This window comes from Syngnathoides biaculeatus, chromosome 23 (assembly GCF_019802595.1).
Source record: "Syngnathoides biaculeatus isolate LvHL_M chromosome 23, ASM1980259v1, whole genome shotgun sequence".
NCBI lineage: Eukaryota > Metazoa > Chordata > Actinopteri > Syngnathiformes > Syngnathidae > Syngnathoides > Syngnathoides biaculeatus.
Window position 1 is genome coordinate 15,188,707 of NC_084662.1, and position 60,178 is coordinate 15,248,884.

Here is a 60,178-nt window from a genome sequence, read left to right on the forward strand (position 1 = left end):
CATTTAGTGTCCAAGTAATGTTGGATGTTTTTGGGAAGTGGGAGGAAACCAGAGTGCCCGGCCGGAGAAAACCCACGCAGGCACGCGAGAACATGCAAGCTCCATAGAGGCGGGTCCGGGATCAAACCCAGGTCCTCAGAACTGTGAGGCCAACGCTTTACCAGATGAGGCACCGTGACGTCCAGCTTGTTTCCATTTCTATAATTGAATAATTGTTAAATTGCTTTATCAACAAATTTTTTTCTAACCTCATCTAGAACTGGTGTGGCACATTTATCTATTTTAAAATCAATGACCCTTGAACACAAACTCACCACCAACAACAAAATAAAACGACTCATTGATTGTTCTCAGCACTTTTTAATTGTTTTTTTTTTTTTCAATTCACAAGTTATACTGCATCTAATAGGATTCTTTTTTTTATATTAAAATTGCTTAAAAATGCATAAATACAGCAAACTTTATATTTACTTTTTGTACATATTACTTTTAAAGGTTATTCAACTGTAAAAATAAGTGTACAACCAAACTTAAAATAGAATCAGCAACATTCAATGCAGCATTCCCCCCTCCTCCCACACACACACACACACGCACAAACAAAATATTTTGAAAACAAGCCAAGGGGCTCATTCGAATCAAAGGAACCACAAACATCATTTTGTTCCGTGTAAATTACAGACTACCTGATCATGTTTACCAAACAACCCAGAGCAAGTCCCTATACTGAAAATGCCTAATATTCATGACATATTGTCAATTAAATAAAGGATACACAGTATTGTAAAAAGGCAACAATGGCAAAAGCGTACTGCATAAGTGCATTTCGACAAAAATAAAGTCATTTGTAATCTTGAAAATGATACAAAGGTGTGAAAATGTGGAGTGCCGGCCTGACTGAGGAATACAAAAAAAAAAAAAAAAAAATCCTTAATCGGCCAGGAAAGGAGTGCAAGAGTTCCACAGGAAGACTTAAAAGGTTCCTCGTGTGCTTATTCAGCTCTTGTTGATCATTCTGGTCTGCCCCTTCAAATCCATTTAACCGCAAAAGTTTAGTTTGGTCTCAGTGCCAGTCCTCGTCGTTATCGTCCTCCTCCTCGCCCTCTGATGAGTCCTCCTGGCTGCTCGGCTCCTCCTGGTTCTGTACTCCGTTGCCGCCCTGGTGAGATGCCGCCGACGCCACCGCCAACAAGGCCTCCTTGCGGGCTTGGGCGGCGGCGACCGCCGCCTGCTCTTCCGCCGCCCTCTGGCGCAGGGCGGCGGCTTTCTTCTCTTGCTCTGCGTGGCTTTTCATGTGGGCGCTGCGACTTTTCACTTTGTTGAACACCCTTGACACACACACACAGTAACATCAGTCAGGGCATGGATATAAATTAATACATTTAGAAATACTTTGGGGACTTAGTGAAACACCTTTAACCTCAAAAAATAATTGTACAGTTGTTTTTTGGACTGCATAATAATTTTTGCTTTACATACAGGCAGTGTTGGGGAAGTTACTTTCAAAATGGTGCCAGTAATGTAAACCAATTACAATAATAATAAGATTTCAATTACAATAGGATTACATTAATCATTTTGTTTATGACGGATTACGTTCCAGACCATGCCAGCAATAGACAAAACCTATAAAGTAGCAACCCAATATTTATCATATTATTTATACATACCGTAATTTCCGGAATACAAGCGGTGACTTTTTTTCCACACGTTTTCAACCCTGCGGTTTATGTGGTAAGTAAGTTTCTTTCGGCTTGTCCCTTTTGGGGTCGCCACAGCGTGTCATCTCAGATGAACACACATATATGTTTGGCACAATTTTTACGCCGGATGTGGTGATGCGCCTAATTTGTGAGTTTTTTCTAATGGCCGCAAGGGGGCACTTGAGTGGAAAAGGTAAGAGTGAGACCGGTGGAATATATGTGCCGAGGAAGTGGCTTTTAGCGGTCCTGTTAGCGCTGTGCTACCGTGTTGCTGCTGTGTTATTGGCGTGTCTCAGTGATATTTACCGGTAAGTTTAATTTTAACCAGCCTTGTTAGCGTTAGCACGGCGCTAGCTTTAGCACTAGCGTTAGCGTCGTGCTAGCGTTAGCACTAGCGTTAGTATTCAACTCTTTCTGTGTACCGTCTTTCTTTGTAACTAGCTTGTGTTCCAATGTGGGGACTTGCGGCTTTTACACAGCTGTGGCGTATGTATGTACCAAATGTTATTTCCTTTACAAATGTACTCGGTGAGGCTTGTAAGCAGGTGCGCTCTGTAGGCCGGGAATTACGGTACATACATGAATTAACTGTATTTTTTGTGTTTGGATGTTTTGAAATGCAGGAGGAAGTCAGAGAACCCAGGTTGCATATCCAAAACTGTAAAGCAAATCTGCTAACCACTTGTTCACCATACTGCCCATTTTAATTTATTTTTTATATAACCACATGACTCAGTATGTGTTATGAGTGAAAATGGGGGGGGGGGGGGGGGAGAAGAGATAAAGGTTTTGAAGGCAACCTTTGCAGTTAGCGGTAAGCTTTAACACTTGCCCCACTTGTTGCACTGCTAACTCCAGAAAAGGTGTCCCCACCTGCTACCAGGAATGATGATGTTATTAAATAAAATACAAGAAGACTTCCTGTAATGGCGTTTCTGGTCGTACCTGCCACACTTCTTGCACGGAAATACTGCATCGGGATCTTGCACGGGCTTGACCGGCGCTTTGGTCTTCTTGGCCACAGCATTGCTCTGAGGCCTGTGCGGAGCCGATGTGTAGGCGGCATCCTTGAGAACGTTCTCCGGCTCTTTGACCACCAGAACAGTACCCGCCTAGAGAACAAAGTGGTTTGTTGTTAAGGAATGGATACATACGTCACTGGTTTATAGTTTTGAAGTCCAGCAGGTCCAACACTTACATAGTCATGAGCCTGTAATGAGTGAGCCACCATGGCCTGCTGATTGCTCTCCTGCTCATAAGACTGCTCCTTCTTGTGCTCCACGTGAAGGTGGGTCGGTTTGGACTGCTGAGAACTCTAAGGAATCCCAAAGTAGTCTCATCTTCGGGTGTAACCCAAAAAACCCCACTAGAGGTTATTTTTGCATTCATAGCTAGGGTTGGAATGTGGATGAACATTCCTGGGACATTTCCATGGGGGAGTTAGACTGGGAAATTTCTGAAATGCTTTCCAAATTGGAAACTTTCCATGGGATTATGCAACTTTATAAGAATTTTTAACAAGCTATCACATAACATTGGCTCCGGAGAGTCTGCCCAAAAGGTAGGCCGTTAACTGCTGTAAAACATCTACGACATACATAATCTGGATCAAAATAATTTACTCCATATGCCTCCAAAAAGATTTGGGTGATGAATGGTGGAAATTGACTATTTGTAAATATGTTTGATACTATGGTGTTTTGTGCTTTATATTACGTACCATCCTTGAAACTTGTGTTTGTTTAGATTTGCTTTGTGAGGGTTGGAATTTTGTCTTTTGTTTTCCCAAATGAATATCGTAATTTCCGTCCAACAAGCTGCGACTTTTATCCCCACACGCTTTCAACCCTGCGGTTTATGCGGTGATCCGGCTGATTTGTGCATTTTTTCCTCACGGTCGCAAGGGGGCATTCGAGCGGAAAAGGTAAGAATGAGACCGGTGGAATATATGTGCCGAGGAAGTGACTTTTACCGGCCCTGTTAGCGCTGTGCTAGCGTGTCTTCGTGATATTTACCATTAAGTTTTATTTTAACCGGCCCTGTTAGCGTGGCGCTAGGATTAGCTTGAAACTTTTTTTGTGTACTGTCTTTGTAAATATCTTGTGTTTCAAGGTGGCTTTTACACACCTGCGGTGCATGTATGTACCATATGGTATTTCCGTTACAAATGTACTCGGTGAGCCTTGTAACTAGGTGCGCTCTGTAGGCCGGGAATTATGGTAGTTACCCCCCAAAAAGGCTAATTTTGACCCTTGGGCAATTCGTGGCAGTGCCCCACTACATGGCCCTGTTTTTCTTTCCTCACAATTTTGCCATTTTCACTTCCCCCAAGCTAAAAATTAGCAAACTAGCCCCACATCCATTTTTACTTTTGGGCGGCGCTGACTTGGTCACCAGCCAATCAGAAGGCATCCGATTTTTATTGATTTATACTTTTGTCAGATTTTCACATTTTTTTTTATTGTATGCAAAATGAATGACTTACTCTACTACTTACTCATTAGAGGGCCCAATTTTCATTAGGGGCAAAGCGAATAATAATAATCAATAATATTAATCATAACTTTGGTGTTTTAGTTTAAAAATGTTTGAAGGTGGGGCGTTATGATCAGATCTAAAAGATTAATAGCGGTGATGAATTTAGTTGTTTTTTAAATAATGTCAGAAAATCCACCCTAGCATTTTCTGGACCCTAGATCTGAAAATTTAAACCCGCGCATGATTTCGGAAAGTGGGAGGAAGCTGGTATACCCAGAGAAAATCCATGCGAATTCCACCAATAATCAAAACACACAGGATCTCTGGTTATTATTGCCTTTGTGGAATCAGAATTAAGAATCAATTGCAAGGCAAATTATTGAAGCAGTTTTTGTGTTGGTGCCAAGGCCGCAATTTTAAAAGAGCCGTTTGAAATCCGAAGCAAAGCGATCTCTACCTTAATGTCCACTACAGCCTCTGCGTTTCTATCCACGGGTGAGTTTGAAGGGCCGTAGGTCAAAATCCCATTGCGGGCGATCTTCACCTGCTTTTTGTACGTGTAGTAGAACTCAACACACTGAGCCACTGTCTTGGTCTGCACCTGGAAATGGAAAATAACCTGCCTGTGAAGACTTTCTGTACCCATCCATTCACGACTGGAAGGGAAAATGCGTTCTCGTCATCTTTTGTAAACTGAAGTGAAAAGGCGTACCAGTTTCTGCACCAAGATGAAGTCCTTCCTGTAGGCAGACATCCCTTTGTTGAAGTAATGCTTCTCTTCTGCACTCCACCTGTCGGAGCCTGTGAGGAAATGCAGACATTTTTATGTTAAGAGATGAAACTCAAAATGAGGACCTCTTTTGCTACTTTCAAAGTTGGACTCCACCTTCATGTTGGTAGTAACGGCGGCCAACTTAATTCACTCGTTAAACAAATGAAAAGTAGTTTTCAAAGACGACTCAGTCCCAACATTACGTTATTGCGGTCGCAGAATTTCAATCTAACAGATCAATGTCAGCTGGTTCACTTCCCGTAATATATATATTGAACAAAGTCAATTAAACTTTCACTTTTTCAAAACAGTGGTAACTCTACTTAAGAAAGTCTCTACTAACGAAACATTCCGGTTACGAAACGCCTCCCCGGAAAACATTTGTCTGTAGTCACAAAAGAAATTCTGGATTAGCCTTGGAACAGATTAGGCTATTTCCATGTAGAACGTGTTTCTACTTGAGAAAATTTCATATTACGAAACGACTTCTGGAATGGATTAATTTGGTAAGTCAAGGCACCATTGTAGATCATTTGGAGTCAAATACAACCAGAAGTCTGGAACACATAGACATCATCAGACACTGGATTTCATCCCTGGTGATGCTGTCAGGCATCTACTATAACCGTGTTTAGTTTTTGTTTGTTCCTGGGGCGTTGCCCATCACTGTTTTGTTTTCAGCAAGCGAAATGTATGCTCATTTGGATTCAGCTTGGGTGATTGACTCAGCCATTGCATAACATTCCCCTTCCTTGACGTAAAAACCTTTGGTTGGTTTCAGTAGTATATTCAGCTCACCGGCTAATGGGTTCTGAAGCATTTGGCTGAATATGAGCAATTAATATTGCCCAAAACACTTCAGAATTCACCCAGCCGCTTTTGTAAGCTGTCACAGATCTTCAATAAACACAAGGCAACTAGTTCCATTGGGAACCATGCATGCTAATGCCAAAGCGCTACCACCACCACGAGGTGGTGGTCAGGTCCATATATATTGGGACATGGACACAATTCTCATCTTTTTCCATTCAAACACCACCATTTGAAATGAAACAAGCAAATTGTGTTTTAACGGCATACATTCAGCTGTCATTTGACACCACTTAATCTACATCCAAATTAGGTGAACGGTTTACGAGTGACAACACTTTCTACATGTGCCGATGACTCAGAGTGAGACCAACAAACATTCTCACCTATGGACAACTTATAGTCCTGTATATTCTTAGTATGTATGTTTTGGAAACCAACTGCAAAAAAACCCACACAAGCACAGGCAGAACACGCAAACGCCACAAAGGAGAACCTCAGCCGAGATTCCAACCAAGAGCCGTGCTAAACACAGTTATACTATGCGCTACACATTTATAACCCCAACAATTTAATATCCCACCTTTGCCAAAAGCAACAGCACTTCACGAATATTCACCAATCATAAGTACATAATGTTATGGAACGCACAATCTTTTATTGACACAATTTACCTGAGTAATGATAATGTGCCAGGTGATGTCCTTTTGGGAAGATATGCTCCTGATGCAGTAAACGGCTGAGGGTTTCCTAAAAAAAAACAAAAAAAACCACATTGCTTTTCATAATGCATCCATCTTACTAATTCATCCTCCCGTTGTTTCTGGCATCATGCAGGTCGATATGAAATAAAAGCAATGCAGTAATTAACTGGTCGTATGCGTTTGTAAAAGTACCCGATTTGTCAACCCAGACATGTATCATGTAATGTGTCATGCCTAAACTTTCACAGGTGAAATATGTACATTTGTGCTGTCTTACTATCAGCCTCTGAAAAGTATGTAGTACATTCCAATAATAAATTGCTCCAATCATAACGTACTCACAAATAAATCTCCTCCACTTTCATGTAAACAATGCAGAGCGAGCTCCTGGTTGGTTCCTCCTCCGCTGAGCACACTGGAACAAGCCATGTTCATCAGATTCTCCACTAGAAAGGACAACATGAGGAGGAGGACGAGGGGGAGGATTAGTGAGTGGGCAGAAAGTGATGAAAGTGCAAGTAAAAACCATGTTTTATGAAATCCACGAACCCCTATCGTGTGCTGCGTTTTTAAGATGGCCGTCGTGCAAAGGGAGCCAAACCAACTCGGCCTTGTGCGCGTCCAACTGAGCCAAATTCTGCTGCCGCAACTCGGGAATTTCCGCTTGGTACTGCTGCCCGATGTTGATGCGCCTGCACACCAAAAGGAAGCAAGTGGGTGAGATGCTGGCGGGGCGTCAGTCGCCTCAAAGTTTTACTCGCGGAGCTCCGGCTTACGGCTCGAGGCTGACGGGCGTGGCGTCGGTGATCAAGGGCAGGACCGGCGGTGTGATGTCTGAACTTGCTGGAAAAAATAAAAATAAAACTATTTCAGAAAAATGGGCTGTGACTGGATGACGTCAAGCTGGTAGAAAATTCCCACACTATGGAAAGCCGTTTAAGGATTTATTTGATATCCCTCTGTGCCACCGCCAAATGGGTTCTGAAGCTAGTAAGACACTAGTAAAATGACTAGGACACACTTGTACAAGGACAGTGTATCACCCATACTTTTTCCACTATTTGTGCTATTAAATCTGAGTGATAACCTACTGTACTGCTCAAGTAACACAACTTGGTCCAACTGTAGCACCACAATGCTAATAAGTGACGAGTAAGTACGGCTCAAACTCGCACTCTACTTCCCTGTTTTTTTATTCATGTTGACAGTAACGAATGACTTCCGAGTCAAAATGAAATTACTCTGTGTACTATTCTGAAATAAATACGTTCTAGTCCAACAAATTTATTTAAAAACTATTGAACCGGAACAAGAGAATGCTGTCTTAGTAAACAAAAAAGGCTTACTTTGACCAGGATCCCTTCCTGTACTGATCGTTTTAAGCCCATTGGTGCCATAAATCCTCGCTGGCAGGGAACTACTGACACCTTTCTAGATAGTCACCTTCTCCCTATCTCCCTACTCAACGCTTGACTTCATTGTCGCGCTGCCAGCTTCTCGGATTAGGTTCATGAACGCATCCTTCCACCGTGACGTCAGTGGAGCGCTATAGAGCTCGTGCACCTACGTCATAAAATCACATGACTTTTGTTTACGTCGCCATATTGCCGGTCAAACAAAGCATGGTTCAATGCAAAGTCGGTTGGAGACGACACGAAAATACGTCTTATAGCACGACGCCCAGACATTTAAAAGGTGAAAATAAACAAAGGTATGTGGAAAAATTTTATAAACTCGGCATAGAGGACCCGTATTTAATACCAAAGATGAGATGAGAAATTTGACTTAATTTGCTTCCGCTTGTCTTGGACAACTGGACCTACACGCGGATCTGGTTAATAAGTCGTTGAGATTTACACCAAAAAAGGTTTGACAGCGTATAAAAGTCTGGGATCATATGAATACTTCGTTGCTGGATCTGTTCTCATCAGGAATAAATCCCACATAGTGACGGTTTTGACAGCTCGTGAACGCAGAAGTGTGTTCGGCCACACGTTAACCTTTATCGGAATCCATCGATCTTTTCAAATAGTATTCAATACAAATACCAGTATTTAAATAAATGACCCCTGGTTTTACACAAACTCGCATTCACTAATTATGATTGAAAAAAAGAAAAAAAAAAAGAAAGGGACAGTCATCTCTACGGAACACGGAAGCAATTGCGCCCACACTTAACCTCCATAAACCTCTGCAACAGACATTTTTTTATTTTAATACGCATTGTTCTCAACTGAGCCAATTTGGCATTATAAATACTTCTTGGGAATTTGAGATGAGAAGAATAGTTCCTATCTGAAATGAAACGATCGCTACACGGGTGTGTGTGTGTATTTTAGCTGGGGACCATCCATCACGTTTAGTTGCCGAAATCCACCGATATTTTCTGTTCTTTTCAGCTGGTATTCCATAGAATGATCTCTTTGAATATCTGTCTCGTCTGTTTTGACAACCAACAGCACAACAGGTCTCAGATATTGTAAATATTCTCCTCCGGTTCAATGTCTCCCACAGTGTGGAGCAGCTCGGTTTGACTGGCAGGCGCAGGAAAGATGCACAGGAGATCCAAATAGCATCGGCCATAAACAAAGACTGGAAATTGTTTTAAATGCAACGTAGCAGTAATTTCAGTGCTAGTCAGAATAAAGTACCAATAGTCCTTTATTCTTTATCAAAGTTGTCTGGACAGTGAGAACTAACCACGTACTAGTACATGGACCTGATACTGGATTGCAAGGATATCAAAATAAATCTCAAAACAACTTTCCGTGCCCACATGAGAATAAAATGAGGACTCACTGGAGCGCAGGAGGCTTCTGGTGGCTGACTTGGGTGTAGGCAGGGGCGGGAGAATTTGGTTGGTGACGGCATAGTTGGTGAGGAAAGTGGAGAAGTAGAGTCCTGAGCCTTCTCGCACGGGAGATAGGATGGGGGGCGGCGTGTAGGGGGGCAAGGTGAGCGGGTTTTCCGGCAGGCGGACGGGGGAGCGCAGGTTGCTCTGGTAGGCGGAGATGCTGGAGTAAACGGACGCCGGGATCAACGTGGAAGGTCTGGGAGGAGGTATGATGAGAGGCTCCGGCCGGGGTCTGCGCTTTTGTTTGGTTTTCCCCTCCTCGTCCAGTCCAGGATCATTCTCTCCCTCCTAGATCGAGGAAGGATCGAAGGGAACTTTAGAATCTGGTCTCAAAATCAATCACTTTGATACAGCAGGTATTATATTGCCCCAAATGGTGGAATAAAAGATGGTACGCCTAGAATAGATGCCTTCTATTATTTTTATGTTAATTGTTATGCGTATGGTCAAATTGTGTGACCTTTTGGACAAACTATAACCTATCCCAGCTAAAGTTGGACACACCCTGGACTGGTCACCAGTCAATCTTAGGCCACATATAGATAAACAACCATTCGCACTGAGACAGTCTCGACCATCCGGTGTGGATGGAAAAACCCAGTCGGCCGTAGTAAAAGACACAAATCCCCTTTCGCCGTCATAGACAATAAAAATGGCCAAAATCCCAAGGCACATTGTGTCACCGTTTTCTCAGCGGAGAAAGAAAACCCCACACAAGAATGCTGGAAGCAAGAAACAAACCCCAAACCTCAGAACTCTGAGGCAGACGCTTTAAGCACTAGCGTACCATCAAAAGTCATTTGAAATCTTCATCACATAGAAATCTCTGTGTGATTAGAAATATAAATTCCAAAAAAATATATATATCCATTTATATTTGGAATCCTCTAACTGTACCTACCATCTACTAAATAGGGAAATACAGCACATGTAAATACAAGTTAAAAGTTTCTTGATTTTAAATACATTTATAAAGTCATCACCCTTCTGCCGCGCTAACGTTAAAAATGTTGCCAGCCATTTAATTACGTCTGAGAAAGGTGAGATCGTGTTTGAAATCTGCAAAAGCAAAGCCGGCGTTAAATCCTTCAAGAAGCAACCTGCTCCAAGCTGTCTGTCACCGAATTTCGGAGGGATCTGCGCCGAGCCACGATGACGGACGGTTTGCATTCGGATGTCGCTCGTCCCTGCGCCGACGCGCCGTGGCCGGCTATTTGCATCCTGTGCACTGGCACCGACACCGGCATGATTAACGGGACCATGGTGGCTTGCTTGCCCTGAGGGCCGCCTCCCTGTTGGGGAACAAAGGCAGAGCAGGTGTATTATTCACCCACACACAACAGTCACTTATTTTTATTTACAGTAAATAATAAACCTCTTTGTTACCAAATGTACTTTTTTTTTTCATCAGATTTAAAGACAAAGCTATGACATAACTAACAAATATGTGTTCAAATTACATTCTTTTTGGCCAGGGAAATATTAGCAACAGGCACCCCCCAAAAATACTAAATTATTCAAATAGGATTTACTTACAATGATGAATATATTTTCATAAAATGTGAAGTTGAAGCATGCAAAATCAAAGTATAGTCTAGTGAATTAAAAGTAAAGAAGAATAATATTCTTTATATATTCTGTGTATGTAGTAATACTGTAAATACTTATAAGATGAAATTTAAATAATATTTTAATTCTGGCAGTAAAACTGTTCTTACTTATAGTCTAGTACTCTTCAGTCATTGTTGACCTAAACTATAAATATGTCAGAAAACAGGACTAAAACCGAAACTGAATTAATTTGAGGAATATTTTTTTACATATATTAGCGTTTGCATCTTTTGAAGCATCAGTTAAAAAAAAAGACAAAACCAATGCATTTTCCATAAAAACAAAATGATAACTGTAACTGCCTATAAAAATCATCATTTATAGATCGGATGTTGGATTTTTTTTTTTTTCATCAAAAGATAAAAGGAAATTAAAAAATTATTTTAGGGGAAAAAAAAAAAAAATCACTCATTGCATTTTGACAATTAAATGAAGAAAAATGTGCTAGAAATGCCAGGACCAAAGCGAGGTTGTTGCAAAAAGTAAAGATATGAATTGTAAATTTTCTTGCAGATCTGTCATGTGAATTAAAAAAAAATAATAATAATAATTTTCCCTAAGAGGTAAAATTTCCGTTTTTTTTTTTGTTTGTTTTTAACAATTTTAGTGTGATCGCTGTGTTCTCCGGGTGCTGCGGTTTCGCCCCACATTGCAAAAGCACTCACGAATCTAAATTGTCAGTAGGAGGCGAATGATTGTTTGTCTATTCGTGCCTTGCGATTGTCTGGCGACCAGTTCAGGGTGCACCCCGCCACTTGTCCAAAGTCATCTAGGATAGGCTCCGGTACACCCACAACTCATGTGGATAAGCGGTACAGAACGCTTGCATCAGATCCAAAGTGTGCTTCTGCCCCTACATGTTTATACTTTTATTTCTTACTGAACTGCACAGAATATGGTGCAAAGAAGTTAATTGCTCTAGCTAATGTAGCTACATTATAATATTGTTATAATATATTTGTATTAAATAGAAAGAGTAAACGAGTGAGAAATAAAGGCGTGTGTGACTATTTGAGAGGCTGTTGTTAAAGACAACTCCATTCACTGACTGCGCTCATGCATTTCGGTGAAAGGTACATATGAAATTAGGAATTTATCCCCCATTCACCCACACTAGAAATTTAGAATCACGTCAAAATCGACTGACGGTCAGCAACGAAGAGAGCAGAACCCAGCAAGAGCACAGTTGCGTTCTGCGTTGGCGAGATTAGCTCATCAGCTGTTTGTCGTGGCCGGCATTGAGAAAGCGCTTTGGCGCGTTCAAGGCAATGAAGGCAGCGCAACTGTTGGGCTCGCCGGCCCGGCCCCTCCCTCGGAGTCCTCGACGACTGAGCGAGCGAGAGCCTGAGGAATGTGGAGGTGTGCAGACATGCAGCTGCCGCTGCACATTTGTGCGCAACGGCGGCTAGATGACTTGCACTCTCACCAGTCGGAGACCTGCGCTCACTAGATGTGGGTGCAGTTAGTTATTATTATGATTATGCACTAACAAAAGTAGCCACTCAATGAACTCATCAGGAAGTACAAAATATGCAAATGATTGGTAGTTTGATGGTTAACAACAACCGGAAAAGCTGCATGTATTAGGGTACGTGGTGTGTTTAATGTGAATCGGTTTAGCTGTGCTGTACGCAATTATTGATTTAACTAAAGAAATGAATTGTCATTAGTTAAATCAGCAAAATGTCTAGGACATGTACTGTACATCGCTAAACAGTTTCCTTAGTCCGTAATATATATATATATATATATAAATAAAATAAATAATGTATATATATTTTGTAAATAGTGTTGACATACTGTTGAATGTTACACCATCTAAAATGTATTAAAAATATATTTTTTTCAATATATTACCATCGAAATAATTGAAATAGGATCTTCAAATGAGTTGCAAAATAAAGCTATTAAATGATTTCAACTCGGCGGCACGGTGGGCTCAGCTGGTAAAGCGTCGACCTCGCAGTTCTGAGGACCCGGGTTCGATCCTGCGCGGAGTTTGCATGTTCTCCCCGTGCCTGCGTGGGTTTTCTCTGGGTATTCCGGTTTCTTCCCACATCCCCAAAACATGCAACATTAATTGGACACTTAATTGGCCATAAGTGTGATTGCGAGTGCGGCTTTTTGTCTCTATGTGCCCTGCGATTGGCAGGCAACCAGTTCAGGGTGTACCCCTGGGACAGGCTCCAGCAATCCCTGCGACCCTCGCGAGGAGAAGCGGCAAAGAAAATGGATGGATGGATGTTGAGATACTGTTGCAAGCAGGTTATACCATCTAAAATGTATTGAAAATATTTCTTTAAGTAAACTACTGTCTGAATATTTCACGTATATTATTAAAATGACCGCGACCCTCGTGAGGATAAGCGGCAAAAGAAAATGGATGGATGGATGTATATTAAAATGAGTTGCAAAATAAAGCTATTAAATGAGTTCAACTAATGTAAGCTATCACTTCAAATTGAGATCAAAAGTTACATTTTATGTGACGTATCACTGGTAAATTATGATCAGAGAAATTAAAGTCAACATTAATATTACATTATCTTTGCAAAGGGTTTTGGGATGCGTAGCTCTTATATCGCTGCGCCAAAGGTTGCGGTGGGTTTGTGGAGGAGCACCCGTTGCCGCTTTTCGGCACTCGCGCTTGGAAGAGGCGCCGTACGCGTGCAGACGCGAGAGACTGCAGAAGTCACAGCGACGCAGCCAAGAAAGTGATGTTGAAAGAGTTGGAGGAAGTTCTACATTGAAATAGGGAGTTCTTCCTCTTTAAAAACTGCAACTTGGCTTTTGTCGCACAAACTAACTGCACGAAGGGCAGACTTGCGTTCAACAAGCTGTGAATATTAATTACAGATGTAATGAAGGGTTATTAACCACAGCGATTGATAACATTTAGACAAAAACATTCACACGCTTCAGTTGCGCTGCAATGCATGTTTTTGGAATGTGGTAATAAAGCAGGAATAAATGTGTGGCGAGCTATGAATAAAAATGATGCAATAAAGGATTGGGAACCTCAGTTCTGCAAGCAGACAGCGACTCTGGCATGGAGGGCATTTCCGAGGCCTTCTGGGCCAGAGTCTCCAAGTTGATCTCCTTGGACGCTCTCCTTTTCCTGCGGGTGCTCTGGATGACTCCCCCCGTCGCAGCTTGGGCGTCCCCTCCTCTCGGGGCCTCCGCACCCGGGACGCCATTCTGCGAGGTTTCTTTTGGGGTTTGAGCCCACAGGTTGTCGGAAGGCGGCGCCAGCGGGGACTGGCCGTCTCTGGAGAGGCGGCGCGAGCGCCTCGGGGCGGCCGGCGTCGTGTCAGAAGCTTCTGAGGGGTACGGCGGCTCGGCTGCGACTTCCTTTGGCGGCTCCGATATTGGCGCCGCCTCCTTTTTGGACACGGCGTCGGGTGGGAAAAGTTCAGGGGGCTGATACGTGACGAAATTTGGAGGTTGTGCGTCTTGCTGGGCGACGGTTTGTGCCTGCTGCTGCTGCTGCTGCTGTTGCATTTTGTGAATTTGTTGCTGTCGCTCATGTAGTTGCTGCTGCTGTTGTTGTTGGTGGTGGTGGTACTGCTGCTGCATATGCTGCATTTGTTGCTGTTGCATTTGCTGCTGCTGAAGTTGCTGCTGGAGCTGGAGTTGGTGCTGTTTCTGCAACTGCTGCTGTTGTAGCTGCTGCTGCTGCTGCTGCTGCATGTGGTGAAGCAGCTGCTGCTGCTGCTGCTGTTGTTGGGTTTTGGGCTGCTCGCCGTAAGCTAAGCCCTGCATTCCTTTGTTACCCGGGAAAACGGAGTAGTACCCCGGCGGGAACTGCTGCTTGTTGAACGTCGTCTGGAAGGGCTGCAGCATGGGAGCCTGCACGTTGTGAGCGGGCACGTGGGCCGCGCCCTGCAGTTCCACGCCCTTGTGCTGGTACGCTTGAAGCTGGGCCTGGTGCACGGCTTGCTGCTCCCACTCCAGCCCCCGGGCCTGAGCCGGAGCCCGGGGGGCGTCCCTGTAAACTTGCTGGTTTTCGCCGCCCATTTGAAGCGTGTCGTGGACCGCCTTGTGGAATGCCATCTGACCCCGGGCGTTCACGCCACCCATGTAAGGCGCAAAGTTCTGGCCCCATCCCGGCACCGGAGCTTCCTGAGGCCAGCCGGGTGCTTGAAGGGAGTCCTGATGCACCCACTTTACTGGGGCGACCTGTTGGTATGGTGGGAGAACCTGAGGCGCTTTCTCTGGGTTGTAAACACCAGAGCTGCCAGCGGTGTCGCTCTGGCTGGACTCCAACGATGGAGGTCCAAGTCCGTAATAAACGTCCCCCGAATGCTGCAAGGGCTCTTTCATGGCCGCCGCTGCCCGATGCTTGCTGCTCTTGTCAGTACTCATTTGCGGAGGAAGACTCATTCCGAGAAGATGCCGGCGTCCAGGTCTTGTAGTGTGCTTTAACTTCCTGGGGCGGTCTTTTATACGCAGCTGGCATGTGGAAGGAAAAATCCTCCAAAAGGAAATGTACGCCGAATCGCAGCTGACGTTTGATGCCCGCTCTTCACATCCTCTTTAGGGTGCACCACCTTTAAAAACAAAAACGGGGGAGAGGGTAGGGGAGATTATTTACATCTAGAGAAACGCAGAGAGTAAATGGGGTGGGGGGTGGAGGCCGTGACATAAAGGTCAAAGAGCACGGGCGCTTAAATGTCAACAATCAAAAGATTATGGCATGTTTTTGTCTGGATAAAAGGGACGTTTTGATCTCGTCAGCAGCAACAAGGAGGCCCTTGGAGAGCTTAGCTGCTATTTTGGCCTAACTAGAAATACAGGAAATGAAGGTGATCGTGCAATGGAGCTTACAGCCGCTGGTGGCTGTTGAAAAAAAAAAAAAGAAAGCAGCAATAAGGAAGCATTGGAAACACTGGGGGCGATTATGCAACACACACGCCACATTGTAGGATTAATACCTCATAAATGACACGGTCGGTATTCCACGGCCGGCCCCGAAGAGTCCACTTGATCGCGATTAAAGTCGTGCAGCTCCATGATGGGATCGTGCGCCGCAAATGTCACAAGTCGGTTTCGCGCTTAACTTTCACGCAGAGTTACCAAGCGCGCAAATATGGCGAACAGGCGAGTCACCGAAACCGATGTGCTCGTTCACGCCGTTATTACAATGTTCCACATTGTATCCGCGGAACCCTGCTTGTTCCTGGAAAACACGTCCGCAACTTTTCTGTTCCCCCCACCACCACCACCACCACCACCACCTCACCCCCCCAGCTTGGCCGACTTTTAGTCTCGCGCAGCGACGGCGTGTGGAAACGCTGCGATTTCCACACATGTGAACGTCGCGCTTGCAGAAGTGCGCCGACGGTCGAAAGTCGTCCAACACGCGCGTGCGAAAAACGCCGCAGCGGGAGGGGGGGAAAGGGCGTGCAAAACGGACAGAAAGCGATGCAAAACAAGCCTCGAAGGCAGCACAGGCGCCTCACCCACTAACAGATCGGGGCTTATCCTGTTTTCCAACCTGCTGCGATGGCCCCGCCCACCACTGCATCCGTGTACGCTCGGTTTGGCGACCGCCACAGCCCGAGGCGGACGGAGCACACACAATATTCAGGCGAAGGCGAGCCGCTTTTCCCAAATTTTATTGAGCAGAGGCACTAATTTGATATGAGGAAAAAACTCACAAGTATGAATGTTGAAAATATTATGCAATCTGGTCAAATTCTGATTGAAAATCTGCTCCTATTTACTTGAACACACATATTTTTCTGGTGTATTCATCGCACCAGGTTTGTCTGTTATCTAACCTAAAACCATTAACTATATTCTCCCGATTTAGCTCTGACATTTATACATGAGCAAATATATTATTTTGTCCTGAATAAATTTGCTTTTTTCACAAAATTAATTCTTTTAATAAAATAATTGCTTCGTTGAAATAAAATATAAATCAAGTAAAAATGTTTATACATGCATTTAACAAGTAATTACTGAATTAATTATGAATAATTTAAATATTAATAAGACAAGTCAGACGTTGCAACAACAAAAAATAATCACATTTTAGAGAGAAATGTAAATGTTTTCAACTAATTCACATCCACTTTAACTTCTCTTTTCAACCAAATTTAATGTGCATTTGTGTTTTTTAAAAATGTAATTTGATCCCTAAAGACACACAAAAAAAAGTCCCATCCCAACGGTGTTACATTTCAATTCAGTGTGTGGATCACGTGATTTCAATGAAAGAATGTTTATGTAGTGACATTGAAAAATCAAATAAAAGTAAAGAGCATGACACTATTAAAACTTAATACGAAAAAGTAGCCCTAATCAGGTGGACAGTAATAACAAAAACAAACAAAAAAAACCCATCTTTTTTTTTCATATTAATTGGTAAGAATCTTTTTTTTTTTATTGCAGTGTAGAAAAGGGATTCACAGCTACATAATTGTAATTGGTCGGGAAAAAAATATATATATATTTATGTCAAATAATGCACCTTTCAATAGATCTCATTTATCCATGCCAGCTGTGTGTAGAGATGAGCAGGACAATTAAATTAAACTGTAGATGGCAAAAAGTACAATTAACGAGTGTATGGATATGTATGAGTCACCACAATACTGTACCTGGCCATTAAAAGAAGACTTTGTCGAAAACAATGAGAATGGGAGCACACAATAAAAGTTAGATGAGGGTTCAGTGTTTCTTTTAATGCGGATTCTGATTCTGACTCAGCGATGTGTGAAGCCCCTGCAATGCAGCGCCTACTACTGGTGAGGAGGACTCAAAGTCTTCTCGATTATTTTTTTTTAGCTGTAAACATTGGTGGCTGGTATCGGTAACCTTCAAGAGTACCTGATACCTTGAAATAAGGCCAGTATGACCCGTCCTCTAATTATTTTAATATTTACTTTTTGGGACATTCTTGTTTAGCGGTCTGCATTGAGTTTTTTTTTTTGTACAATATGTGCCAATAAAGATGAGGGAAAACCGAGCATGCCTCTTCCAACTCATTTCGTTTCCGTACCATTTGAAAGTTTTCGTGACTCTAACGTTAAAAAATGTGATTATACAGCAACTGTTGGGCTCAGCTGTTGTAGCTTATGTGAGTGACAACGTCAACTTGGTTGTGTTGTACTGGGGTGGGGGAGATGGTTGCCATGGTGATTCTGCAGCTCATTCAGGAGCTTTTATGACGTCACCGCAGCTCCTGTAAGGGGCGGCCGTGGGCATAATCAGCTGGCTAGTTTAGCTCACGTTTTCGATAATGCCCCCATCACCGTCCTTTCATCCGCAAGATAAAGGACCCGTAGCTATGACGTGGCCGTCGAGAAGTGCACCATGGAGGCTCTCTCCCGGGGTCTCCCCGGTGCAACGAAGCGAGGTAACGCGGGTGCTCGCCGCTTAGCCAAACATGCTAGTTAGCATTGGAAACCGCCTCGTAATTTGCTTCTTTGCGGCTCTTCGCACTTGGTTAACATTAAATAACCTTACCTAGCCCAGATTTATTGTCATTATCATGCTTTGGGATCCGGTTCAAATCAACTACAGCTAGCTGCATCAAGCTAGCTCCCGATTTGAATTGGAATGTCGTGCACAACCAGCTAACTCCTCCCTCGCCCCCCAGAAATTGTTAAAAAATACGAACCAGTGATATGAAGGTATTTGCAGGATATAAATGTAGCCATTTTCCTTCTCTGTGTCAGACATTGTGAGTTAAGGAGTGAATTAACTGTTTGCAGTGATGGGTTGGTGCCACTAATGTCAAATTGGGACTGCAGCAGACAGCACTCACCATGAGTGGCGAGCATACAGACATCCTGTCAACGGCAGAGGTGGTCCGAGATAGATGGAGAGTGGTAAGAGCTCACTAGAAGCACCCTTCACTTCTTATTTAAACAGCAGGTGTACTTCAGGGGTAGTGATGCTCAACTTGTGGCTTGCAGATCGGTTATGAGTGGGCGGTGGATATTTTAAAAAAATACAGGGAGTCCTCGGTTTATGACTACTGGGATACAAGATATCGAGGAACTGGTTTGTAAGAATGTCATCATGAGACAAAAACAAGGAATTGGTTGCAAGTAGTGCTGCTTTTCATTGGATTTTGTTGTATCATTGCGGGCCATGTCGGTTTTGTGTGGAAATTTACTGGAATTGTGACAGCTACTGTGGTGCATTCCAACTAGCAGAGATGAGAATTTTCAGCGGATTCTGACTTTTTTCAGATGAAATTGGCATTTTTGTGAAATGTGTAAATCCGTTGATAAAATCTGGGGGGGTTGGTAGGGGTAGGGTACGGCTTGACGCGGGGCGAGGCTGTGATCAAGACCGGCTGCCAGCATCTATCGGCGACGCTCCTCGTGAAATTAGTCACAGCTGTGATAGCAAAAACGCCGTTGCTACCTGTTTACGGCACTATCTGTTTGCATTAAATTTGGTGTTTATAATAACGACAACATTGCGATTTCCGGGAGGATTTTGGTGGTATTTCACCGCTATTTTCACTCTGAAGTTTCATTGAGAAGCATTCTGTTTACTACGGGTTAGTTATAACTTATAGACATACGTACGCATATGCTATCGAGCGGTCTGCACGTTTGCCAGTACGGCAAAAATCTTGGAGCGAAAAGATATATGATGTTGAAGTGCATCCAGGGAGGCAGAGTGGCAAAGGGAAGTCCCAACAAACATCTTCCAAAATGCACACAAAAGATTTGACTTAACATCCACTCTGTGACTATATACTATATTTAGCACTATAAAACTGAGCAGGTCCTTGGGGTCTATTGGGGTTTTCAACAAATGTTAGGGTAGTGTTATCAAAACACCCAAACTGTGATATTTAATCTTACAAAACCATTTTTTTGGTACATGCAGTTGTCATGTTTAAGGAAATGTTTTCAATCTTTAATCTTGAACGGGTTTTCTTTAATGCCCTTTTGTAAAACATGGCTACAATAGGAAAATGGCGTTTCCAGGGTGACAACAGTTGAGAGCTACTGATTTTGTCCCCAGCAGGCATGATGGGCACTTATCGCATGTAAAACTCTTCTGTAGGTGAGAAAGATAGGCGGAGGCGGCTTCGGGGAGGTCTACGAGGTCTTGGACCTCCTGAGCCAGGCAACCGTTGCCATGAAAGTGGAGTCTGCCACCCACCCCAAACCAGTGCAGAGGACAGAGGCGGCCGTGTTAAGGAAACTGCAGGGTGAGCGACACAAGTGTCACATCCACTAGATAAGCAGTCTAGGCAATTGACTCATAGTCAGTTTGGGGTTTTATTCATATGTAGATAACATTGGAACTGAACGTAAAAATACCTTCTATATACAGCCAAGGATTGTCATTTAAAAAAATGCAACTATAGACTACAAAATTCCATTATAGCTTGGCATTTATACAAATATGAGTATCAAATAGGTTGTAGAAGGAATCGAGCTTTGAGGCTCCTAAAAGATTGTGTGAACAAGAACAGGAGACACACCTGCTAATCATCTCATGAAAAAGAATTGTACAGTTTTGCAAAAGAGCTCAAAGTTGCTTCCAAGAAACAGAAAATTATACATGTGAAGCAACTATCTTATCTGTACTGAACATGTGATAGCTTGATCAATAAATATAATTCTGCACGAGGATATTGATTGCTAATACACAATGCTTTCAAAAAATGCTTACCTACGTTTGACAATTTTTTTTATTGATTATTCAGATTCAGATTCAGAAACTATGTTGTCAAAGATACTCCTCAAGTATCTTTGACAACATTGTTTCCAAGTCAAAAACCATTTATAATAAATGATACCTGTACATTATATTGTTTTTCACCAGGCAAAGATAATGTGTGTCGCTTTGTCAGTGCCGGCCGCAACGAACGCTTCAACTATGTGGTGATGGAACTCCAGGTATGTGTTCACATGGTTTCCATGTATTACAAAAAGGATAAATATTAAGGATGTGTTTGAAGAGTGCTGATTCGGCACAATTGTAAAGCACTCAAAGTGCTTGGTAAATTCCATGCATCCATTTTCTTTGCCGCTTATCCTCATAAGGGTCCCGGGAAGTGCTGGAGCCTATCCCAGCTGTCAACAGGCAGGAGGCGGGGTACACCCTGAACTGGTCACCAGCCAATTGCAGGGCACATAGATACAAACAGTCGCACTCACAATCACACCTAGGGGCAATTTAGAGTGCCCAATTAATGTTGCATGTTTTGGGGATGTGAGATGAAACCGGGGTGCCCAGAGAAAACCCACGCAGGCACGGAGAGAACATGCAAACTTCACACAGGCGGGTAAAGGGATTGAATCCGGGACCTCAGAATTGTGAGGCCAACGCTTTACCAGCTCATCCGCCATGCTGCCATTATTACATTATTATTACATTAGTTCACTAAACTGAAGTCTCTCAACATATACTTCAAGCTCGTGCAGTGACATTTCAATCTAAACTTATTAAAAAGAAAATTTGTTTGAATGTGAATAACGACTGTTAACGTGTGACTGTCCAAAGGGGAGGAACCTGGCGGATCTGCGCAGGAGCAGGGCCCGCGGTACATTCTCCGTCTCAACAACTCTGAGGCTCGGCAAGCAGATTTTACTGGGCATCGAAAACATCCACTCTGTGGGCTTCCTGCACCGGGACATTAAACCAGTAAGATAACAGTTCCATTAAATAATATTGTATTTTTACATTGAAATGATCATTTTCACAATTGATTCCTTTCACTTATGTCATTCATAGGCTAACTTTGCAATGGGAAGACTAGCAAGTACATGCAGGTGCTGCTACATGCTGGATTTTGGTTTGGCCCGACAGTACATGACCTCCAACCAGGAGCTCCGTCCCGTAAGTGCACACATAAAAGAACTTGTCACTATAAAATGTATAAAACTGACATTTGTTTTGTACAAATATGAATAAATGTCTCAAATGTTTCTGTAAAATCATCCCCCTAGCCTCGGTCTGTGGCCGGTTTCAGAGGAACTGTGCGATATGCTTCAATCAATACTCATAAAAATAAGGTGACTTCATGTTTTGTCCTGTGCATTGTGTTTTATAACCACCATCAAGAAGGTAGGTACAGGTTTTAATGAATGTTTGAAGCAAAGGTGAGCTTTAGAATTAGGTTTCTAGGAGACAAAAAGCAATTTTCCTCACAATAAAATTAGCTTTTGGGTAAGACAATCTTTACAAAAAATAATAAAATTCTGGCATATGTGTCCATTCAGCAAACATTTCATTTAGCAACATTGATAACTGTCAAACCATCTAGTGAGTGCCAAGTTTAACACCATTATAAACAAATATGCATCTCTTTTAAATGTCATTTGTCCATTGTTTGTGGTTGGCTGTGTGCATTTTCTGTTTTAATGTGTGGTTATTTTATTTTTTTTGACTGCAGGAAATTGGTCGTCATGACGATTTATGGTCGCTCTTCTACATGTTGGTTGAATTTATGTCTGGTCAGCTCCCATGGAGGAAATTTAAAGACAAGGTACAATGTTGTGCACATGCTTACTGGCCAAAACATTAGGTACCAACTTAAATGTACAGTAAAGCCTCCGTTCTCGAACAAATCAGTTTTCGAATGAAAATTTAGCGATTTTTTTTTTTTTTTTTTTTTTTTTTTTTAATTTTTTTTCTGTTTTCGAACAAAAATCGGTACTCGAACGCCCCAGACAAAACCCGGAAATAACATTGCTTGTGGCCAGACCAGCTGACACATGACGCGCTTTGTTGTGAATTCCCACAACGCCGAAAAAACCCAGAAATGACAATGCGCGCGGCACAAGTAGCTGACCTACCCACGATGCGCTTTTTTATTGGCAATTCGAACGCCCCCCCAAAAAAAACCCGGAAATAACATTCCGTGCGGTGCAAGCAGTTGACCCACCCACGACGCATTTTGTTATTGTCAATTCGAACGCCCTCGAAAAAAAACGGAAATGACATAAGCCGCACGGCGCAACCCGCGCACTTTTGTTATTCTGTATAACGCAGCCTCTGTACACAGTCGTGTCCCGGTAGTGACTGTTGTTTTTCTTCTTATCGAGTGCAACGGTGTTAAACCCCAATCTATATTCTGCAGTTTGGTTAAAAAAAGTTTACAAGGCTGGGGGCCGAGTCGCTACGGTTACGCCAATGCACACCCAGCCATGTGTACTCTCCTACTAAAGCATACATTTTAAACCAAAAATGTATATAGTTCTTAAATTATTTTATCATAGAAAGTATTTAAACTATACATGTATTTCTACTATGCAGTTTATTATCAGTTAAAGCTAAAAAAAAAAAATGCTTTAAAAAGCCTAATTTTTGAAGGCTTGACATTATTTCTTTTTCCATTCATTGTAATGAGAAACATCAATTCGGTTTTCGAACAAATCACTTCTCGGACGGTTTTCTGGAATGGATTGTGGTCGAGAACCAAGGCATCACTGTATATCTAAGAGGAAAAATATTGAGCAGTATTTGTAAAGGCAGAATTTTGTGCCGTTAATATATAAATGTATGTACTTGGAGTGTGAGTTGCATTTTTTTTCCTCCTCTCTTGACAGGAGCAAGTAGGAAATCTAAAAGAGGCATATGACCACCGCCTCATGCTTAATCACTTACCATCTGAGTTTACCGCATTCTTGGATCACATCCTTAGCTTAGACTACTACACCAAGCCAGACTATGAGGTTTGCCATAAAATCACGTTTGCGTTATCACATTCAGTCCTCTCCCGAGTGCTAAAATGCTGACACATGTGTTTCCTCGTGACAGATGCTGATGTCACTGTTTGACAGCGCTATGAAAAGCCACAATGTGCTGCACAATGATCCCTATGACTGGGAGAAATGCGACACGGAGGACATGCTGACCGCTGCTGCGGCACCACCGACTGGCCAGGAGCTCACCCGCCTCACTCCAGCACACATGGGGTACACGTCACTAAATATATATGTTTATATATATGCTCTTGTTATTCCTTATCCTTTTACCCATAGTAGAGTGCAAGTGCTGGAATAAAATTTTTAAAGTTTTTTTTTTTAGCTCCAGGGTGACATTTCTCTCTTTCTCCCCGACCCCTCTCTCTCACTCTTTACTCCCTCCTCCCTCCCCTCTCTCTTCCACAGCATGGCCAATGCATCGGTACTGCCAGTGGAATTGCAGAGGGAGAACACGGAGGACGTCCTCATGCTCGGAGAGCGCTTCAGCGATGCTGACAACTGCCCCCCTATGCCTGCCGCTACCGTGCCTCCGAGAGGCATATGGGATGAAATGGACCGCATTCAAAACCAGAAACATGTTGAGCCAGTGATCAGGAAGGTCAGTTCTGCACAGTTCGCCTTCTGTTGCCTGTGCCATTCCGTACATGTTGACGCTTGTACAGGACAGTAAATTAGTGGGTAGCACATCTGCTGTACATTTCTGACTCTATTTGGAGTCAGAATGTCAGCTCGTGTGTAGTTTGCATATTAAAAATGTCTATGCAGGTTTGCTGGTTTGTCATTTTCTATTGACTGGCACTCTGCTTTGTTGTTCCCAAAATCGTCAAACCGCAGACAGATTAATGTCGACATCAGAGTACATCTAACAGTAGGCCGGTGTGATTTGTATATGCAGTAAATGTTTGCTGGCGACCATTTCAGAGTTTACCCCGCCTCTCACCCGAAGACGGCTTGCTGGGGTACGCTCGAGCATGCCAGCAAACCCAGTGAGGATAAGCAGTATGGAAGATGAATGAATGAATGCATGTTTGATGCTGTTTTAGTATTCTGTCAACAACTAATAAACTAATTTATCTCTTTCACAAAACATCCTCTCGTGCTCTATTTTCTCACACACACGTTTAACTTTAAGCGTTATAAACAGATATGCCACAACAGGCATCTGAAAAACATTTTCTGAGTGGAGAATGAATTCTTGTACAAGGGAGGTGTCAAATATTAGGCCAAGTTTGAAAGTCACGTCACTATTATATTATCATCAGATACATCTGAGTATTTTTCACAGGATATGACATGGGCATATACAAATAATCACTGTTGCTCATGTTTTTTTCAGGTGGTGACTGAGGAAGAGCCCAATCAGACCCAGGGCAACCAAAGCCCCGCTGGCTCCGCACAGAGTTCTCCGAGGCGAGTACGATCTGAGACCCTGTTCCTGGACCGGGCTGTGCCTCTGCTTCGGAAGATGCGTCAGAGTCAGAGCTTGGCGTTTGAAAGGAGGCTCGCACCTGAGCCCAAGCCTACTCTTGAGCGCTTCTTTGAGTCCTGGTTAGTACATCAAAAATATATTGTAGAGCTATACATTGAATCCTCATTTGTCACGGGGCTACGTTCCAGACTTATATGGGATAGGTAAAATTCTGTGATAAATTTAAGGTCAAACTGAGGCAGAAAATCAAGAATGAAACACTTAATACTTAAACAGAAATTTTCAACGAATCCATATAATTTCTTGAAAAGTACATTAGCTTAATGAAAAGGTGGCAAAGGTTCACTGTAGCACTTTGTGGAAATCAAACACTTTTGCTGTTTTTTCTTTTATTCTTGTTTTTTTTTTTTTTTTTTTTTTTTTTTTGCCCCCTTAGTCGCGGAAAAACGCCTCCAGTCCTTTCTAACATCGGAGAGAAAGTTTTGTCTGACGATCATTCTGGCACGGGTACGGCCGACCCGGAGGAAGGTGCAGTCAGCAGCGGTTTTGTCGCAGTCAACATCAGTCCTGCGGTCCAAGAGGGAGACTCCCAGGAGTGGGTGGTGCTGGAGCTCGAACAAGGCGCCAATTCTGTAGCCATCAAGCCTTCAGCTGAAGCCCAGCGCGAAGACAAAGCAGCGGCCCCGAACGCTGCCAACGGCGAAAGCCACGCACCACTGCAGGAGGGCCCAGCTGTAGCGATCAGTCCTGTTCTGTCTCACTGTTCAGTCGGGTCATGGTTACTCGGCCAGAGGAGACTGCCAGGGATGCTGGGGCAGATGCCCTCCGTCGTCATGGCACGGCCACAAATGGATCAGGTAGGCATGTTCCCACTCCGCGGCCAGGCTATTGTAAAATAAAAAGACATTTTTTGCAGCATGCCATAAGTCTGGCGGGTCTAAAGTAGGATAATATGGTTGCCGTGTTACTCTCTGTTGACTGCTAAATAAAGTGATTAAAAATAAATACAGACCTACTGAGAATACTACGACCTATGACCTCAAAATATGATAGGAGAACCGCAGTGATATTTTTTCATCACACCATTGCTTTTCTTAACGCGCTCCGTGATGGAACCTCGCGAAGGGGCTCACGACGCTCGCTGCTTGCCGGGCGGCGGCCGCCTCTAATCGCTGCCTGAGCAGAGTTAATCATCCATTTTTGAGACCAGATTTTGCAGTTACCGAAAAGTGTTGTCATCCGTGCCCTTAAATTATCTGTGCATAGTATGATAGCCGCGCATGTTTTTTTGGACCAAGTGCTTTACAGATTCTCAACACCCCTAGATTCTACAGCTCTTAAGAACTCAGCGTGGGCCAAAAATGTAATTTTCAGAAAGTTCGGCGCGAACCCACAGAAGCATTTGGAGAACATGCAATCTCCACACAGGAATGCCAGAGCTGGGATTCAAACCTCGAACCTAAAGAACTGTGAAGCACGTGTACTCCTCACTCATACTCATTGCTATTTATAAACATTAAGTACATATTTCAGATGAGCAGATAGCAATTGGAATGAAATTGAGATGTTTGTATCACCACTTAATATTAATTTGTGACTCTTCTTGTTTATGCCATGTAATTTTCATTCACACTCCTAATCTTCGAGTTCTTTTCAGTCTTCCAGCGGGACCCCGCAGTCGCCCGTGCTCGAGAAGAGTGACACGATACCTCTTGAAGCTGCGTCCAGCAAATCCGATGAACTCCCTGGACGACTCCTAAAGGACGGAGGGAAAACGGATTTGGGCCCATCATCCAGCCCGCTTAAGGGTTCAACAACTCCAGTAACAAAAGACCCGGAGAGTGATTCCGGTCTGCCCGACTGCTCGTTAGAACTGAACCAGCAACCTCAAGCGGTCTGTTCGCTCCTCACTTCTTTAAGGCCAAAAGACTCTCCGTGCTCGCCAAAAATGAGCCGTATCCCGGTACGAGACTCGGCCACCCCCCCGGACTCTCCGGGCAGGAACCTGCACCGGGACAGGCGAAATCGCTGGAGCAGTCCTGTCCCCGGCTCGCCCACCCATTCCCCTTCTCCATCGCTTTCCTGCGAAAACCTGCAGGTCACTCTCCCTCGAGAACGCGTATCCTCGGAGCGAGGCTCCAGGTCGGACTGCGGAGTGGAAGACCCTCTTTCTCTGTCATCTTCATCGGGCAGTAAAAGTAAGATCCCACGACCCATGAGCGCCACCTTTGTTCCTGAGCAGCTCGGAAGCCGACTCATGCCTCACCCGCCTCCTGGGAAACCGTCTGCAGGCCCCTGTGCTGACCACAGGTATGACGTGATTTGACACTCATGGCCTGAATTTTCCTACATTTAAAAAGTGAATTTTTGCTTTATGATACAGTTTACAAATAACTGATATTTAGCTCATATAACATAATGGAGAAATAACTTGATATGATAACCTGTATAACATATTCAAACATGGAATTGGACAAAACCATTGAAGATCTTGACATGTCTGTTGGACTATGAACCTTACTTTTTTTTGCGCAAATTGTTTTCTCCTGTAGTGGCTAAACAGACTACCGTAATTTCTGATCTTTAAGCCGTGACTTTTTTCACACGCTTTCAACCCTGCGGTTTATGCGGCGATGCGGCTAATTAGTGCATTTTTTCTAACGGCCGCAAGCGGAAAACGTAAGAGTGACACCGGTAGAATATATGTGTTGAGGAAGTGACTTTTGCCGGTATGTTTTTTTTCTTTTTTTTTTTTTTTTTAACTGGCCCTGTTAGCGCCGCGCTAGCGTTTAGAGGTAGCTGCCATGGCTGTTTTTTTGTTGTTTTGTTTTTTTACCGGTATGTTGTTTTTTTTTTTGTTTTTTTTTTACCAGCCCTGTTCGTGCTAGCGTATTGTTGCTATGTTAAGCTAAGCTAAGGTTTTAAAGCTTTGAAAACGCTTTCTGTTTACCGTCTTTCCTTGTAAAAATATCTCGCGTTTCAATGTGGGCACTTACGGCTTTTACACAGGTGCGGCTTATGTATGTACCAAATGATATTTCCTTTACAAATGTACTGTGTGAGGCTTATAATCAGGTGCGCTCTGTAGGCCAGAAATTATGGGAAGCTGGAGTGAGTCACAGACTTCTATTAGATAAGCATTTTTACATTATTAGAAATGTACACAAACAACCGAAAATCACCAGTAGCTCTCCAAAAACTCACATTCAATGGATGGAAGAGTTGTGAAGCCGCTACGATATTAAAGATCCAAGTTCAAATCTAACTTGACCCCCTGTTAAAATATTAAGATTAAAACCGTATTTGATTTCAGTAAATAAGACCTCTTCATAATGAATATTCAACAAATTGTAATTTTGCGTCATGTAGAAATTAACCTGTCAACTGTTTTGAAACTCTCTTGTGTCCATTTGAAGTTTTTGGTCACTGGGAGGTTTGTTCCAAAAATATGTTAAACAGTTTATTATGCATTCCTTGTTCATACTCTCTCCTCTCTTTCCAGGCGGCGGCGGTTGCGAGTACGTGCCAGCAGCACCAGCGACGCGGACTCTTTGTCCAATCTGAGCCAGTTGCCGCAGGACCGCGGCGGGCTGCTCGTCAGCCCACCTCCGCCTCGCCCTTGCGGCTCCACCGTCCTGCACCGCTCGCTGAGTTGCTCGCCGTCCCGCCAGGAGCCCCGCGACGGCAGGGCACTGCCTCTGGGACGCAGCCGCTCCCCGTCGAGCTTCTCTGGGACATCCACGCCGCCGCCCCCGCCGCCTCCTCGTCACGGCCCCCCGCAAGGCAGGTCGTCCAGCCAGGGTCCGTGGGCCCCCCGCTCTTTAGGAAGAGGTTTGATCCAGGAGGGTAAAGGCTCAGGGAAACTGAAACGCTAATTACAAGACTGATCTGATTGCATGTGTAAATAGAGTTTTTGCTCAAGGGAATGTTCACTGTATGTAATGTAAGACAAACATATTTATTTGCTACATTAGCTTAAATTGCCCCATGAATAATACCTTGAAACGCTCCAATGATTGTGCATATACTTAAAGGAATGTTTGATGAAAATGATTCAAAATGGACAATAGCCCTCACACCCCATTTCGTGGCAAATGCTTCAAATAATCTTCAAATTTGAGGGGGAAAAAAAAGTGATTTAACGTCACCCATCTAATTTCATCTAGGACAGGCTTTCTCTGCCCTTATTGAACCAAGGCACATATTAAGCATTAGAAAAAGTTCATTGCACACCACCAAACAAAAAGTATGGTGTATATATATTGAAATTATTTCAGTTTACTTGCAGAGTTGGAAAATCACAAAACACATACCAGTGATTGTTGGTGACATTGGTTAGAGATCGATGGTCCATCTGGTGGAAAAGCTTTTGTCCTGCTTGTCATTTTATGTTGCTGCCGTACACAAATACGGTTGTAATAAATTAAAAAAAAAAAAAAAAAAAAACATCATCTCTGGCAGCACTCTGCACATTATGAATGTGACGCTGCAGTTATTGGGAATCATTGGTTTAGGTTACCCGGTTCCAATTGGGGCTCATTGAAAAGAATTCCCTAGTTCATCCAAAATGGCTGACTTCTTTTTCAATTTCACGTTCGTTGAGACATTTTCGTTTATGTCCATCCGATTTCATGTCGTTGAAAGATGTTTTTCGAACTTACCAGGGGGCACAATTAAGTGGATTTTGGCCAGTTTGCAAGAGACCCCAAAAAATACACTTCAACCACAATACGTGTACGCTTGAAAAATATTTTTAGTTTTTGGCATGCTATGGCTCTCAAATATGTAATTTATTCAGTATGGGTCAATAATCATACTTTTTTTTATCAGATTAAACAAGAAACAACACATATGACAGGAAACAATATTAGCTAACCACATTATCATGAATATCATTTTGCAGTTTGTTTTAATTGCTTTGAAAATTTGAATTCACTTAGGGAACTTTGCTTCGAAATTAAATGAAGTCATTGGATTGTGTTCAACTTTGGAGGTTGCAATATTTTCCCTTCCATTAACAGCTATGGTATGTTATTGCCTCATCAACGTCATAAATTCCACGTTTGTAAGTCCGTTATTATTTTTGCTGAATGTGGCGTCTAATGCTTTTCATGTCGCATCTGCCAACGATGACACCAAAATGAGAGATGTGAACTGTCGAGGTACCATTGGGAAAGTGGTGACCATGCATTTGCTATAAAATCATTTAAAATTCATCAGCAAAACCAGGGAATGTTCCACTAAGCAGGAAAACCCTGCTTCAAAATAGCCATGAATAGTTCTACATCGGCTTATTAGAATGTATTTATAAGCACTATCGTTCTTCAGTATTGTAAATGTGCACGAGTCATTGTATTTTTTTAATCATTTGTACTACCAGAATACACGTGTATTTTTACCAAGTTGCTTTCAATCATGAATATACATGTCCACAAGCATAAAAAGTGTTTTTATTGACTGTATTTTGATGGATTTAAGCGCCATATTAAAATCAAGTGGCACAGGGAACAGTCTTACAAGTAGGTATGTGACACTTGAGAACACTAATTGTTCTGATGTAATTGGTTCCTTGGCAAATAAGACATCATACATAAATCTATTTCCTGTGAATTCACAAATGCTCATTATATCTTAAACATTTACAGTGCATTGATCAAAAGCAATTCAAGACAAAGGCTGGTTTTGCCTATGGCTGTCACCATATCCATACCAATAATAATACTTAGTCTATGTCAATCTGCAGTATCGTGTATGGAAATATCAGCCCTAGAAGAGGGGGGCAGTCTGTCGGGGGTCATCTGGCAACACACTGATGGAGTCCTCCGCCCTTCCACACAGCATGCAAAGCATTGTGTACTCCTAAATGATACAATATGATTGCACACATGAGAGTGAACCAAAACAAAACTTGTCTAAAAGTAATTGTACATAATTTTTTCTGCACTCAGTCAAAATATTATTTTACAACAAATAATGCAGCTATCTATGGCAGCGGTTTCTTAAGACAGACAACAAATAAATGCTCTTCTATTTGATGGCAGAAAAGTGCCTAATTGACTTGTGCATTTACTTTTTGGAAGAGTAATTGTTCACAATTTATCGCTTTTAGATATATAATTTAGTGCAATCCTGCAAGGACTTAATTTACGTACATAAAAGTACACAGCATACGAATTAAGGTTATTCACCGTGCTGACGAGACCCGATTGTTTGTGTTCGTAATCGCAGCCTTGATAAGTGATGATAGAAGACTCCTCCAAATATTTAGGAATGCATTGTGTTTTACCCCCACCCTTTCAGAAGTGTGTATAATAGGGACACTCCCTAAAGTAATAAAAGGAGAGGTGACAAACGTAGTGTTTTCAGAACTGTTCTGAGACTGTAAATGATTACACGCATTCATTCTCCTCGTCCATCCATCCATTTGCTTTGCCGCTTATCCTCACGAGGGTCGCAGGGAGTGCTGGAACCTAGCCCAGCTGTCAACGGGCAGGAGGCGGGGTACACCCCGAACTGGTTGCCAGCCAGTCGCAGGGCACATCGAGACAAACAACCGCATTCATAATCACACCTAAGGACAATTTAGAGTGTCCAATTAATGTTGCATGTTTTTGGAATGTGGGAGGAGAAAACGCACGCAGGCACGGGGAGAACATGCAAACTCCACACAGGCGGGTCCGGGATTGAACCCGGGACCTCAGAACTGTGAGGCCAACGCTTTACCAGCTGCACCACCGTGCTGCTGATAATTTAAATATGTTTGAATATTTATCAGGTCTGTGGAAGGAGTATTTTAAATTCTGTACTTAGTTTATATAGTCTTTATACAGCATTTTCACCTGGGTGGTTCTGGGACATTTGTTGCATATGAAATTAACAGAACATGACACAACAATATTTAGATCTGTATGTGTGTTTTCTGACATACCTGATATTCATCGACCACTGAGAATGTATATTCATGCCTGGCGATAACATGGTCACAGTTTTTGCAAACATCTAAACAAAAAAAAAAACATTCATGAGTGACTTATATATGTAGATCTATTATATATTTAATAAGCGGCTAAGGAAATGGATGGATGGATGACATTCAGCCTCTACCGTAATTATTTGTTTATACATCAATGACCAGTACTTTCCAAGACGATTGGACTAGGAACATAAAGTATTGTAAAGAAATTATTTAGTGGACATTGTAATAAATAAAAGTATTTAATGTATTGAAACGATTCACGGTCATAAGTGACGATCTCCTCTCCATCATCTTCCTCTGTGTCTTTATTACAGATCATCACGAAGTCCCTGTGATGGCATTTGGCACAGCCCAGGTAGTTAATCAGATAGGAGCCATCCTCCAGACAAGTGCTTCCCTGAGCAGGGGGTTGAAAAAAAAACTTTGATTTATGTTTTATTGTAACGTAAACAACGGAATAAAGACGTGAGTATCAGTGATAAAACTGAACCGAGTTAATTGTTGAGATGAAATGGTGCAAAACAAGGATTTTAACGTACCCGGTCGGGGTATTCTTTTTGCACACAACCGTTGCACATTTTAACTTATAAATATTTTTTTAAAAAATGCGCAATCTTTATAAAGACTTGGAATTTAAAGCATAGGTTTGTGGCAAACTGCCTGGACATCCGCATTCTAGCTTAGCACAACATTTGGATACCGGAAGTAAACACGTCTTTTTTTTTTTTTTAATCTTTGTATTTTCTTATTGAAAATTGAAAAATTACGTGGAAAGGCTTTTAAAAGTAGAATACAACTCATACAATCAAATACTATTAATGTTGTCACATTGGGAAAAAAAAACGTTATGTTAAAAAAATAAAAAGATGGTGGCCCCAAATTTCCGGGTTGTAACTTCCGGAGTGCATGTCCTTGCTGCGTTAAGATTCCCAATGAGATTCCCACGCAGTTTCCAGGCAGAACGCACCCCACTCACACATAATTGGCTCGTGCTTCGCGGGAAAAGCAAGCCACGCAGATATATCTCAAACATGAATCACGCTTGTACGAAATATTTATATTTAAAAATGTTATGGTTTGGGTTGGTGTTTAGGGCAGTTTAGGATGTGTTGATGTTTGGATTGGTTTGGTTTCGGGTTAGCGGAAAATATTAACGCCACGATTTAATTACATATTTGACGTCATTGGTTAAGGCGTGTACTAGCAAATATAACAGCCAATCATGGTCCCGTTGTGCGTGTTTTCGAGCCAGTAATATTGGAGCGGGGCGTCCCCTGCCTCGAAACAGCGTGGGAATCATAAAAAACGAGTCGTTGATACCAATAAATCAAACCGTTTTGTATATTTTACAATTTCAAATATACTTTTTTTTAAAAAAAATTAAAGTCTATTTAAACTACTTATTTTGAAAAACGTTTGATAAAAGTTGTCCGTTTTATTTGCGTTGGTGATTGTTGACGTCAGCAAATATGGCGGCGCCACAGTGATTCTGGTCTATCACCATGTGAACCTTAGTGTAACGTTTCTATCTTTTGTGGAAAGCTCTACTAGTCGGTCAAATATTCCGGTAAGTATCAACGTTTAAGCGACTACTTCTGCTGCCGGTGTTTATTTCAGGTGAAATACGTATACTTACAACCTACGAGACGAATGTTTGCTTTCGCGACCATATCTTGCCTGTATTATTATGACGTCTTGTTAAATGTTGAGTCTCAATGACACTTTATTCAGCCATACATTTGTAACTACTAAACTAGTATTATAAACATCCGTGCTTATTTCTAACAAAATGCATTATTTAGTCGATAAATCATACAGTGGTGGGATTTCAAACGTAAATGTCTGCCAAGGGCCGTCTTTAAACTCAGTAGTGGAGGTCGATGTAATATAAGTTTGCAATGGGTTTTTTGTTTGTATGTTATTTTTAACCAAGCCGATTTAAAATTGGGGTCACAGGGCCAGCATTTTTATATTTTCTGATTCATTGGTCAGAGGAAAACCGTTAACTTCGTCTAGCAAACCACATCTGGAGCAATCTGCCCACATTAATGTTGTGCGTTTAATAATCAGCATTCCTGGTAAGAAGGGTTGCGTCAGGAAGGTCATCCGGCGTAAAAATTGTGCCAAACATATGTGCGTTCATCTGAGATGACAGGCTGTGGCGACCCCGAAAGGGACAAGCCGAAAGAAACACACATTGATCTTGAACTTCTCCGGATGTTGTATGTGTCATTGTTATACGCAGATACATTGCGTTTATGTATGGTACTGATGGTTTCGGTATTTGCTACATAACGTGGTGGTGTTAGTTTGAGTTATTCAGTCTGGTAAATTCTAACATGAAAGCCCAGGTACTCACCTGCAATGTGTTTTGGCGAAATAAATTTCTGACACCATAAGCAAAGAGGCAATCTTGTCTTTGTAGATTTTTATTACAAAAGGAAAGTCTTTGCAAAGAGAGGAAAAGGTGCAAATCTTACGAGTTGTCATCTGTTACTAAAAGTCCTTTCATTATATAAAGACAAAGCAAAACAGTTCTCTATGTCCAGCTCTATACACATGGAGCCAGTAGGAACGTCATCACGTGAGAAACAGACTGGGAGAACTACAAGCCAGAACATGACAAAACCTGTGAAAGTTGAAGGTAGAACTAATATTTGGTATATATGTAAAACATAAATCTGCCCACCTGAATGTCCAGATAGAGACAAGGGGTAAAGATGGATAATTGATGACGTCCAAAGACTGAGTTAATTGTTAATCGGATACATGTTCAGAAAATGCAATGTTTAGAAATTGATAACTGACTTAAAATGTCTTGTCAATGGTTAAGCGATTGTCTAAAAAGTGAATAGTGTTCCCTTTTGTTTTGGACGGGGTTATGTTTCTTCCCCACGCGAATCCCAAAAAGCTGCAAATTACTGATCCAGTTTTAAAACGCCTATGTGCGCTGTATATATTTATATATTGGCTGTAGAAGAAGAATCTACCTCAGTTGGTCCTCGTAAAACAAAAAGAATCCCCTGCAATTGGCCGTAGAAGAACTATCCACCTCAATTGGCTGTAGAACAAGATGGCGCTAGTTTTCATTGCCTTGAATGGAGGATGCTGCCTGACACTCACAAATGCAAAACATGTATTTGTAATTTAATTAATTTAAAAAATCTTTCACAAAAAGTAGCTGTTTGCGAAGCTCTTCGGTGGATTTTAAACACATATTGCTCCAGATGTGAACATGAACGTTAATTAATCTTTTCTTTTTTTAAAGGTTATTTCGGCATTTAGAAACCAACCAAACCCAACAGGTCCTGGCTGTTGTGCAAAGACTGTCGAACTTTAGTTATTCCATGTGCAAACCAGAAATCATGTAAAAAAGCAGCACAGGCGGAAGCAATGGGGAACTTTAACCCTTTAAATGGAGAGCTGGCCCAGATTTATTTCACACTCAATGGTGTTAAGGTCTTTATGTAAAACTGGGATTAGTGTGGTCCGGCTCAGGACCAAATGCATGGCCCGGCTCTGCTAAATGAATGGTTTCTTTTGCAGATATGGCAAAGGTTGTAGCTCCTTATACTATGGGCAAGCCCTACCTGCCGAAGAAAAAGAATAACGAAAGTAATTACTGCATCTTGTGCCGAAAGATGCTTGTGAAACATGTAAGCGTCGATTTTTAAGTTTATGATTAAAAGATGCTGGTTTATACTGAACTGTGTTTTTGTCACTTTTAGGAAATGCATGACCACATGCATGGTTTGCCTCACCACAGAGAGCTTGATTCATTGCTGGGGAAGTAAGTAACATTCTGTTCGAATTGTTGTATCGTCTGAGGCCGTCCTGTATGGAATTTTCATGTCCTCCCTGTGCTTGGGCTGGTCTTCCGACTTCTTTGCACATTCCCAAAAATGGGAATGTTACCGTAGTTCCTGGCCTACAGAGCGCACCTGGTTACACAACACACTGAGTACATTTGTAAAGGAAATACCATTTGGTACATACTTATGCCGCAGCTGTGTAAAAGCTGCAAGTGTCCACATTGAAAGCCGCGAGATATTTACAAAGACGGATGTTCAGCAGAAAGAGTTTAACACTAGTGCTAACGCTTGTGCTAATGCTAACAGGCCCCGTTAAAATAAAATTTACCAGTAAATATCACTGAGACACGCCAGTAACACAGCAGTTACCCACTAGCACAGTGCTAACGCTAGCGCAGCGCTAACAGGGGCGGTAAAAGTCACTTCCTCGGCACATATATTCCACCGGTCTCATTCTTTTCCGCTCGAATGCCCTCTTCCGGCCGTTAGAAAAAATGCACAAATTAGCCACATCACCACATAAACCGCAGGGTTGAAAGCATGTGGAAAAATGTCGCGGCTTGTAGGCTGGAAATATCAGTAGTTTCTTTTATGGCTCTAAATTATTCATGGGTGTGAATTGTTGATGAAGGATTGCAGTTCTTTTGACATTATTGAAAGACTAGAATCAACTATTTATTGAATGCTGGGTAAGTCGGAAAAAACAACGCCGTAACAAAACTCACGTAGAACATATGTGCCACAGGCTTCCTCAGACACTCGCACGCAAACTCGCCGACCGACAATACACAGGACACTACCTCTTAAAAGCACAAGCATGCATCTAACGCAGATGCCACAACAGCGTTTTTCAAACTGGGGGGGCACGACCCTCATTATGACAAAGTGGGGCACGGGGCTGCTATGGGCTGTCACGAAAATATTTCATTATTAAATTTCACTCACGTTTTGTTTGTTTTTGTTGATTTCCCAAGGAATAATATTTGCAAGCTGGGGGTGACCTGAAAAAAAAAAAAAAAAAAAAGTTTGGAACCCACTGTACTACAGTACGCAGATTTTTTTGGACATAATGCTTTTTTGGGGCTGAAATGCCTTTATAATCTGTTTAAATAAAAATGTGTCTTCATGTGTCAGCTTCTGGGAGCAGTGATTTGCACTGTGCTTCTTTCTCATTCCATCTTTTCAGTGTTTCATCTCACGATTGCCAGGCGTGTAATATGTCCTCAATGGGTTTTGATCAGTACGCCAAGCACATTGCGGGGGCAGAACATCAAGCAAATTTAAAAAGCCTGAAGTTTGCTAAAGTAAAACCCATTTCCCTTCACAAGACTCTGAACCGGGAAACCATCAAGAGTATCCACACGAGAAACAAGATGCTCAAGAAAGAGAGGTCCGATTTCAACCTTTACCCTTTCTCTGTTCATTTGTGTATTCAAGTTGTCTGAATTCATGTGGTTGTTTATTTCTCAGGAAAAAAGTTTCACAGAAGGAAAAAAAGAAACAGAGGAAACCGGTTGGCCAGAATCATTTTGGACATCCGCAGAGAGCCAATGGACAGAATCAAGGAGCTGGTCCAAATGTATTGAAACACCAAGTCCTGGGGCCTCAGTGGAAAGGCAACCACACTCCTCTCTTTCAAAATCAGAATAAAAAACAGCTTGCGAACCAGACCTTTGCTGTCAAAAGCAATAGCTCCCACCACAGTAGAGAGGCGTATGGCCCATCGCAGCCGTTCAAATCCCACTGGAAGAACAGATATAGCAACTACAAATCCTTATACCAGTGTGAGGAGATGGCCGACTTCACCAGCGATCAGCTCCCAAAGAGAGGAAGTGTTATCTTCCACCAGTATGAGCTGCCTTCTTCGTCTGAAACCTGTACATCGTCTGAAGCTCGTACATCCTCTGAACCCCGACAGAGGGCGACTGCTTCTAACGGTCAGCCTAAGCCAGAAATGGATGTCTCCACCATGCTCAAGGAAATTAGACGGGCGCTGGGTGTGCGGGAGCCATGCAGGGCGGATCGGGAAGCGCGCAAGCAAAGTGCTGAGGAGGGAGCACAGATGTCAGAACCTTGCTCCTCGCAAAAGGACAAGGATGCGTTAGCTCACACCTCCGCCGCTCCCGCCCAGACATCCGCATTGACGACGGAGGTTAACACCGCGGTCCCGGCTGCTGTCAAAACTGTCAACACCACCCTGTTGAAGAGCATCGCAGCTAACCCTAACACTCCCCGATCCTCGGCTAGCAGCAAATCAAGTCAGTCCCCTGGCTCCAAAACGAAGGTTCGGATTGCGCACAAAGCGGCGGCAGTTGAAAGGCTAAAAGAGGGCAACCTGAAGAAGGTGACCCAAACGACTCCCGCTCTAACCGGGGTAGCATTTCAGCAGCGATGGAGGCGAATGTACAATGAGATAAAGAATAGCAAGCAGATGAGGGAAGAAGGAACACCCAGGTGAGAGGATCATCATCGACTCTTCTTAATCTTGTGATCCGTTGGAGATTTTTCCCGACCGGGTGGTTAATCATTTCGAATTGTTTCTCACCATTAATGCCACCTGTACAACTTTTGGACTGTTTTGATTGTCTGGTCTTTTGCTTTAGTTAAGTGTTTTCTACTGTGTACATATTTCGGCAAACATAGGTGTGTAAACTGCACAAACCAAACGGCGTATTATGTTGACATCATGTTTGCATTAATGGAGTACCTGTTCAGTGTTCTTACAATCCAAATGCGTCCAATACATGTCAGATTGTTGTACACTTTAGCAAGAGGCCTGATTCTGACCTACTGTCACAGATTTTTTTTCCTGTCTGTGCTGCAGTGGTACAGATCCCAATTGTCCCGTTTTGGAGTGAAACTATCTAAATTGTCACTCCACGCAGTGCAATTTCTCCCATTGACTCATTTCTCATATGAAAGGTCTTTACGAGAACTTTCCAGAGTCATAATCATTTTTTATCATGTCCTGGTGTGATGACCTGATGGTGAAAGTCTTATCTATGTGGACGTTTTGGGGTCGTAGCATTTTTCTTAATCATCACAAGTTGTCTTTACTTACAGATTTGGAATTCATTTTGGGAAAATGCTGCCTCACAAAAATGAGTTTGAGCTGAGCGTCGACGAAGACCTGATACTCTCAGAAGGCTTCCACTGGGAGTCTCTGTCCAACACACACACGCTCCTTCCTCCTCTTGCTGCTCCTCCATCTTTTGTGCCTTCTGCCACGCTTCCGCCTACCAATGAAACGACAGTGAGTCCGTCTCGCATGGAGCCAGAGTCAAGCACCCATGCATCCGTTGAGCATCTAACAGTGGCGGCAACCTCGGCGACTGTGGAACATGAGAATTCCATCAACAAGCGGAAACACCAAGTGAGTTTATTTTAAGAGTAGAATGTAGTGGTCAACCCCTAATTTATACATTGACGCGCTCACAATAAGGGAAAGTCTGGTACAGAGTTACCATAAAAACAAAATCTCACCCCACGTGCAGGCTTTTTACACTATTAAATCACAAACGTTTCCTTAGAGCTTGTTCTCGCTCAAAAGCAACAGCATTTTTTTTTCACTCCTAGAAATGAACTAGAACTGACACTATGGAAGTAGACCAGTGCCACCAGGATTTGAATTTAAAATGCAAAGTGAAATAGTATTTGAATTTTAAATTCCACAGAAAATAGGATTTGAATTTGAAATGTAAAGCGATAACATTTTCAATAGTTGCTGCAATTCATTGTCTGAAATTCGCTGTTTGAAATTCAACTGGCCAAAATTCGCTGTCTAAAAATCAACTAGCTACAATTTGCTGTCTAAAATTCACCGTCTGTGCCACCAGGCAGAAGATCCAGCAAATCGCAGTTACGCTTTCTTAGTCACGTGACGTCACATACTAAGAAAGCGTAATTGGATTGGCTGGGTGTTCGGGTCTGACCTGAAGTAACCCTCCCCGGTGGCACAGACGGTGAATTTTAGACAGCAAATTGTAGCCGGTTGAATTTCACACAGCGAATAGAAACCAGCTGAATTCTTTGCCTTGAAAAGTTACACTGAAATACAACTATTGAAAATGTCATCACTTTAGATTTGAAATTCAAATCTTGTTGTCTGTGGCATTTCAAATTCAAATTCTGGTGGAACTAATCTACTTCCATATGACACACAAAAGCAGAATTAAACATTGCATATTTAAACATTTAAATAGTCAGGTAAAGGAAATTAGTGTACAGTATTTTCCGCACTATAAAGCACACCTCCAATGAATGGCCTATTTTAAAACTTCCCATATATAAGGCGCACCGCATTATAAGGTGCATAGAATAGACGCTACAGTAGAGGCTGGGGTTCTGTTATGCATCGATTAGACGGAGGTGCACTAAAGGCTCAATATTGATCCACATATAAGGCGCACCGTCGGCTTTTGAGAAAATTAAAAGTCCTTTAGGTGCGCCTTATCGTGCGGAAAATACGGTATTTGAAGTTTGCTTTTCACAAATTTACCTATTTACTATTTTATTTCTGTGGAACCTATTGTCAACAAAATATTTTTTGGGGTGCATTGCGGAATGTTTCCTGTTTTGATTGCTATTATGTCAGTTCCTGCAGGGAGATGGTGTTACTGATAAGGACGCAGTTGTAAAAAGGAGGAAAACAAAATCAAACAAGGGTAATTCTAATAGTTCATCTCATAAACTATTAGTAATTTATTGCTTCCATACTAATTTCAAGGGTTTTCCAACACTTCTCCCTTTGCCTTCTCTTTGCAGACCAGAATCATATGGACAAGCTTTTGGCGGTGTCCCTCAGGGAAGAGTCTCTGAGTCAGTCACTGCAGGATTTGGACAACTCTCTGGTCCTTGCCCGCAATGCCTTAAAAGTGGCCTATGTGGAAGTACATAGACTCATGTTGTTAAGGCAGAAGGTACCTGTCTGGTTCAATCAGGGTGACATTTAGTCAAAACCATTTAAAACGGGGGTGGTCAATGTGTCGAGGCAGTTTTGCTCTATCGTGATAGCGTGCCAAGAAAAAAACAAAAGACATCAGCCATATATATTTTTTTTAACTTTAACTCACCGTGCATGTGCAAATGAAGACAGCACAGGAAAACACGTTGTCACTCAGTCCCCCCCTATTTTAAGCTCTCGCTTAAGAAATCTTAACAAACATAATTATGGATGCTGCAGTAAAGAAGACCAAAACATCACTTTCATACAGAATGCGAGGTGGACTTTTTTTGTTTTCACAATGTCATTTTTGAAGTGCGTTTGCCTCATCTCCCAGTGTAGTGAAATGTGTCGCGCCATTTTCGAACCGTTTATGGAAAATACGACACCGACATTCTGCCGAAAAGCAAGCTGAGAATGAGAAAAGTGAACCAACTAAAATCCCAATTGGCCGCACAGCAGTCACCGAAGCATCGTTTCCGGGTCACACAAAAGAGGCATGGCTGACTCGTTCTGATCTTTTAAAAATAAGGCGGAAATATTATCTTCAATAAAATCTCTGCAGCTGTAAAAGAGTACAGTTACATGGCGCTGTGAAGCCATGGCTGATGTGTGGAAGGACATTGGAGATTGTGTTTCTCACTGCAGTTGGACGAATCCACTGACGTGAGTTCATTCGTGTGGTTTTTAGCGATCATCAACGTGAACTCGGATAGTTACAAAAAATGTTGAAAGTTATTTATGTTGTGTAATATTGGCTCATGCAGTTGTTATGCAAGGCACACAAACATACATGTACACTTAAAGAACCCTCAATATACTTTGAAATAAATATGTTTTGCATTTTTGTAGTGGGTAGATCTTTGTGACTTGGTCATTCTATTTCATCATTGGTCATAAAAAAAACGTTGCCCTTCCCCATCGATCGCAAGAGGCTGGATGCTTGAGAAGTAGATCTTGGGCTAAAAAAGTATGGGCACCCCTGGTTTAAAATAAGGAGGAGACACTCGTTAACAGTTTGCTTGCATGCAAGGAGAACGGAAGAGAACTGCACCCCACAATTCTCCACCACGCTCTGGCAGAATCATTATTTTGATCAAATATCGTGTAATGTGACAGAGAAGTCATGGAAATAGCATTCTTAAGCATTTTAGAATTAGCAAGTATGGCAGAAGTCATCTCGAAGTTGTCCTCCAGATGGCCTCCACTAATCTGGTTTTCTGCTAATATTGCTAAATAAAGTATATTTTATTTGTTCAGCAAAACAATTTTATTGCAAAGCAAATATATAATAACTGATTTTCACAATTTTTCCAACAGGACCACTTCAGCAATGAAATATGTACTGAAGAATGAATGCCTTGAGTGGAAAGTTTTCAAACCCTTGATTCCTTACTGTCCTTTTAGTGCATTGTGGAGGTGGACTGTCTGAGAGCCGAGCGCATTGAGATACTACAGGGCATGCAAGGTATTGTACATTGGGCTCGATCATCTTATGCACCATACCTTTCCCATGTTCCAAAGACTCTTAATAACAGGAGTCGGATTCCATAAGTATATTACAATAAAATCAATTTTATTGCCAGTTATCAATAGTCCTTAGTAGTCAATAGTTGCTTCAATATTTATTGTATTAGCTTCCTTATGTCTTTTTTTTTTTTTTTTTTAAGATTTCCTCTTGTGATCTTTTCCAGAAGCGTATTCTGGAAGCTCTAATGTGGGGCAGGCGGCCACGACCTCGGCAGCAGCACCTACGGATGTCGTTCATCCGAGTTCGTCGTCTGTGACCTCTCCCGTCTTTGCCCCTCCCACCAACATCCATCAAACCCCCACCATGGCGCCTTCCGTAACCCAACCTAACCAGGCCTCCCTCGACACACCCACAACATGGTTAAAGGAAGAAAATGTGATCGCGACCGCCTCTGGACACCCTAGTCCACAAGTCCAAACCCCCGATGCCGAGGAAACGCGCCCTACCCCTCCCCACTCGCTGCTCGCCATGGCTTCTGCCACTGTAGCGCTAAGCGAACAAACCAGTGCAGAGGCTTCAAATCCACCCAAGTCTTTCTGCACGCAGCAGGAGCAAGCGAAGAGTGTTTGGAAGATAGAGCGAAACAAAAGCTTTTCAGACGAGGTTGTCATAATTGATCCGAAGGATGAGAGTGAAGAAGATCAATCCATAGAACCAGTACAAGAAATTGATCCAAGACCTTCCTCTAAAGAAGAAGATAAAAATTCATCCGCTGAAACAGTGATTGATGACAATGGTAACGAGAGCGATGACTTGGTGGAGGTGACTGAGCCCAAAATGGAGGTCATCGACATTGCCGAATCCGAGAATGAGGATTCACCTGATCTCTCTTCAGAAGTGCCAGATCCAAAAGAGGTGCCTTCTGAGTGTAGTCGTGTGGAGTGCACCTCTTCAGGCATTCAGACAACTCAGCAAAATCCTTTTAAGATGTGAGCTGGACTTCTGGTCTTTTGTCGATAAGTTATTGCTGGAACTGTTCAGGTTCAAAATGTGTTCTCCTCTCACCTCTCAGAAAAAGCCCGAACCCTGTTGTGTCTGAAAGTGAACCCACTCCTCCACCAGGTGGGTACCACATTTCTCATTGTGTATAACGAACGTGATGAAGAAATAGTCATCAGTCCAGTTCACTACTGTCATTTTGTGAATTTGGCGTTCTTCCATTTTCATCCCTTGTAATGCCTCTTGACCAGTTCTGATACTCACTGTGTGTCTGGCTACACTCTAGAAATCCAGATACTGGGCTGTACCTACTGGACAACTATAAACTCTTTTAAATTTTTTGGGATATGCAATTAGTGGGGGCAGCGGGGCAGAAAGTGGTTTGCGCACTGCCTCACAGCTCTGAGGTTCAGGGTTCTAATATCAGCTCCAACCTTTCTGTGTGGAGTTTACATGTTCTTCCCGTGTCTACATGTGATTTGCTGCAGGTAGTGCTGCTTTCTCCCACGCCACATAAACCAATTTTAGGTTCATAACTTGAATTGTTGAACTGTAAGGATCTGAGTGGGAAGGGTTTTCTATGTGGCATGAGATTGAATGGTGAACAGTCCAGCGTGTACCACAAGTCGCTGGAAAGGCTCCAACTCTTTTGCTATCATCCACGACTGGCGAAAGCTATTATATATCGATATTTTATTAATTAATGCATCAACTTGGACATAGCAGTGCTTCTTGGTGTAATGGTTGCAAATATTGACCTCATTTTAATTCTTGTTTCAGATGCTGTTGAGTTGGCTTTTGAGGAAAAGGAGAATAAAGAGGAGTCAGCGTTGGGAACTTTCTCTAATCACACGGGCCCCGTTTATGCTCTGGAAGTTCACGAGGGCTTCTTGTACACAGCATCAGCTGACAACACGGCACGGGCCTACAATCTGGCGGTATACACCCACTCAAACTTGTTTATTTGTTTGAGAGAGAAAGAGATGCCTTAAATATTCAGTGAGGGAAATTGAATTGTTGCAGCAGCAATGTTCACACATACACTGCACGAATTAATATCATACAAAGTTAAACAAAAAACGGCAATAAGGACCTATTAAAATCTAATTCTAGTTAGGGGAAAAAAATGAACATTTAGATGTTTCTTCCTGGTATATGTGAAATAATAAACGTAGCTGCCCTGACATTTGTACAAGTAGTGCAAAGTGGAATGTATGATGATCATAGGATAATGACAATGCTGAATTATATGCCTCTATGCACATAGTGTAAAACGTCTGCTAGGCATGAATAGTACCTGTATTGCATACTGCAAATTAGACAAAATAATTAAGTAAATGAACTATTAATATGCAGTGTAGATGTCAATAAATTAGAACAGGTGGAAAAGTCGATTTTTTTTTTTTTTTTTTTTTCCTCCATATTCATACATTATAGAGCTTTCAGTAAACAATGCCAAGTTATGTTAAAATCACTCGATGTTTCTTGATTACAAAAAAGAGAGCTTGTATTTGCTGTAAGGTATAACATCAAAATTAGGATATTACATTGAAAATTTCACTGTGTGTATCACTAATATGAGTTTTTATTTTTTTTAATTGAACCACCTCACTAAATTAAGCTTTTCCCACTTCTAATTTCTTGAGCTGTACCTTATAGTAACACATCCTACAGTCACATCTGAACAAGGACTCCCTCAAACTGTTCACATTTCCCTCCTACAGAACCGGGAATGCCAAGTGGTGTTTGAGGGCCACACAAATAAAATCAACAGCCTACTAGTCTTCTCCATTCCAAACATGCCAGCCAAACTTTACACTGGCTCCAGTGACCAGACAGTTCGCATCTATAGCATCAAGGTACAAAAACCCGGAGAAACCTCTCAGTACAAACCAAGATCGATCCCAGAAAGTACAATCTGGATAACTGTTTTATCCCCTTGCCACCAGTCGAAGAAGTGTCTGGAGACCCTCTCTCTTCCGGACAGAGTGCTGTCTTTGCACATTGCCTGGAAAACTCTGTTTGTTGGCCTCGCCAGTGGATCAGTGGCCACTTTTGATTTAAAGGTACCGGTAAACATACACAAAGATGACCATATACGCTTTTATTTTAAGCCCATGTTACCCGGCCCCAACTGGTTAACCGCAGCCTTTTTTATTGATGTCAATCTCCCTTAATTTAGACTTTTAAACCACTGGATGTGTTCGAGTGCCATGGGCCCCGAGGGGTGAGCTGCCTGGGCACGGCGCAGGAGGGTGCCCGTCGGGTGCTGCTGGTCGGCTCTTATGACACCACCATCAGTGTACGCGACGCCAAGAGCGGTTTGCTGCTACGCTCGCTGAAAGGCCACACCAAGACTGTTCTCTGTATGAAGGTGAGGGGTCAGTTGCTTGAAAATCTATCCCTCTATCTATTTTTTTTTTATGCCATTTGTCATCAAGGTTGCCAGTGAGATGGAGCCTTTACCAGCAATTTTTTTCCATTAACTATGCAAGTCTTTGCAGTAACACTTTCACATTCTTAACTGTCGTACAAGGCCAACCACTGCTAATATTTTACCTTGAAAATAAAAAAGATAAAAAGCAAAATTTCTTAGATAAGGGATGATAGAAATAAAAAGCCACTTTTTTTCTGTAAGATAATGCTTGTGTTGTTTCAATCAAGCTCTTTCCCCTGAGTTCACAGTACCAAAGCCGATGTTTTATATTAGACATGGTTTTGGATTATGTACAAAAACAGCAAGTGAGTGAGTTACAGAGGATAGTTTTCCCCCCAAAAAAGCAGCATAAAGGCCAAATGCCTAACCGGGTTCAACTCTGTACTTCTCTTTGGGATCTTCCAGGTGGTGAATGATTTGGTGTTCAGCGGCTCCAGCGACACTTCTATTCATGCACACAATATCCACGTAAGTGTAAAATATGATGTCAAAAAAATAAATAAATAATGGGATTACTTTCAACACAGAATAAATACATTTAAACTACTGTATCCAATTTTAACGTGGGGAAAAAAAGGTAATTTCAAGAAATGTTACACAAAGCCCAGTGGGCATCTTCAGCCCATGGGCCTTTCTTTGTCTACTTTGGAAGTAGCAAGTGGCTGCACAGCAAGTGACAAAGTCTGTGGAGACATGCTTCAAATCGTCCTTTCATGTTTGTGTTCCTGCCTCTGAGTCTGTTTTACTGTTTATAGACAGGTGAGTTGTTGCGGATCTACAAAGGTCACAGTCATGCGGTCACGGCAATCGTCATCTTGGGGAAAGTGATGGTGACCGCCTGCCTGGACAAACTGATTCGAGTTTACGAGCTCCAGGTAGGGAAAAAAAGCCTCAATTTTTGTGTTAAATGCAGTACAGCCTTGGTTCTCTAATGACCCTGTTTTCGAATGAAATTTCGAGATTTTATTTGCTTCTGTTTTCGAACGAAAATCGGTACTTGAACGCCCCCGACAAAACCCGGAAATAACATGCGCAGCCAGACGAGCTGACCCACAACATGCTTTGTCTATTCCCACGCCCCCGAAAAAAACCCGGAAATAACGTAATGCGCGCGACGTAAGCAGTCACCCACCAACGATTCGCTTTGTTATAGTTAATTCGAACGCCGCCTGAAAAATTCCAGAAATAACAAAATGTGCGCGGCGCAAGCAGCTGACCACAACACGTTTAGTTATTGTCTATCCAAAAAAACCCGGAAAAAACATCGCGCACGGCGCAAGCAGTTGACCCACTCTCGACTTGTTTTGTTATTGTCAATTCAAACACCCCCCGGAAAAAAAAAAAACAAATGACATAACTCGCGCGGCGCAACCACCGCACTTTAGTTATTCTGTATAACGCAGCCACTGTACACAGACGTGTCCCGGTAGTGACTGTTTTTCTTCTTATCGAGGACTACCGTATTAACCCCCGATCATGGCTCCAAAGAAGGCCAGTTGCTTTTTTAAAGTTATTCTTCACTTTTGTTAATAAAGTTTACAAGGCTGAGGGCCGAGTCGTTACAGATACGGCAATGCACTTCCAGCTTAGTGTACTCTACTACTAAGGCATACATTTTAAGCAAAAAATAAATATATTTCTTAAATTATTTTATTATGTAAGGTATTTAAAGTATACATGTATTTCTACTATGCAGTTTATTATCAGGAAAAGCTAAAAAAAAATGCTTTAAAAAGCCCAATTTTTTAGGCTTGGAACGCTTTATTTCTTTTTCCATTCATTGGATCACTTCTCGAACCGTTTGTGATCGAGAACCGAGGCATCACTGTATGTTAAAGCAGGCACTTTTTCGGTGGTGTGAGATGTTTGTAAGTGTTTACAGTGATGTGTTGAAAAAAAGGTGAGGTGGATGCAATTTCTGGATCAATTCTGTCCATGTTGCTTCCCAGTCCCACGACCGCTTGCAGGTATACGGCGGTCACAGTGACATGGTGATGTGCATGGCCGTCCACAAGAGCGTGGTAAGTGGACTTTAAAGATGGCTGATCGTCACTGATTAACCAGGGCGGCACTTTATCGTTTGGCTCGTTTCAAACAGATCTACACGGGTTGTTACGACGGAAGCATTCGAGCTGCGAAACTCAACCTGATGGAGAACTATCGCTGCTGGGTAAAAATCTTTTTCGGTTTTGAAACATCTTTTGTAGTTGGGATGATGTCACAATAGCAAGAAGGTATTGTGAATTACATTTGGAAAATCTTTGGTAAAATACCTTAATAAAAATGGATTTTTAAATGAGTAAATACATTTATTTTGTGTTTGTGACTGAAAGAAATTAATGGATACTGACTGTCAAAAATTGTGGATAGGAAAATCTGAGAAACCAACAGTGATGGAAAGATAACCCCCAAAAAACATTTTGACTCTCTTGTGTTCTTGGCAGTGGCAAAATTGCTCTCTGATATTCGGCATAGCGGAGCACCTCGTCCAGCACCTCATTGGAGACCACAGCAATCCCAGTCAGGAGGCGGTCAAGTGTCGGTGGAGACGATGCAGTGCTTTTTTCGCCACACAGGAGGCAGTCAAGCAGGTAGTGCAACAACCCAAGAGCTAACGGTCATAAGGTTCTTTCATAATTCATATTTTGTATGGCACGCACGCTGTCTTATCTGCAGGACCTTCCCGGGCATATGCAGACTCATGTGGATGTGGATAGTAAGGTGGAGTCATGAAGGAAGGTTTGCTGATGCGGTTCCCCCCCCCCCCCCCCCCCATATCATGAGAACAATTGCGAACACACATCTTGCAATGTCTGTTGCTTTTTATATCTTTTGTTTGGACAAAGCACACACACGCACAAATCATGGGAATCACCTGAAGAATTTTTTGGTGTTTGTGTAAGTAACAGTATTGTTCTGAGTGTGAGTGTGGCATGAACATGTACAGACATCTGCTCATTTCTAGAAATAAAGAACAAAAATAAAATGGTTGAAGGAAATTATTATCAACCAGGAAAATGTTAAATTTCACATTGATACTGAGCAATCTTAGATGAGTGGTGAGCTCGAATGGTGATACTCGATATCGAGAGACAAATTACTCAGGCCACACATTTTTTTCAAGACTGAAGAAATGGAAATAAATATGCATAAAGCAGAACATAAAAATTGTGTGATTTGAAAAGTTTTGGGTATTGGAGTGTTCATTTCAATTAGTATATATAAAGACAGTTTATGCATATCTGCTCATGGCAAAACAATACTACACCAATATTACACCAAATATCCAATAATACTCAAATTCCCATGAATGTGAGCTGTGGTATATTTTTCCAAAATCCCTGAGCTAAATATCGTATTGAAAGCTTCTAGAAATTTGCTCAAAATGTCGTTCTACCAACATACTTCCATTAATTTTGTGTGGAAGACTTTTGGAATGAGAATGTTGGCCAGCTGTCTTGATATTTTCGTCAATATGTTGCATTTGTGTCATTGAATGAATATGCAAACGATCGTCTTCACCAACCAAACTGCTTTATTTCATCTTCAAAACTTTGCCCAAATCTCGTTGTAAAACAGAACCTCAAACTATGATAACAATGTGTTAATCCATAAATTAATACAAAAATGGTGAGGCCTGATGATATTTCCCTAAGACTTGTGGTGATGTTTAAGAATACATGGTCAGCTGCAGCCACTAAAGGAACAAGAAAAAATTGAAAAATACTTTCAAATAAAAATGTATGAACTTGTAGCTACAAAGTTATGCATGTATATTATACATAATATACATTGTTACATTAATACCTATGACAGTGCCACAATTGAGTCATTATTTCTATGTGTATTAAATCTTGTAATACAATTTAGATTGTTGAAATCTACTTTTCCCCACAATATTCTACTTTATTGGGGTGCAACTGTAAATACGCATAATGTCACTTACCGGTGTAGTGTAAAAATCTTTTTTTATATTAAGTGAAAAATAAATATTGCTCACCTCCAGCACATTAAGTTTGATTAGTCCATCTCCATCCTTGTCAAAAGCATTGAAAGCCCCTATAGTAGAAAACAGAAAATATACATATGTGACGATAAACGCCACTTGCAAGCATTAAACAATATCATAAATATGTACTGTACTTACTGAACATGCCTTCCAGTCTGACAAAACAGCAGATGTAGCTGTCAAAATCTATGTTGAGGTGCTGGTCGGCGTAGCGCATGGCGATGATGTCGTACAACTGCTTGTTAAGGTGGAGACCTTTGTGGACAAAAAAAAAAACACGGCGCAGTACTTGAAGTAGGCAAGAACACTTGTTAATAATAAATCACAGCATATCATACGAGTGCCTGTTATAATACGGAACATGAGGGTTTTTTCTGGCGCTGCTCACCGGCATCATTCACGGCGTTTCTCATTTCAAAACTGCTAATGGAGCCAGTGTGTTCTTTGTCGTAACTTTTGAATATCAGCTGCAAACGCACATCAGATAAAAATTAGCTTTATGGGCAGTGAAATGATCACATAGCAATGAAAGGATACGAATACGTACATGCCACTGCTTAATTTTTCTCCACAAGTGCTTAAACTCCTGGAGATTTAGTTTTCCTGTCCCGTCTGTCTGGAATTTGACTCAGTTAGGGAAAAACCATTGCAAGAGAAATGTTCCACCATATTTTAAGTACTATTTGGCAGAGATGGACCACCTACTGACCTATTTAGTACCAACCCACCTAGATTATACCTACCTATAATGCGAATGAAAAGTCTACACACCCTTGTTTTTTTGCAATGTAAAAAAAAAAAAGTTCTCTTGCGCTCATATATTGTAGAGCAGGGGTGCTTCGCGTGGCAGTCTTGGTCGATCGCGGGAAGGCGTGCCAAAAAAAAAAAAAAAGACGTCAGCCAATGTTCCCTCCAAACTGCGCGCGTGCACAATTTTGCACCGCTGATGCAGTCTCTTCGCAGATATTCTGCGTTCCGCGCAAAAGGAAATAATAATCCGATGCAAATTGAAAGTGTAACATCCAGCTATTCAGTTTGTGGCATTTTGGAATGTGATTCAATGAGTGAGGGATGACTGGTTGTTGCAGCCAATGGCACAATTCACATACGTTTCTTTTAGGCAACACACGGAACTTTCTCGAATAACGACCGCTGCTCTGCCACACTGTTTTTCCTAGTTTACCCCCCACCCCCGCTCTTAAAGACGTACACTCATAATTACAAATGTTACAGGACTTAAGCAGCCCATCAACGTGTTTTAGAATAACAGTGTCCACCACCGCTGCTTTAGTTAGCAACACAGTCTGGGCAACGTAGAGCAAAGACAAGCTAGACATGCTGCTTATGTTTAGTTTCGGAGGAAGTTAAAAAAGAAATGCTGTTGTTTTAAGATGCAATGACCGAGTATGTGAATAATCAAAGAAAAAGTGGTTAAACTGGATGAGATTTTCTCTTTCCCGAGTGGGAAAAGTCTGGTCCGAAGTCAAAGTGCAGGATGCGAAGGTGTGTCATTTAAAAATTCCACCTTGGCACAACCTGATCCAGGATGAAAGCACAGACAATACAGTGCACAAAAAGCTAATTCTGTATTTTGAACATAACCTTAACCTTAAAACGGTTTGGGAGCATCATCATTATCACGCACACACACACCCGGTCGGTAGCTCTCAAGAGGCTGGCTGCTTGAAAAGTAGATCTTCGGGTAAAAAAGCCTGGCCACCCCTGGTGTAGAGTTTTCATATCCACTGTACCTACCATTTCCAAGTAGTTGTACCTGCTTTACTATTACTATATGGCACCACTGACAGATTGGGGTAAGGATACATCCATCAGGGCAATCATACTACGACATGTCTCCAGGCTGAAACCCTCTGTCATCTTTTCGTGCACTGCGGAAAGAGAGCGGGGTGGAATGGGGGTCAGCTGACAACAGGATAGTGTTTCTCTCAATCCACTCACATTTGGAGACCACGTCCTTCATAATGGTCTGGAGCTCGTTGGCAAAGATCTGCATGTCCTGACGGGGACCGATGAGTGGTGTGTTAAATACAATACTCCAGGTTGAAATAGTGTTCACTTACATCGCCAGCAATTTCTTTGTAGATGGAGCGGAACTGTTTTTCCTCTTCAGTTTCCTCCTCGGGCTGGAGGAGTTTTTTCTGGTCGGCACAAGAGAACACAGAAATCTGTCATCACTAGCAAAGGAGAACATGAGCACATGATTTGGGGGGGAAAAAAAAAACAGGTGCTGGTATCACAAGCTCAGCTGGCAGGGAGGTCAATTCTTTTGTCCCCAATGACGTTATTTGACCCATGCTTCTGTAGATTGAATTACAAAGCCATAAATGGCACATTTTCTCACAAGATTGTGCCCGGATACTCGCTGCATGGAAACTAAGCAATCATTGCTTGAGTTGAATTTAAAAAAAAAAAAATTACTTTTTGGATCTTCTTCTCTCCCTGAATGCCATCGTGCAAGATTTCTTTGTTGGCGAACGCTCGATCGGACACAAATACAATGGGCTGAAATAGAAAGCGAAACATGCCGAAGAATTAATTAACAGTTACTGTGTAATCAAAGCTCACTTTTTTTTTTAAAAAATCTTATGAGCAATGTAGTAGGTGCAATATGTGATTGGTCCAAACATGCATTACCTTGTCCTTCCTTTTCTTGTCTTGCTGATGACCAATAAAACAAAGCATGGCGAGATGGAACAGATTAGTTGCACTTGTGAGATGACAATGAGAGCGAAATATCGGATGTCATGAGATATATTACGGTGGACAAAAGTATTGGGACAGCAATCGCCAAACGTGATTCAGCGGTATAGAAAATGGATGGGAAGCGAAGACTAGGTGTCCCAATACTTTTGCTCTTTTTGTGAAAAAATGGCGAGGTTATATTTTAACTGCACAATCATGGGACGAACCCGCGTTTGGTCACTCTCGATTGTGTTCTCCGCTTCCCTGTGAGGGGCATAAAAAGACGTTAATTCGTATGAACCCAATATCGTAGTCACCGGCGAGCACTGGAGGTCCTTACTCTGAGGTGCTCCTGTTCTCGGAGAAAACCCTCAGAATGAACGGACCCTCGTGATGAGGCTCAAACGTGGTGGGGATGATGACGTACTCGCCCGCCGGCAGTCTGAAACGCTCTGTGATTTCGCGCAGATTTATGTAATGTTTGCATTTAGCCTTGGACGCGTTGTACAGGAAGAAGTCCTTCTGGAGGTGTCGATTCTGGCCACACATCTGAGGTACGAGACGAGAATGACATTATTTGATGACAATGCCAATAGGAGTTTTTTTTTATATGTTGTGAATTACTGTAGGTTGGGTGGGGATACCTCCTTTGGCACCTGTAAACAAAAAAATAAAAGTCAGCTGTTTTTCATGGCCTGGCGGTTGGTCGAAGTGGTGTGTGACGGAATCGTGACCTCGTAGATGGAAAAGCCAATGGTGAGGAAGCGGGGCCCGAACTGCTGCTGCATGCGACGACCTTTCTGCATTAGAGCCACAACCACGGTGCAAAGCTCCTGCGGGTCCTCGGGGTCGTCGTCCTCGTACAGCTGCAGGTGGTACTGGGGGTTTGTCCAGAAGGTATCTGTCAAAAAAAAAAAAAGGCGTGTTCGATATCAGTACAAACTTCAATGTGTACATAGTCTTATATTCAAAGGGTATTTTTGACAATTTGGTTGGTTGAGCATTTCAAAAGTAAACGCCATGCCTGACTCTAAGGAAGTAGAATTACAGTATTAGTTTTTAACCAATCAGCTTTAAAAAAGTCAGAATATCAATGACAAAAATGGAATCATGGTGTAATGTAATTCACTTTGCATATATTGTTGTTATTAAATATAAAACAAAGCTATTTTTTGACGATTGGTCAGAAAAATGCAAATACACTGACAGTAATCTGTTCTAAACCATCAAATATTACAATGGTCCAAAATATTTACAATTTGTCCCACCTCACTGCACGAAAATACAAATTTTTATTTTGTCATGTTTCATTAGGGTTTTTTTTTTTTTACCAACCAACAAAATGCAGTTTGTGTAGCTATTATATAGTACAACTGCTCACACAAATATCTTTAGCCCGTCTATGGCATTTTGCATTGTGCGTTAGCATTAAGCTACCAGATTTTAAGACAAAGGTTATTGTGTTATGGCCAAATAAATTTATTAAATAAATGCGTAATTATCTTTTTATTATGTTTAGTGTAAAAGTAAACTTCAAGCAAGGACTTGGCATCTTTTTAAAAGAATTCAGGATCTGCAAAACAGGCGGCACGCTGGGTCAGCTGGGAAAGCGTTGACCTCACAGTTCTGAGGACCCGGGTTGGATCCTGGCCCCACTTGTGTGGAGTTTACATGTTCTCCCTGTGCCTGGGTGGGTTTCCTCCGGGCACTCCGGTTTCCTCCCACGTCCCAAAAACATCCAACATTAATTGGACACTCTAAATTGCTCCTAGGTGTGATTGTGAGTGTGATTGGCTGTTTGTCTCGATGTGCCCTGCTATTGGCTGGCAACCAGTTCAGGGTGCACCCCGCCTCCTGCCCAGTGCCAGCAGGGAGAGGCTCCAGCACTCCCTGTGACCCTCGTGAGGATAAGCGGCAAAGAAAGTAGATGGATGGATATCTGCAAACCTGCTGCTTGTGAAATTGGCTGCCACGATAGCTCGTCTGCAACTCAAGACAAAAATAACTAAATGGACCAAGCAGCGGCTCGTATCAGGAAAGTCTGGTGAGTCGAGGTACGGCCGCAACGGTCGTCCCCACCTGGGAAGTTCCTGCAGCCCCCCGCAGAGCTGCCCCGGACCCATCGACCCTCGTTGACGGACACGGTCCAGCTGTGCCTTTCATCGCCCTGCAACGTGTCGGGGGTCAAGTTGCAGATCTCCAGCTTCGTGTAGTTCCTCTTGAAGTCGTCAAAAGACATCCTGGGTGCCAAGATGAAAGAGGTAGCTTTCATCGGAGACCCTGTAATGTTTTTTTCTCATCACCAGATAATATTTGGCTTCTAAATCTGAAGTCATGGTAATGATACCCTCTCTCGTAATAAGGGGGAATAGTAGCTCTGTTGTTGCCATGGTGACACTTGATCACATATTTTGGCCTGCAGTGGTAGCTTCTCATTATAACGGCATTCAAAAAATTTCCAAATAGGTGGAACCATGACTAAACAATGATGGACCGACAGGCTCAGTAGTCTTTTGTGAAACAAACAAACAAATAGGTAAGTGAATCCGTATTTTACTCACCAGAACTCACTTTCCTCAACAGTTTGCTTTTTAAGGTTGTTCCTGTCCGCAATAGAAATCGTGTCCCATTTCTTTGAACTGGAAATACAGGGAAAACAAAGGGTTCATCTGGTGTCATTTTGGAGTCTTTTGCAGTTCTTCACAGCATTCTGTAGTCCATGCAGAGGGAAGTGGGGGTCGATATATTTTAGGGCCAATATTTTTTCCAGATCTTACTTTGGGCACCAGGGACCCTTCCACAGCACTCGACCCCAAGGGTTGCGCAAGCGAATTAGGCGAATTCTGCCGTCCTTTGCCACCTCGTCACACTAGAAAGAACGCAGCATTTCTTTGTATCACTTTGTACTCGTCGTAAAACGGGAGTGCATGTAGCATCGATTTACCTCCTCCAAGGCAATGACGGAGTAGGCGTGCCCGCGCACCAGTCCGTGTTCAGTTCTAGACTCCATTTCACTGGGGGACGTAACCTTGGCGAGATACATTAACATAACTGAATGGGCATTCATTACTTTTACCAAGTGAGCAGACTGAAGATGATTCTGTTTACTGCTAAGTTGGTTTATTACCAAAAAAAATTTATAATCCATGAAATTTAGTGGAGATGTGAAACAGGGCAGTTGCGTGATCTTGAGCACTCACGTCGATGGAGCAGCCCATCAGCGATCCTCGCTGCAGGGCCTTCTTCATGATCTTGTAGATCCCTTTGGGGGCCTCAGACAACTCGAAGAACTCTGTGACGCCTCCCGTGAAGTCCTCCATGGCTTCTAGAGTGTTCCCTCCCCTCAGAGCCTCGTAAGAGCCGTTCAGCCTGCCGCCCGACCATCGCGTCAATCCACGCTGACCTTTGGCATTGTGCTTTTTTGGAACAGAAGACAACAGAGGAATACTTACTTGGCATAAGCTTTTTCCAGCAGCGCGCTCCAGAATTCGTTCTCCCGGAAAGATTTGGTGAAGACCAGCCGGTTGTTGTAGGTGGGGATCCGGTCGTCCACGACCACGTCAGTCCACTCGCCGTAGCGCCAGAACTGAAGACAGAGAGTGTCAAAGTTGGATGTGAAGGTCAGTAGGTGATGAATTCAGATCAAGATTTAAAGCAGATGTGCTAAACTCTTGTCGACTACGCTCTCATATTTTTCAATCATTTACTGTACATTTATTGATGGGGGATTATTTCACTCGAGGGGCTCGGTGCCTTGCTCAAAGGTGCCCTGGTACAGCCATAAAATTGTTTTGTCTGACCTTTCATTCTCTAGGCCAGGGGTGTGAAACTCATTTTTGTCGCGGGCCACATTGTATTTGCGGTTTCCCTCAAAGGGCCGTTATGGCTGTGAAACGATAAAAATCCGCCTCATCATATTTACACGTGAAATTTATTAACTCGTTTTGGATCAGAAATCAAGGGTAATGGGTTTTTCCAGCTATTATTGTTTGGTAGCACAAAAATGAAACAACATTATCATTTATGACAGGACAATTTGAAATTTTGATCCAGATTTGAACAAAAAAAATCATGAAAGTTGATACACATGATTTGCCTCCGCGGGCCACATAAAGTCATGCGGCAGGCTGGATCTGGCCCCCGGGCCTTATGTTTGACACCTGTGCTCTAAGCCAAACTAAGATTTTTTTTTTTTTTCTGAAGTTGTTTGTCCTTTTTCATTCAGTCAATTTTGTTCTTGGTTGTTTTCGTGTGTTATTAAATCACAAATTTCAACCTTGCTGCAAGTTTGTGTTAAAAGGCAGAAGGAGTAATCTTATTTTTGATTTCTTCTTCTTGCTTGCATTAAAGAAAAGAAATTGCGGTTTCAGATCTGGATGGAGATGCAGAAAAAATTATTTTCTGTTTTGGCCTTTAAAGTCACAATGGGAGCATCACTGTGTTTTTGTATATTTAAAAAAAAACATGTTTTTTGTTTTTATCATGGGGATGCATACATGTGTATATAATTGAATGCAATCATTTTAAAATATTGTAATTCACTAAATACAATGGTTCATAGCCTCAAAGTAAATGTAAAACTGAGAAATTCACAGTAATTTTAAATTTCACCAATAACTGCTCCAGTCAAAACACAACTTTTAAAAACATGCTCTTATGCAGTATTGTTTATATCACGTCACAGTACAATATGAAGATAGTGCTGAATTAGAATAACTGCACAGCATAGAGTCAAGCTGCAATGTAACAAAAAAAGCACCAACCTGGAAATGGAAGATTCCGGCATAATTTTCCGTGAAGCTCTGATCTGGAGGAATGACTCTGTAGAGGAGCTTCTCGTTCAGGGTCAGGCAGGCGATGGCTGCGAGCAGCCAGCAGTCGCCTGCCAGCAGCAGAAAACATACAAACGTGTTCCTAATGTGTGTTATTTTAAATAGCCCACAAATGCAACTAATGCAAGGCATTAGCTGGAGAACACAGTCAATACATTGGCAAAAATAATAATAATAATAAATTCAAAAAGGCCTTTTTAAAAGACAAGAGACTAAATATTGTCATGAGGCCACCGTACCTCAGTGGTTAGAGCACTGGTTTGGTAAACCAGGGGTTGTGGGTTCGTATCCCACTGGGGCCTCCACTCCCTGAGAAGACTTGCGTCAGGAAGGTCATCCGGCGTAAAAATTGTGCCAAACATATATGTGCGTTCATCTGAGATGATACGCTGTGGCGACCCCGAAAGGGACAAGCCGAAAGAAACTTACTAGAGACTAAATATTGTCATGTGTCAACTCACAGTCCATCCCGGCCTCGCCTGTGTGGAGTTTGCATGTTCTCCCCCTTGCCTGCGTGGGTTTTCTCCGGGGGCTCCAGTTTAGTAACACATCCCAAAATTGGACACTAAATTGCCCCTAGGTGTGATTGTGAGTGTGATTGGCTGATTGTCTCTATGTGCCCTGCGATTGGCTGGCAACCAGTTCACGGTGTACCCCCGCCTCCTGCCCATTGACAGCTGGGATAGGCTCCAACACTCCCTGCGACCCTCGTGAGGATAAGCGGCAAAGAAAATGGATGGATGGATATTGTCATTTGTCCCATTTTTCGTTCTCATATGAAATGCTTCATGGTGACATTACCCAACTCTCCCTGACAGATGTCTGTTCTGCTGGCGGCATCCACAATGAATTGAGGGTTCTCGCATATTTCCTGTCACGGGAAAGAAAACCAAAAAAAATGGAGTTAAAACCTTTTTTTATAATAATATTTGTTGCATTCTTTCAGCCACGCCCACCTCTGCTGTAAATCTGTTCATTATTGCCTGTCCAGTTCCCAAACAAAATCCTATTCTTAGGATTAGGAACGGGATATGGACATGGCAATTTCTCCGCTGCAGGAAGTCTCTGTTGACACCTCTGAATATGACATTTATTGTATGAAGACATAACTCCTGCAACCCAACGCCCAGCTGGGGCCCTGGGACAGGCTCGCCTGCATTTGTTACATATTCGGAGGCGAGCAGCTGCGAGCGCTCTCCAGGTCGCCACCTTTCAATGTTGTCGTTGCGCCAAGCCAGCTAGCTGTGGCGCGGGTGTCAAACTCAAGGCCCGGGGGCCAGATCCGGCCGGCCTCGTGATTTAATGTGGCCCACTAAGGCGAATCCAGTTCGTCAACTTCCATGATTCTTGTGAAAATCTGAACCAAAATTTTAAATTGGCATGTATCCCAAATGACAATGTTGAGATATTACATGAATGATATGAAAGATAGTTGAAAAACACGTTACCCTTCATTACTGATTTGTAGTTCATAAATTTCATGTAATTATGATGAAGTGGTAAAATTGTTTCAGGATTTCATAACGGCTCTCTGAGGGTAACCGGAACTGCAATGCGGCCCGCGACAGAAATTTGTTTGATCCCCCCGCCCCCCCGACTGCTAGCACCTCTGAACTCATCTATGTTACGGCAGCCTTGTACGACCGCCGGGAACTAATCCGTTTGATGTGTGACCACATCACATGCGCGCAATAACATATGGTCGAGCTTGAATGTGAAAATCTAGCCTCAAGTTATGAATATAGAACATATCCCTGGATGCCGTTGCTATTTCACTAATCCCCTTTTGGTGGAGTCATGTGTAATTAAGGTGAAATATGACACTATTAGGCGTTATAGCGGTGATATTATAGCATGGAAGCACTTAAGCACGTTCTTAATCTTGATCGTTACTCTCGCAAATCATATTTTTAGGTACACTTGCACATTCAGGTTAGATCTTATACAAAAAAAAATTAATATGTTTTTTTTTTATCCTTGGACAATATTTTAAATAAGAGTAATACACAATGCTGAGAAGTGTTTAATTTTTTTTTTTATTACATTACTCACCTGACTGCCACACAAGCATACATTTGTACTACTTCTGATGGAATGTAAATATGACATTTTTGCAAGACAAATTTAGCCACTATCTTGGGCACCGAGTCAAGGTACTTGGGTTATAAATTGGGACATTGGGCGCCGTGGTAAGCGATGCGAGCCTTCCACTCACCGAGGGTCGTTTCCACACAAACTTCATGGGGGGCTTGTGGCGGCTGTAGAAAAGGGAGGAGTCGCAGGCCGGGAAAAGAGGGTCCTCGAAGAGAACCTTCTTCTTCACGTATTTGTCCCGCAGCTCCAGGAAGGTCTTGAGACGCTTGGCGTCCCTGACGGCCTCGTTCCGGCTGAGGATGGCCGAGTAAATGGAGTTGGCCCCGGCCGAGGGGTAGTCGACCCGGTCGTCGGGCGCCTGCGACGCTTCCGTTTCTCCGAGCACTCGCTCGTGTACATCTTCCATGACAGGCTCTTTGTGATCCTTGACCTCCATCTTCTCACCGCACCTTCTTATAGATAGCGGTCCTGATTTTGATCTCAAAATAATTTACTGTGGTTGGGACAGTGCATCAAGTCCAAAGAAGTGTCCTGTGGAGCCCCGGTCATCACTTTTAGTGCAAGTTATCAGCTGTAAATAGTAACACCCAAATAAACTCTCACACTCTTGGGCATTAGATCTAAATATAGGCCCCTCACAAGGAGGGGAGGAAGCTTCTGGTATAGGCTCGCTCCAAAAATACACAACGGGAGAAACAGACATGGGGTGATGCATCATTTCTGTACAATGAACTATTTTACTTCAGTAACTTCAGTGGAGTTTAAGAAAACGTGCTTCTTCAGCATCCAGCAAAATGATAAGCAAGGGAGATCGATCAGAGGTTGAATTTATTATAGCGCATATTAA

The 60,178-nt window shown here is 42.4% G+C and overlaps 5 protein-coding genes and 1 long non-coding RNA gene across 13 annotated transcripts; 3 read left to right on the plus strand and 3 right to left on the minus strand.

Moving 5' to 3' along the window:
• Positions 1-340: 340 nt before the first annotated feature.
• Positions 341-17,651, minus strand: mideasa (mitotic deacetylase associated SANT domain protein a). Of its 4 annotated transcripts, none has more exons than XM_061812518.1 (13): positions 17,541-17,651; positions 13,951-15,482; positions 10,422-10,613; positions 9,267-9,609; positions 7,244-7,310; positions 7,017-7,159; positions 6,810-6,913; positions 6,438-6,513; positions 4,894-4,982; positions 4,639-4,782; positions 2,902-3,018; positions 2,649-2,815; positions 341-1,328 (listed from the first exon to the last, which is right to left on the minus strand). In XM_061812518.1, exons 2-13 carry the CDS (start codon positions 15,313-15,315, stop codon positions 1,064-1,066), a joined length of 3,072 nt encoding a protein of 1,023 aa, XP_061668502.1. In that variant the 5' UTR covers positions 15,316-15,482; positions 17,541-17,651; the 3' UTR covers positions 341-1,063. The 4 variants fall into 4 exon arrangements, with proteins under 4 accessions (XP_061668502.1, XP_061668503.1, XP_061668504.1 ...); XM_061812519.1 differs by lacking the exon at positions 17,541-17,651 and adding an exon at positions 16,395-16,509; XM_061812520.1 differs by lacking the exon at positions 17,541-17,651 and adding an exon at positions 15,867-16,386 and having other exon boundaries at positions 10,443-10,613.
• LOC133496672 (uncharacterized) lies at positions 1,745-7,181 on the plus strand. Its single transcript, XR_009793835.1, has 3 exons — positions 1,745-2,011; positions 6,846-6,955; positions 7,042-7,181. It is a non-coding gene; the product is annotated as an uncharacterized LOC133496672 (long non-coding RNA).
• Positions 17,652-18,053: 402 nt separating the features above from the next.
• On the plus strand, positions 18,054-29,502 carry ttbk2b (tau tubulin kinase 2b). Of its 2 annotated transcripts, none has more exons than XM_061813214.1 (15): positions 18,054-18,298; positions 18,657-18,773; positions 19,972-20,119; positions 20,740-20,813; positions 21,421-21,561; positions 21,652-21,756; positions 21,867-21,932; positions 22,313-22,405; positions 23,469-23,594; positions 23,680-23,837; positions 24,033-24,225; positions 24,964-25,175; positions 25,493-25,913; positions 26,714-27,366; positions 28,559-29,502. In XM_061813214.1, the coding sequence occupies exons 2-15, from the start codon at positions 18,711-18,713 to the stop codon at positions 28,929-28,931; spliced, it is 2,826 nt and encodes a 941-aa protein (XP_061669198.1). In that variant the 5' UTR covers positions 18,054-18,298; positions 18,657-18,710; the 3' UTR covers positions 28,932-29,502. The 2 variants fall into 2 exon arrangements, with proteins under 2 accessions (XP_061669198.1, XP_061669199.1); XM_061813215.1 differs by lacking the exon at positions 18,054-18,298 and adding an exon at positions 18,328-18,575.
• A 984-nt stretch (positions 29,503-30,486) lies between these two features.
• On the minus strand, positions 30,487-32,845 carry churc1 (churchill domain containing 1). Its single transcript, XM_061813219.1, has 4 exons — positions 32,572-32,845; positions 32,294-32,429; positions 31,985-32,055; positions 30,487-30,915 (listed from the first exon to the last, which is right to left on the minus strand). Exons 1-4 carry the CDS (start codon positions 32,608-32,610, stop codon positions 30,823-30,825), a joined length of 339 nt encoding a protein of 112 aa, XP_061669203.1. The 5' UTR covers positions 32,611-32,845; the 3' UTR covers positions 30,487-30,822.
• znf106b (zinc finger protein 106b) lies at positions 32,372-48,805 on the plus strand. Of its 4 annotated transcripts, none has more exons than XM_061813213.1 (21): positions 32,372-32,497; positions 35,579-35,688; positions 35,761-35,822; positions 37,031-37,234; positions 37,315-38,298; positions 38,908-39,217; positions 40,439-40,508; positions 40,609-40,763; positions 42,194-42,254; positions 42,481-43,246; positions 43,330-43,379; positions 44,037-44,194; positions 44,981-45,115; positions 45,206-45,322; positions 45,439-45,630; positions 46,099-46,161; positions 46,449-46,568; positions 47,643-47,714; positions 47,792-47,863; positions 48,138-48,284; positions 48,370-48,802. In XM_061813213.1, exons 2-21 carry the CDS (start codon positions 35,581-35,583, stop codon positions 48,424-48,426), a joined length of 3,903 nt encoding a protein of 1,300 aa, XP_061669197.1. In that variant the 5' UTR covers positions 32,372-32,497; positions 35,579-35,580; the 3' UTR covers positions 48,427-48,802. The 4 variants fall into 4 exon arrangements, with proteins under 4 accessions (XP_061669197.1, XP_061669195.1, XP_061669194.1 ...); XM_061813211.1 differs by lacking the exon at positions 32,372-32,497 and adding an exon at positions 33,006-33,076 and having other exon boundaries at positions 40,448-40,508; positions 48,370-48,805; XM_061813210.1 differs by lacking the exon at positions 32,372-32,497 and adding an exon at positions 33,007-33,076 and having other exon boundaries at positions 48,370-48,803.
• A 516-nt stretch (positions 48,806-49,321) lies between these two features.
• capn3b (calpain 3b) lies at positions 49,322-59,770 on the minus strand. The gene is made up of 23 exons (XM_061813217.1): positions 59,453-59,770; positions 58,039-58,108; positions 57,169-57,287; positions 55,858-55,991; positions 55,606-55,774; positions 55,350-55,433; positions 55,183-55,274; positions 54,967-55,044; positions 54,485-54,645; positions 53,140-53,306; positions 53,050-53,061; positions 52,746-52,954; positions 52,633-52,669; positions 52,358-52,381; positions 52,142-52,225; positions 51,784-51,861; positions 51,662-51,719; positions 51,527-51,591; positions 50,250-50,318; positions 50,091-50,169; positions 49,841-49,957; positions 49,694-49,752; positions 49,322-49,390 (listed from the first exon to the last, which is right to left on the minus strand). The coding sequence occupies exons 1-23, from the start codon at positions 59,765-59,767 to the stop codon at positions 49,364-49,366; spliced, it is 2,307 nt and encodes a 768-aa protein (XP_061669201.1). The 5' UTR covers positions 59,768-59,770; the 3' UTR covers positions 49,322-49,363.
• Between the last annotated feature and the right edge of the window lie 408 nt (positions 59,771-60,178).

Bases quoted from the DNA above. Each gene is read 5' to 3' on its own strand.
- churc1 (XM_061813219.1), bottom strand. From the start codon at position 32,610: ATGTGCAACGGTTGTGTGCAAAAAGAATACCCCGACCGG. The intron at 32,430-32,571 runs GTACGTTAAAAT...CCCCCTGCTCAG, and splicing joins AAAAAGAATACCCCGACCGG to GGAAGCACTTGTCTGGAGGA. The intron at 30,916-31,984 runs GTATGTCAGAAA...TGTATCATTTAG, and splicing joins CAGTGGTCGATGAATATCAG to GAGTACACAATGCTTTGCAT.
- capn3b (XM_061813217.1), bottom strand. From the start codon at position 59,767: ATGGAGGTCAAGGATCACAAAGAGCCTGTCATGGAAGATGTACACGAG. The intron at 52,670-52,745 runs GTAAGGACCTCC...TGCCCCTCACAG, and splicing joins GAGAACAGGAGCACCTCAGA to GGAAGCGGAGAACACAATCG. The intron at 49,958-50,090 runs GTGAGCAGCGCC...TTGTCCACAAAG, and splicing joins AAACGCCGTGAATGATGCCG to GTCTCCACCTTAACAAGCAG.
- ttbk2b (XM_061813214.1), top strand. From the start codon at position 18,711: ATGAGTGGCGAGCATACAGACATCCTGTCAACGGCAGAGGTGGTCCGA. The intron at 20,120-20,739 runs GTGAGCGACACA...GTTTTTCACCAG, and splicing joins CGTGTTAAGGAAACTGCAGG to GCAAAGATAATGTGTGTCGC. The intron at 21,933-22,312 runs GTGACTTCATGT...TTTTGACTGCAG, and splicing joins TCAATACTCATAAAAATAAG to GAAATTGGTCGTCATGACGA.
- znf106b (XM_061813210.1), top strand. The intron at 46,569-47,642 runs GTAGGGAAAAAA...GTTGCTTCCCAG, and splicing joins TTCGAGTTTACGAGCTCCAG to TCCCACGACCGCTTGCAGGT. The intron at 48,285-48,369 runs GTAGTGCAACAA...TCTTATCTGCAG, and splicing joins CACAGGAGGCAGTCAAGCAG to GACCTTCCCGGGCATATGCA.
- mideasa (XM_061812518.1), bottom strand. From the start codon at position 15,315: ATGAGTCTTCCTCCGCAAATGAGTACTGACAAGAGCAGCAAGCATCGG. The intron at 10,614-13,950 runs GTTCCCAATCCT...GTTCCCCAACAG, and splicing joins TGTCTGCTTGCAGAACTGAG to GGAGGCGGCCCTCAGGGCAA. The intron at 9,610-10,421 runs GTTGCTTCTTGA...TCCTCGATCTAG, and splicing joins TGACAGACAGCTTGGAGCAG to GAGGGAGAGAATGATCCTGG.